This window comes from Arachis stenosperma, chromosome 1 (assembly GCF_014773155.1).
Source record: "Arachis stenosperma cultivar V10309 chromosome 1, arast.V10309.gnm1.PFL2, whole genome shotgun sequence".
Lineage (NCBI taxonomy): Eukaryota > Viridiplantae > Streptophyta > Magnoliopsida > Fabales > Fabaceae > Arachis > Arachis stenosperma.
The window spans coordinates 75,701,966-75,774,054 of record NC_080377.1 but is presented as its reverse complement, the minus strand read 5'-3'; the positions used below and the strand labels follow the sequence as shown (position 1 = coordinate 75,774,054).

Genomic DNA, 72,089 nt, shown 5'->3' with positions numbered 1-72,089 from the left:
GTGGGAATTTCAGATAAGCGCATGAAGATGCTGTGTCCCTTCCGTCTCTCTGCTTTCCTACTGTCTTCATCCAATCCTTCTTACTCCTTTCCATGGCAAGCTTATGCAAGGGTTTCACCGTTGTCAGTGGCTACCTCCCATCCTCTCAGTGGAAATGTTCAACGCACCCTGTCACGGCACGGTTATCCATCTGTCGGTTCTCGATCAGGCCAGAATAGAATCCAGTGATTCTTTTGCGTCTGTCACTAATGCCCCGCCTTCAGGAGTTTGAAGCACGTCACAGTCATTCAATCATTGAATCCTACTCAGAATACCACAGACAAGGTTAGACCTTCCGGATTCTCTTGAATGCCGCCATCAGTTCTTGCCTATACCACGAAAACTCTGATCTCACGGAATGGCTGGCTCGGTTGTCAGGCGAGCGCTCGGTTGTTAGGCGATCAACCATGCATCGTGCATCAGGAATCCAAGAGATATTCACCCAATCTAAGGTAGAACGGAGGTGGTTGTCAGTCACACGTTCATAGGTGAGAATGATGATGAGTGTCACGGATCATCACATTCATCAAGTTGAAGAACAAGTGATATCTTGGAACAAGAACAAGCTGAATTGAATAGAAGAACAATAGTAATTGCATTAATACTCGAGGTACAGCAGAGCTCCACACCTTAATCTGTGGTGTGTAGAAACTCCACCGTTGAAAATACATAAGAACAAGGGTGATCATTGGCTTCGGTCCCAGAGAGGGAACCAGAAAAACCAAGATCTGATCTAAGAACTAGATGTCCAAAGATGAAAATACAATAGTGAAAGGTCCTACTTATAGAAAACTAGTAGCCTAAGGTTTACAAAGATGAGTAAATGACATAAAAATCCACTTCCGGGCCCACTTGGTGTGTGCTTGGGCTGAGCAATGAAGCATTTTCGTGTAGAGACTCTTCTTGGAGTTAAACGCCAGCTTTTGTGCCAGTTTGGGCGTTTAACTCCCACTTTGGTGCCAGTTCCGGCGTTTAACGCTGGAATTTCTGAAGGTGACTTTGAACACCGGTTTGGGCCATCAAATCTTGGGCAAAGTATGGACTATCATATATTGCTGGAAAGCCCAGAATGTCTACTTTCCAACGCCGTTGAGAGCGCGCCAATTGGGTTTCTGTAGCTCCAGAAAATCCACTTCGAGTGCAGGGAGGTCAGAATCCAACAGCATCTGCAGTCCTTTTCAGTCTCTGAATCAGATTTTTGCTCAGGTCCCTCAATTTCAGCCAGAAAATACCTGAAATCACAGAAAAACACACAAACTCATAGTAAAGTCCAGAAAAGTGAATTTTAACTAAAAACTAATAAAAATATACTAAAAACTAAACCAAATATACTAAAAACATACTAAAAACAATGCCAAAAAGCGTACAAATTATCCGCTCATCAGTTATGTTCTGGTTTTCTGCTATTTTACTTTGTCTGTTGCATGATCTTTTTAGAATCCCAGGATTAGTTTTCTTTTAACTGCTTTAATGCTGAAAAGATGTTTCATATACCACTCACTGAACTTGAATCTAAAAAGAAAAGAAAAAGAAGTGATGTATTGCAGGAGAAATTGAGTTAATTTTAAGAATAGTCTGATTTACATAAATGTGGTGGTATTAATTGTAATTTTGAATGCATGATATGAACAGTATATACTTGAATTTGAATCAAGGGATGTTGATGTATAAGGAACATGAATTTAGAGAATTATTATGACTTCTCTGAAATAAACAAAAATTTATTCCTTGAAGCAAAAGAAACAGCAAAAGAACAAAATCATTATATAAACAAATAAATAATAATAAAAGCAAGGTCCAAGGCTCTGAGCATCAATGACTAGGGAGGTCAGACATGATTAAAAGCTCAAAGAGTTGTTTCCCTAGTCATATGCTTGTGGTGTGATTGTGTCAAGTAATCCTTGAGACAGAACACTTAGAGTCGAGACCAAGTGCGTTTAACAGATTATGCCAAAGGCTTTGAGCATCACTGTCTGGGAGTAATTAAAAGAAAAATCAGAACTCAAAGAGAATTCCCTAATTAAGTGCTTGTGGTGTTTCTGTGTCAAGTAAAGCTTGAGACAAAACATTTAAAGTCACGGCTAGGCTCAAAGGTGCAAAGCACCAAAGAAAAATAAATTAAAGTAAATTTTACTGTGTTCAAGGATTAAACTGAAATATAAAGATTAGAGAATTCACAATATTATCCGGATTCTAATTCCAAATGACAATAACATTCTTGATTCAAAGGAGAGTGAGATGCCAAACCTATTCAGGATTACAGTTATAAACTCCACTATAAAAAGAGACATGAGCTTAATCAAACTCTCATTCTCATGCTAATTCACATCATAAGCTTATATTAGTTTTGGTTGCTTGAGGACAAGCTACAGTTTAAGTTTGGTGTTGTGATGCATGAGCATCTTATCTATCTTTTCCTAGTGAATTTGCATCTAAATTGTTGAGTTTAATTTAGAATTAATTATATTTTAGCTACTATGGATGCTATTTTGAGTTTTGTGCAATTTTATTCATTTTAGGTAGCATTCGGATGGATTTGATGAAGTTTCTGCAGAGAAAAAGAAGAAACCAAAGGGATGACCAGCGAAGACCGATGCGGACGCATGGCTCACGCGACCGCGCGGAATGGAGAAATTGCAATGACGCGATCGCGTGCCTGACGCGAACGCGTGGACTAGAATCCGCACAAATGACGCGAGCGCGTGGATGACACGGACGCATCACATGCGCGATCTGCAATAATACAGAAAACGCTGGTTTCGATTTCTGGGCTGTTTTTGACCCAGTTTCCAGCCCAGAAAACACAGATTAGAAGCTGCAGAATGGACAAATCAAGTGGTCCCCACCCATCAACTGAAGATCTGTTAATTAATTCGAATTTAAATTCAAATCTTATCTTTGAGGAAAAGATATTATTTTTAATTTTAGATTTTAAACCTATTAGGATTAGTAATAAATAGGAACTCTGTACATTTAGACAGATAGGAGATTGTTACCAGAACCCTTATTTTTCTTCTCTGAATCATGAGCAACTAATCCTTCATTGTTAAGGTTAGGAGCTCTGTCTATTTGTATGGATTTATTCGTTTGATCTTTCTAATTTAATTCATGTCTTGATTTATATTTCAATAATTGTTTTCGTTCTTCATTTTATGAAATATGGGTGGAACGGAAGTATGACCCATGTTCTAATTGAGTTCTTGTAAAACTTGGAAAAGCTCTTTACTTGAACAACAGCTTGAAAACATATTATACTGAATTTTAATTATTTGTATTTAACGGGATACATGACATATAATCCCCTTATTTTTGGATAATTAGAATTCTTTTAGCATATAAACTAGAAATTGATCATCACCCTCTAATTGGAATTAATTGATCAAGAAATTGGCAATTAATGAATTTTAGAGGAGACTAGGAAGGTTTAAGGAATTAGGGTCTAGTCATATATAGTTTGCCATGAAATTAAATCTTGCATGATTAAAATAGTTAGTAAGAAAATAAATCTGGAAAAATAGATAACTCTGAAACCTTAACTGTTTTCTCTAATATTTTATTCCCAACTTATTAATCTGCCTGTCTTTGATATTCTGAATTTACACTTAAACTTTTTGAACATCTCAAAACCAATTTCTGCTTGCCTAACTAAGCTTATCACTCAATAACTGTTGCTTAATCCATCAATCCTCGTGGGATCGACCCTTACTCACGTAAGGTATTACTTGGTACAACCCGGTGCACTTGCCAGTTAGTAAGTGTGGGTTATAAATACCGCATCAACTATCATAATCTCTGATTAACTTTTGTTTTACGACTCGAGGTAAGACTTAGTCTAATTAGGGTGTTACAATAACAATTGAATAGACTTTTTAAACAATAAAAAATATTAAAACAAGATAAAAAACGAATTTTTAGTAGATTATTATATAATTGTATATGTTGAAAAAGAGAATGTTTCAAAATTTATTCCAGATAAGAAATTGATCATTTTAGTTATATGAAATATCACTGAACAAATTTAAAAATACCAAAACTTAAAATATGTAGTTGAATGTTGATTTTTATAAAATATAATTATTAAATTTGACCTATATACTATAAATTATATTTTGTTAACTTTTTGTTATATTACATTTTAATTTATTTTATATTTAATTTGGTCCCCCTCTTATAAAAATTCTAGATCCGCCACTGGCTAGTGGACTTATCTCAATGTTAAAGGAAGGCCTTTCATCTTCCCTTTTCCTAGGTTGAGTAGCACTGTAAGATGATAGATATTTAACAAAGATATTAAATAAAAATAATATTTAATCATTGTAGTGAACCGAAATTCAAACAAATAGTGAACCAAAATCCAAACTTATAATGAACCGAAATGATATTAAAGAAAAATGATATTAAAGAAAAGCAAGTAACAGACCTATCAAATGATGACAAGATTAGAGTTTTTTGTTCTGATTTCCATGCCACCGGAGGTTCTTGAGATTGTTGTTATTCTTCTTCATCAGAAATTTTATAGACATCTTCATCTTTGAAAAACTCTTCAATAATAGAACTCGTAAGTGACACCGTAACATCCAACTTTTTGTGTTCTGGAGGGCAGCTATAAGAAACAGAAGAGAGTCCAAAGATAACAACACATTGAATTAATTTCTGGTTTCAACTGAACCATAATTAAACCATGTATAAGCAGTAAACATTATCGGTATTTATATAAGCAATAAAACTTACACATCAACAGGTGCTTCTTGTTCGGATTGTTGTGCCACTGAAGGTTCTTTGAATTGTTGTTCTTCTTCTTTGACAGGGCTATTGCATTAAATAAAAAACAGTTCAATAATAACCCAGAATTATTATCCTATACCATTAAAATTAATAAAAAGAATTTTTATATGAAACTTACTCTTTATTAGAAACTTCATAGACAAAGTCATCTTTGATTAATTTTTTAATTATAGAACTTGTAAGAGACACCGTAACACCCTGTTTTTTGGGTTCTGGAGGGCAGCTGTAATAAACAGAAGAGAGTCCAAAGACAAGAACACATTGAATTTATTTCTGGTTTCAACTAAACTATAATTAAACCATGTATAAGCAGTAAACATTGAACAAGATTCATGTGGTGAATAAATATTTATTAACTTACTCATTGTTAGAAGTTTGTTGTGTTTTATTTTGTGGAGGCACATAGATGAAGTCATCTTTGATCAACTCTTCCTGGACAGAAATTGGAAGAGACAATGCAAGAGGATGTCTAAGGAATGTAAATAAGGATAAAGTTAATGTTGAATAATTAGAATTTGTTTTGAAAAATAAGAATTTGCACATTGAAAAACTCACACTTCCAAAGATTGAGAATGAGTTTCTTGTCGAAACTCAACGATTTGTAGCTCAGAATCAGGTGTAGCTCTAATGACATTTAAACACATTTACCTTGTGATTAATTAAACAAAAATTATTACCTAAATCTAAAAGAATAACATAAATATTTTTAACTTACACTGTTGGAGTTTTAAAAGTCTTTCTTGGGAAGATTTTCTTTTTTTCTAAAATATTTAACCGTGCTTTCCGGGGTTGTTTTCCTAAAAAAAACTGATAACAAATTAAAATTAGAAACCAAGATTAAAAGCAGAGGTCTAGAAATACATTAAATTTATTTTTGGGCAACCCCCGAACTGAAAGTAGAATATTCAGTGAACCAATTTACCTGGTATTGCTCGCGGCATTTACAGAAGGTTTAGAGCTTCCTTGAGTCTGTAAGAGTTGCTCGCTATCCAGATTTACATTTGGCACTCTAAGCAAGTTTAAATAAATATTAGTAATTGAATCTATAGGAATTAGAAAAGGTTGTAGCAAAAGTAAGCAAAGAAAGAAAAAGAACTCGGAAATAATAAACTGAATCTTACGTCTGAGACAATTCATTTTGTGCCTGTGGAGAGTCAAAATGATCTGGAGCAATGTTTGCTGATTGAGCTCCATCATTTCTTTTCTTTGATCTCTTTTCTCTTATCATCTCCAATGCTCGTTTCCTTCTTTCCGCAGCATTGTGTCTTTTGCTTGTTCACTTCTGAAAGTTCATAAATTAAGTATCAAGGAACCTAGAACATAAGAATCAATAAAAGAAAATATGATTTGAGAAACTTACTCCTTGTCAGATTGGGCTTGGTTTTTGCCACCCTTTCCGGTTGTTTTTTTTATTACGGGTATTTTTCGATTTCATTTTCTCTAGAATACAGACAAACACATCGAATTTATACCAGAGACAAAACACTAACAATGAAGTCAATCAAACTCACAGAAACCACCGAACCGAATTAAATTAAAGTACTAAAACAAAAATTAGAAGCTCACCGAACCGAAATTAATTCATTTGCTCACAGAAATTACACAATACTTATTGGCTTTCAAATTTGCTTGTGCTCTCTGAATCTATCGGCATAGGCTTTGTTTTTTTTGTTTGTTTTTTAACCACCTTCGGTGGTTGTTTTCTTTTTTGTTCTGTTTTTTTATTTCTTCTTCTCTGCAATACATAAGAACAAGCACATAAGAACAAATTTAAGCAAATACAAGTTAAATGAAATCAATATGAAAATTAAACTTACTGGTTTCCGGATTCAGATTTGGAAAATATTTTCTCTTCCGAAAAAGAATCTATCTCGACAATTTTCTTTTTTATTTTTTTTCCTTTTTCTTTCTTGTCCAAGTTACTTGTTTTTGTTTTTACTTTCTTTTTTCCATTGTTGTACAGAAGTCCCTACAACAGAATCAAGGACTCAATTATTTAATTATCAAGAAAACACATTATCAATGCAGTGAACCAAATGAAGCAATCCCACCGAATCAAAAAATATTCAAATGGTGAATAGTACATGACAACTATTTAATCATGAAGAAAAATGTTTCTTAATGCAGAAATATTCAAATGAACAAATTAAAAATTGCAAGTAAGACAAATAAATTAATTATAATCTAAAACAGAAGTTTGTTTAGTTAGTCGAGTATTTTAAAAGCATTTGAAAGCAAACTTTTGGGAGAATTTTAGTAGAGTATTTACCAATGATTCTATTGCTTCTCTAGAAATCTGTTCAAGGATCATTTGCCTTGTCCAATGGGCCACCCATAGTGCAGGGGGAGCATCAGGTGCAAACGGGCGGAGGAACTTTGTTTCGTGAAAGTATATCAACATTAATACAAAAACACAGCCATCAACAGACTGTTTCTTCGTCTTTCTTTTGTTTTCAACTCCTTTCATCAAGAAGTTGAGCACATAGTTTGCCCAATCCCATTCTCAAATGTTGTCAACATGAAAGATCGGTAGCTTATGGATTGGGGAGGCCACACTTACTGTTGTGGGGAGCAAGAAGCACTTTTGTATAAAGACAACAAAAATTCTCCTGATTTTTTTCTGGTTCTCCTCCCCTTCTACACTCATATCCAGCACATTCCTTGTCTGCTGGATTCAGGTTGTTGTAATCAACCTGATCAGGAAAACGATTCCCTACAATATTTTAATAGCAAAAATCAGTCAAAAACAGTCAGTTTAATTTTCTGGACACCAATGAACTGAAAATAAGCAATAAGTGGAAAACGTATTACCTCCATTGGTTATGCCGAGGGCAGCTGCTACTTTTCGAGGAGTTATGTATATTTTTTGCTGGAGAGTTTTCATACATCCTTTCTCTTCATCAAAGCAATCAAGCAATTCTTTCAAGAGGGTATTAGAGACATTCATTTCTAGGACATTTGCCAGGGCACCAAATCCCATTTCTTCCATAATATTTTTCTTTTCTTGACTCATTTCCCTATACACTGTTGCTATTGCCTTTGTTTGGCATCTGCAATAGTGAATTTTCTGCAAGTTTTGAAACAGAATATGAGGATATATTTATAATACAAAATAGATATTATTTGAATGAAAGCTGATAAATATATTTAATCTGCTTATGTTATAATATGTCTTCTCCTTCATTATTGCCATTTTCTTATTGTGTTTTGCTATAATGAAAAATTTTGGTCAATACTTCATTCAATACATCAATAAGCACAAGCAAGTATATCTTAATCAAGTCAATTAAAATGCCACAAGCCACCGAACCGAAACTCATTCATGCACAAAACCAAAATTACAAAGGCCACCGAACCGAAAAACGTCATGTGGTTAATAAATGATGATCAACTTTCAATCAATAAGAATAGTATTCCTCTATGCAAAAGAAGTATTGAAGATAGTAACAATTTTTTTCAAAACTCTTGTTAAACTATCCACACAAATAAGAACAAACACATATATTTTAATCAAATCAACATCTTCTAAAAGAAAAGTTTTTCAAATTTCATCACTTAGGTGTTCTTTCAAAATGACATTTGCAGATTGGCTTCTTTAAAAACTCTTACTAAAACTTGATATCTTTCTTTAAGTATCAAGGTCAACTACAATTCGTGCTGAAATCTATCCAATATAATGAGACAATTTTACAGTAGTATGACTTATCAAAGTGAAAGAGTTTTCTCTAATTTTAATTGTCCTAAACAAAACTTATTCAATACATCAAAAGCACAAGCATGTATATTTTAATCAAGTTAATTAAAATGCCACAATCTACCGAACCAAAACTCATTCATGCACAGAACGAAAATCACAAAGGCCACCGAACTGAAAAACGTTCATGTGGTTAATAAATGATGAAGTACTGAAAATAGTAACAAAGCTCTAGTTAAATATCCATACCAATAAGAACAAGCATGTATATCTTAAAGCCCTAGTTACACTGAATAGAATGAAAATAACAACAAATATCATTCCAAACCTTAGTTATACTGTAAAAATCATTCACAATAGTTCAATCTACTAAACGAAGCAAATCAAACCAGTAAAACTAAAATGCAATTAACGGAAACGCTACATTGCAAGATTTCAGATGAACAGTAATTTTCTGATACCTTTGGTAGTCTTTGTTGCTGTTTTTGTTTGTTTCTGGTTGTTACTTGCGAAATCTTCTTCCGATTTCTTTTCAGTAGTGGTTTCCGCAGAGAATGTGATTGAAGTTTGACTGATTTTGAGAGAGATTCGAAGAGACGGAGCGTTTTCGTGTGTGTTGAAGAAGAAGAAGAAACGTTTTTCATAATGAAGCGCAAATGAAGTAGTCGTTTCGTTTGTATGGGGCGCGTGGAAGTCACGTTTATTTATTGATATTGGGAAGCGCATTAGTTGTTTTGGGTTTGGGCCAACTTGGTTACATGGTTACATGGATGTGTAGCAGGCCCATTTTTATTTATGGCCCATTTGTCATAAGAAGTAACTTCATATTAGTTTTTGCGTTATAAACAGTAATTAGGAACTCAAACTATCTCTCTCTTTTCCATTAGGAGAATCTAATTTTAGTCCATTTTATGGTCCCACTTAATTAATTAATTAAAATAATTAAAATTATATTCATTATTATTTCTTTTACAATAATATTATTTAAATTTATTTGAATTCAAAAATAATTTACTATTAAAAATATTAATATTAAAAAATTTATAATATAGTTAGCAGTTTTAAATTTATAACAACTAATTTTATAATATGGTTAACATTTTTAAGTTTTATAAATAAAAATAAATAATCTAACCAAAAATTATTTTGAAATGTGTAAAAATTAAATTTATTTTTTTACATAAACAATTTTAATTAATTATAATTTAATATAACAATATACATAATATTTAATAATAATTTAATATAATTATTTATATTAATTATAATTAGGCGAGCTGCCGAATCTGGAGGCTTGCTTGTAGATGCAATAACCAACACATTAGACGGTTTTAAAGAAAAATTACCTTCGGTACCCCTGATGGTTGTTGAGAATGGGTGTGGTAGTCCATGTATAGACTTCAGACAGGTCAACTCTGAGCTGGCTGCCGCTGCTAAGGATGCTAATTTGGTGGAGGAAATTTTTGTTTGTTTGACTACTTCAAAATTAAGAAAGTTAACAAAAAATTGTTCTAATTATAAAGCTTCCTTTATTGGACAGATAATTTTAGAAGAAATGGGTAGATCTCTTCATACCAACCTCTATGCACAGTTCAAGTGTGATGCTTTGAAGGTAAGTAGATTGCTCAGATGAATTTTGATCTTGTATTTTCATCCTTGTGATTTCAGTGTAGAATTTACTGAAGTTAATACTTCACTAAGATCTCTTGTTCGCTTATATGATGATTTTTCCTTGTTTAAAGAACACCTTTGCTTTTTGTTACATGGATTCCTTAGTATATTATGTTTAGAGTGAGACCCACACAATACGTAAAGAAGTAGATTATTTATACTATATAGTATATTTTAATAAATAAATAAGAATGAAAAATATACAAAAATATTATATTAAATTTAAGAAATTTTTTATAATTAGTACAAGAGATTAAAAAATGAAGAGTAGTAAAAGTCTTAATATGTATAAGTCGTAGAATTTGAATATTTATAACTGAAATTTTTTATAATTATTATTATTATGACACTTTTAATGTATGTTTATTGCGTTTAATTAGTACTTGATGATTCAATTGAATAATAATATATAAGAGTTTTTTGTTTTTATTTTTTTAAATATTTTACTAAATAATAATTGGTTAATTTTCTTTTTTGTCAAATCATTAAAATTGCTAATGTGGCATCATTAGCAAAGAAAAGATAGCTTTAAACTCATTCTAGAGAAAATTAGTATCAGCTTTTATATATTATAAATAGATGTTCCACGTAGAAATTAAGTAACAAAAGAAGGATTATAATATGAAAATGATTGTATGGTATTAACTACCAAAAAATTTTGCTGGTAGAGTATTGAATTGTAGGAGATTATTTATTTTTTTGAGTATGACATAATAATTTAAATATGAATTTAAATTCTATTATTCTTCTATTGCTAATATTCAATTTACGAATTTGTGAGTTTTTATCATCTGCTTTGTGTAGAAAAAAATTTAATTACTTTTATATTTTTAAATACATTTTTTTAGGTAGTCATGTACATTCAGAAATTAGTATTATAAAATTTTTTATTTAATATTTATTTTATCATACAAATTAAACCATTTTCAAATATTGAAATTAAATTTTCCTTTCCTAATACAGTAATTATTGAAATATATATATATATATATATATATATATATATATTATTTTCTATGAAAATAAAAATAATATAAAAGCACAATAAAATATAAAGATTTTTCGTGAAGTTTATAGACAATTATACTACATATTCAATTATTAATTTTAGGTTTTATTTATTAATATTTTTATATTTAATTTTTGGAGCGTTTTATTGAGATGCAAAAATGAATGAATTATTATATATATATATATATATATATATATATATATATATATATATATATATATATATATATACCGGAGTAATACATAATAAATTACATTAGGTATAATACGTTTGTACTTGTGATCTTAGACTCTTGATTTAAATCATAATCATTTCTTGCAAATAATTAGTGTATGTTTTCGTACTTTATACGGATAATACATAAAATTATATTAAAAATTTTATAAAAAAATTAAATAATATATATAATAATTATTTTTATAAATATTTTATAAAGTTATAATTAAAATTAAATTCTCAAAATTTTTAATATTAAAATATTAAAAATAATTAGTATTTATTTTAATCAATTTGAGTTTGTTAAGTGATCATCTCATATGTCTGCTTAAAGAACTATTAGGAGTTAGAATCTCACCTTGTGTATATAGCAATTCATTGGCTAGCGATAAACCCTTAATAAAAGGAGTATCAATACGTGGTTAGACTTGACAGGAGTTTTCGAATACGCAGGTACCCGACCTGTCCATACCCGAATGAAAAGGGTAATAACTTGACCCAAGTCGGGGCAGATTTTGCTCAAGACAGGTATCGTCGAGTTTAGGGTGTACCCGCCCCGATTATATACATATAAACACTTTTTAAGAATTAGGATTTACCTCACATCACATATAATTCATAGCTTCAGTCTATACTCTATAGCCATGCAAGATAAACTCAATCATCCTCACCTAAAATCTTCTTCTTCTCGACTTCTTCACAAAAAAACCGCATAGCTCCTGTCATTTTGTATTTTGTTGCTGAGTCCATCGCCGCTTACCTATTCACAACTCCCATCTTTTTTCACAGCCAGAGATGGACCCACGTTTAATATAGAGGGGACATTTGCCCCCACAAATTTTTTTAAAAAAAATTAATACTTATATACATATATACCACTTATTATATTATATTTGTCTCAAAATAAAATATAAATAGTTCTTTTGTATTTTATGTTAAAAAATATTTTGTTAAACTTAACACATAATAATAATTATATTGTTAAATTTGATTTAGTATGAAAAATAAATAAATACACTAAAAAATTAGTGATAATTAATTATATTATATTAGTTAATTAATTAATAATTAAATTAAAACTTAGTTTTCTAATTAAATACAACTTAAATTATTAGTGATTTTTTAAAAATTATTTAAGATAAAAAATATATTATCTATGTATTAATATACTGTAATTATTTTGGTTAAAAAATTTATTTATACTATAAAAATTATAATAAGTAGATTTGACAATTAAGTAAAATAATTGTTTAAAAATATATATAAAAAATAATATTTAATCATGTTAAAAATAAAAAAGGTCCTTATAAATATTTTTTGTTATTTTAAATATTATATTATGCATATGAAATTATATTTTTATTATTTTAAATATTATAATAATGATTGTGTGTATATTTCTAGTTCTTATCAATATGTATTAGATAGTTCTAATTTTAAAATGTGAATATATCTAAACCAATTTAGATTGATCAAGTGATCGACTTAGTCATCTGCTTAAATAAGTATTGAGGGTTCGAATTCTGTCTTGTATGTATAGCAACTCGTTGCCGGCCAATTGTATATTCTTAAATGGAATTCAAATTCATAACAGATTAGTCCTTAACTTGTTGAATATCGTGGGAAGCAAAAGAATATCTATACCTAAATTTTATTATATTTTGGTCCCCATTACTAAATTTTTCTGGATCCATCACTGTTCACAGCTTATGTCATCATCGCTGCTCATCCCGTTACCATCGTTGTTGAGTCCGTCGCCACCATTTTCATGCGAGTTTCTTTTCTCTAGGTAAATTTCTCCCCTCTCTCTCTCTCTCTCTCTCATTGTGAGTTTGTTAAGTTCTTCTATTCAAATATTGATATTTAAATTATAAAAAAAATTGGTTTTCATATTTTTATAAAATATCATACTGGCAGTAATTGTAAATATGACGCTACTTAAAATTAAATAAAGTAACATAGATAAAACAAATAAAAAAATAAAAAATAACTTAATCTTGTATAAAATTTACCTATAAAATTCTGTACCGAAAAATGAATTTAATTTTAGTTTATTAATAATATAAAATATTTTATATAATCATTCAATTCAATTGGATTTATCTATTTAGGTCATTATTGAAAAATAAATTTAAAATACCAACATACAATTACTTTAAATTAAGCAACAATTATCAATACTATATAAGGAACACACTATTTCACTAAGAATGATTGCCATAAAGAATAATTTTCCAATTTTTACTAATATTAGAAAGTTTATATAATAATATATAATAATATTATCATGATCAATACTATATGATATCAAAACAAAAAAAACACCGTGCTAATATAATATTATTAATATTATATAAATTATTTTTGTATTTATTTTTCTGTGCGTATATAATATTTAATTAACACATTAAGACGTATATAATATTTTGTTAATACATATGTGGGCTGTAACAAGTCAGTGGACTGGGCCTTTACTTTAGTTGTTAGTTATTGGATGGGCCTTTGTTTTAGTTGTTAGTTTTTTATTATGAGTGGGTTGGGCCTTTGCTTTAGTTTTTAGTTTTTTGCCATGAGTGGACTAGAGACAAAATGACATAAGAAAATAGCCTCGTACTTCACGCCAGGCACAACAACCATCAGCACCGAATAAAAGTGCGGGGTATACCAGCAATGTAAGGTGAATTCGATGGTTGGTATTGACTCCATGGTTGAAGTAGTAGCAGTGGGCGAGCGGAAGTAGATCGGCGGACAAACCAGGAAATCCTTAAGGGATCGGCCGTAGACCTCATCTTCGCCGGGTCTACGACTGTGGGGGCCAAGTCAACGTCATAAAGGGCCTGACTCCACACGTGATGATGAATCGAAGAGTCACGCTGCGAGTGTTGAATCGCGGCAGCCGTGGGGACAAACCACCTTGGTGTGTTGTCTTCAAAAACCAGCCTACTTCATACCTGCACCGACCCGGGAAGTAGCGCAGCACCAGCTTCCGCCCGCACCCGCAGCGGTAGCGTCTCACGCACAGTCGCAATCAACGCCAGATATGAGAGGAACCAGCGACCTACACTGTAGTTGGTTTCAAGCCTTTGACCTCTGCTGCGGCAACACCTTCAGCGGCTTTCTCCCTGTCTCTCGAACCTAGGACATCAATTTTGGGCATAACATCATCAGTGCTTTGCCCTCCTTTGATGGATCATGGTATGTGGCCAGGTTTTTTTTCTCTCTTCCATTCACAAAGAAAAAAACAAAGCCCATCTTCTTTAGATATCCAAATATTTTTTTTGGCATAGCCCACCTTAACAAGTCCACCAACAAACAGTCCAACCAAAAGACTTTGGCTAATGGCTCAGCTAACCCTAACATCAATTGATAGACAAGCCCTAAAACAGCAGAGCAATGTGTCGATCTCATATGAATTTGGACAGAAAATCTGTAAATCTGTACCAATTTCAATCTGTACCATAGAATGACCCATTTTTTAATAGTTTGCTTACTTTGTAAACTATAATATTACACTTAGTATATTCAATATTCAATTTTATAAAAATTTAAGTTTAATAATCAATATTTTTACCTACACATCCATAATGTTAGCTTTCGTGCAGCTGTAAAAGCATAAATAAAAAAAATTAAAAAATTTACCTTTACTTCAAAATCTATAAAAAAAATATCAATCAATTACTAAAAAATTAAATTAAAATATATTTTCATTTGATAAAAAGAATGTTATTGCTAAATTTAATAATTAATCTTTCAAAATAACAATTCCATTACATAGCCAAATGTGTTAATATTTTTAACATATATATTTTCATTGCTATTAAAAAAAAACTATGCTCTTTATACATTTATTCTTTACCTTAAATTGTTATAATGTATAAGGTTAAAACCCTTTGTTATAACCATTAGTTGTATGGTGGAAACTCAGGTGCACTCGACTTTACGAGAAGTTGATAATTAAGGGTTGTTAAATGATTTGACTGATTTGACTAAATTTTTATCTAATGACTTTCAGTAATCAACTTCACGTGAAATCGACTGCACATGAGGTTTCACCTAGTTATATACTTGTATTTGATTTTTAATGCTTTTTTTGGATAAATAATAATATCTTCCAAAAATTTATTTATAACATGCAAATGAGGGAGATTAATAACAAAAATGATAATATTAAAAAAATAAAAACTAAAATTATCTTAATTTAATATTTATAATTTTATGTATATAATATTTATAATTATATATTTATTATATCTAAGACTATATTATTTTAAATATAATTAATAAATATTAAATAAATTAATTTTAAATTATTTAAATTAATTTTTTATTATCTTCTAAATATTATTATAACAAAATTTTATTTCTTTGCTTGCATAGACATGCGGGTCAACTCATTTTTATTGAATATATAAATTTAAATACTCACCCCTCCCCTGTATGTGCGAATTTTTTTAATATTAGTATAAAAATAATGTTAGGAAATCAATAATATAAAATTATCTTATTTAACTTAATATTTATAATTATATATTTATTGTATTTAAAAATATTTATTTATTTCAATAATAATTAACGAATATAAAATAAACAAAAATTTAGAATATTTTTATTAATAAAGTTAGGTTCAATTATTTTTAAATCAAGTCTTTAATTAAATTACCACATTTTTTTCTTCTTTTCTTCTTCTTTTATTATCATTATTATCATTCTCTTATATATGTTTAATAAAGTTATTAAACACAAAAATTTTAATATATAACATACAAATTTTGATGCATAATACAAAAATTAGTACATAATACTATATTAAATAAATTTATGTTATGTAAAAAAATTTATGTATTATATTTATAAATTTATGTGTTACATACAAAATTTTTATGCCATGTGTAAGACTGTGCTTTATAACAATATTTGTATGTTCTGTAACAAAATTTCTGTACTAAAAAAGTACGAATTAAAAAAATCACCTGATGAATATGTGTATTTTTTTTGTTTGTATCAATTTAATTAAATTTAATTATAAAAATGTTTATACATATAATATCACCCAAAAAAAATATTAAAAGTCATTAAAATTTATTATTTTTAACCATCATTTAGTGATAAATTCAATTTTTTTAGTAATTCAGCATACTTTATCTCATATTTTTAAATATTAATGACTAGTTAATTACCGAAAATAATAAATTTTAATAGCCTTTTAATCTTTTTCTTCACCTAATTTTTATTATCTCTCAAATAATTTTATGATAAAAGATATTAATCTCTTACCATTTTACTTTCTTTAATATTTTTATTATCTTCCAAACAATTTTGTAATAAAAGGTGCCAAGCTGTAACCTCCTATCGTCTCTCTTTCTTTTATATTTTTCATGTTTATTTATGTTAGTTTACTCTAAACTAGAAGAATTTAGATAGAACTAAAAAGGCTCAAAGTATGGTAGCTCTTGATTTATGTAACATGCACGATCCACCCACACAAAAGCAGACCCCCTTCCACACCAAATCATGTCCACGTATTGGTAATAGCCAATTATCTTATCCGAGAACAAGAGGCTCCAAGCTGCCGCAATCGCCCACCACCAAATCCCACCCAAAACCCAAAAGAAAAAAAAAAAAAAAAGAAAAACCCTTCTTCTCAAATCCCTCACTCATTTTTTCATTTTCTCAATCCAACCACAATGGCGTCACTTCACACCACCACTACAGCCTCATTCCCTTCCATCCAAACCCCAAGATCCCTACTCACCCACCCAAAACCCATCCTCAACCTCTCCCTCTCCACTACTACCTTCCCCTCCCTCTCCCTCAAACTCACCCGCCCCCGCCGCTCCGCCGGAGCCCTCGGCGCCCGCATGGTCTCCACTGCTGCCGCAAGCTACGCCCTCGCCCTCGCCGACGTCGCCAAATCCAACAACACCCTTGACGCCACCACAACCGACATCGAGAAAATTGATGAAATCTTCTCCGATCCACAGGTGTTCAAATTCTTCGCCAACCCAACCGTAGATGCCGAACAGAAGAAGAATCTCGTCGATGAAATTGCCACGTCATCAAGCTTCCAATCCCACACGCGCAACTTCCTGAACATTCTGGTCGATGCGAAGCGCATTGGGCTGGTGAAGGAGATTGCGAAGGAGTATGAATTCGTGTACAACACGCTCACAGATACGGAAATGGCGGTGGTGAGCTCGGTGGTGAAGCTCGAGTCGCAGCACTTAGCACAGATCGCGAAGCAGGTGCAGAAGCTAACGGGGGCTAAGAACGTTAGAATCAAGACAGTTATTGACCCGAGCCTGGTGGCTGGGTTTACTGTTAGGTATGGTAATTCTGGATCGAAGTTGATTGATATGAGCGTCAAGAAGCAGCTTGAGGAGATTGCTGCTCAGCTTGATTTGGGTGACATCAAACTCAATGTATGAGATTTAATAATAAAATCAGATCAAATGTGCACCTTATGATTTTTGTTATAACTCCTCTCAATTCTGTACAATACAATACAATGTTGCTTGATATATACCTAAATATGTGTTTTTTTTCTATTGGGAAATTGGGTTCACAATGAGATGCAATGAATATGAACCAGACTAACCAAAATGTCCTATGAGCTTTTTTTCTATGTGTGTATAACATATCTGCAACTTGGTTAACCATTTTATTTGTGCATTTATTTATTTTAAGTGTGCTGGAGATGAAAATGGATATATGATATTGGATAGGTCATGCAAAATTGGTAAGTTTCATCTATGAAGATTGTCCAAATATACTATTATGCTCCTGAAATATTCAATATACCCAATAATACTTAATATTATACCTAATGTAATTTATTATGTACTACTCTGGTATTCCGGAATATATATAAACAAATACAATACAATACAATATACAATTCATTTCATTTTTGCATCTCAATATTGGATTTGAGTGAATGATTTTGAATGAATGTGGTCTAAAACTGAATTGGCAAGGTCGTGGGTTTTGTCACACTTGCGTATTTGATTTGGCACCTGCACTGGGTAAAGACGGCGATTTTATCCCACTTGTTTATAGTTGCGATGTGATGTTGTAGGAATGATGGTCTTGTCCCGCCCACGATGAGGAGGGTGGTTTAATCCCGTTCACGAATTGGATGATGGATTAATTGAATAGATTATGAGGTGTTTGTGGATTTCTATGGTTAATGTTTATTTTTGTGTATGCTTATTTGCTTTTATTTGTAAAGAACTGAAGATTAAGAGATTGGAGCTTCATTAGGGTTCTGTAATTGTGTGCTTGACTCAATGAATGGAATATAATTTAGATACTATAGTATAATTTTTTTGTTATTCTGTTTTTGGAGTCATTCAAAGATCTGTATACATTATTTTAGTTTAACAAGCAACAAACTGCGAGAGAAACATAATTGTAAGTAGCCTTCTCTTTGTTAATTACTGTTATATGAAAGATGTTATCTGATTTTAAAAGTACCCTGCTAATGGTTTTATGGCTTCTTTATATGGTAGTAGAATCTGGTATTTAAAATTGAAAGTATTGCAAATTTAAAATGTACATAAGAATTATTTTAATTCAATCTTTGTAACCAATGTGTTTGCAAGCAATTGTGTTATATAATGTTAATGTGCCAACATGTTATTTTGTGCAAGTTTTGGTTGGAGAGTCTATTGTGAAACAAAATGATCCTGGGAAGGGAATCACCAACCTCTTTGGCAAATATATAATTCACCAAAAATTTCTTGAGATATGAGTCAACAGATTTTGATAATGCCCTTGATCTACTCAATTCTAAAATGGCAGTTCTCTTGAAGATTTTGCGTAGCTTGATTTTTGGCTTTGTAATATTCTGTTTGGTTAGTCTTATAAACTTCTTGCTTTTAATCACTTTTGTGGTCATTACTTGGTCAAATTAGGAAGCCTTTGATTTCTCCTTTCCATGAACTATGAAGCTTATGATTGAGGTGAAAAAAATTTTCATAACTGCTAATTTTTCATAGATTTGCAAAGTTGAATCTTTGGATGATGTAACTTTTGAATATATTACAAGCTAATTATAACAATTGGCCAAGAATGGGTAAGCATATGATATACTTATTCTTCATTTCTTAATGTAGATTTCTAAGGCAAATATGACCGTCTTTTAATTGATAAGCCTTTTAAGCATCACTACTAAACTTTCTTTTTGTTGTCTTACTTGCATCAATCATTCTGCTGTCTTCTATATAATTTGCTTTGGTTTGATGGTTTGCAGATTTTCGTGACATCCATTATACTTATAGTTTTAGATTGTCAGCTTAAAAAGCAAAGAACATTACAGCTACCAGATTGTTAATATATAATGCTTTATTAGCGCATAAATGAAAGATGCTTAATATTCTCTGGTTTATTCGTGCTGATAGTAACGGTTGATGGCAAAGGGATAAGAAACCATTTTAACTGTAGTTGGCCGTAATAATAACCTGTTTTCATTCTTCGCCGCCCCTTTATATAGTTTCCTTCATTGCCTTGCTTCTCTTTCTTTTTATTGCTCTTTGAAGATTTGTTTAGTGATAGTGATTTCTGAAATTACAACCTAATGACAGATTTAATTACCGCCAGATTTGTTTCTTTACTGACAGATTTTTTTCGGTAACTGTCCCCCCTATTTCGCTAAATAGTCAAATTTTTTTACAAATTTTCTGTTAGTAACTAGCGTCATATTTTCCATCAATAACTAACGTCAGATTTTTTGACAAGATAAAACATAACTTTTTTAGATTTTATTGCAAAATAAATTAGTTTTCATACAAAATAAATATAAATTTAATCAGGATAATTTTCATCTAATTTTTATCTAACTTGTATTAGAACATTCATAGTATTTTAAAAAATATACAAGTTCATCGTATTATCAACCTAAAAGAAAAGTATTAAAAACAAACAAGTCAACTCAAAACATAAACACAAATAGTGTATTGATACATTAGATATAAACAATCGTATCAAGTTCACTTTGTTCTCATTCTTTTGTTTTTTCTTATGTTTCTTCTCGATCCAAATAACATTCTCCTGCAGAGCTAATTTCTTGTCTGTGGGCTTGTCTATCATTCTTGAGCTTTTTCTTAGTTGATTTCTTGTTATGATCTAATTTTCCTCGTCAGCGACTCTGACTTCCTTCTTGAAATCATAAACAGTTTTCTTCTTTTTCTTACTCGATTTTCTCTCAAATTCAAGATTATCAACAACTTCAGCACGATCATCCTCATTCTAACCATGGAATCTTGCCCTCTTCTTGTCTTCAAAGTTGATAGTTAGCAAAAGAAGTCTGACCCTTCAAAATCAGTGCTCGGAGGCTAACAAGTGATCTGACCTCATCCATGGATCTAAGCTTATTTTTGCCTGCGTTTAGCACCTGGTTCGCATATACATACAAATGTGACTCCTAAATTTTCAAGAAGTTTTATTAGAAGAAATCAAGCATAAAAGATTGGTTGACTTGAAATAAACTCATCACTTCAAATACACACGTAGATAAATAGCAAAGTACACAAATGGAGACAGAATGTACAATAAAACTCAATAGAATCCACACACCAGTAAGTAGCAGCAGCACAAGAAAAGGTAATAACTAATCTTGAATTGCACATTGGTCTAGTAACTATTCATGTGATAGCTAATAATATATCAACGAGCATTGCATTTCCTCCTAGTTTCTAGACATTAAAAATAGAATTGCACGTTGGTCTCAAAACATATTTACATCAAGTACATTATTGTTATACAAATGAATTATCTGCACTTCTGCAATAGCATGAAGTGCAAGGATACTCTTCCCACTACTTTCTGGTCCAAATATCTAGAAGTATAGCCAGAAGATAATGTCAGTTTGACCATGACAGAACAATTCAGGCATAAAGTAATAAAAGAGAATCAACAACCCTATCACGTGTAAATTAATGAACAAAAGAATCAAAGAGCAATAATGCATAAACCAGCTTTTTCTGATAGTTTTATTAGCCCTCCCAAACTACAGTAACATACTCCTATACATGTTAAGCACTGCATATGACGATTGATAAACACAGGTCAGGGTACAGAGAGAAACAAAGACGAAAATGGGGAAAAGGTAAACTAAAGTACGGGTTAAAAAAAAATAAAAAAAAAAGGTAACCAAGCAATCCCAACTTGTTGAAGATGCCATAAAACACCAAAACTAGTAACAAATACCAATTGAATAAAACCCCAATGACCCAATCCTTGCAGCTTACAAATATATCTCATTCTTCATAATTCACACCGAATTATTTTACTTACTCCTCACTCCAGAAACCTAAAAGTTGTAAATAAGATGGTGCGAAGAACTAAAAGAACAGTGAACACAAACATATCCCAGGCAGTCAATACCTCAGCAATTCTACCTTTTGGAAGACCGCCACCTAAAGCACAGTCCAAGGTCAAACAGCCACTAGGACATGTTTCACTGCAATATTCAGGATGATGGAAGAAAAAATTCTATCAACCATAAGTCTAATTTATATGACAAAAAATATTCAGGGCACAATTAACATTTTTTTTCCCTTAAATATAATACAATAGATTAGGAAAACATGTGATTAAAAATGATTACAAATATGAAGATACATACACTAAAGCTCCCCCAGCATTGCCCAACTTGTAAAACTTCCCTTTCCAAAAGAATTGTTTATGTCATTTATTGCTGCTTCTAGTGTGTTTTGCTGGAACAAATATTTCATTGTCCAATAAAACAAATTTAAAACTCATTGAGCAGAAAGTTAATACGAAATATCTATCAGCTATCCATTGATCATTCAGTAAAAATGGAACAACAACTACTTTTATGGGCAATGCTCACATCATGATTTCATTAAAACAGATAAATAAAACCACTGTAAGAAATTATATATGAATTAAAGCATAATAGACAATGTTATAAAATGCTATTTCGAACATTAAGATATTAGGGAAGAATAGAAAAGATGAAAAGGAGAAATTTTGAACATTGTAATATGACAATCTAAAAGAGCAATAATACATATATAGAAGCTATAAAATTTCACATAAAACATTGTGTTATTGAATACACATCACTCTTTTGCAATATTGTCTATCTTCTTTTGACAGACAATTGTTGACTAGCATATAATTAAAGTTTCCTTTTAAACAATTACAGATTCCCCTCTAAACAAGTGAGAAGATGAACCGTGGCAGCATCTTATGAAAGATAATCAAGTAATAAGAAAAACCCCTGATATGAACTAGAAAAACATAGTCAACTAAAATAAGCATGCGTCCTGTAATTAAGCCAATGCATAGCAAGAAATGTTACCATAATACTGCAGGAATCCTAATCATCTTTTCACAAACAATATTAGTCTGCAATCAAGTAAAAGAACACAAATGTTAAATAATAAATACTAGCAATTCCTTCCACTCAACATAGCAAATCCTCTTTTTTCTTAACTATACCTGCTCTGTCAAAGGCAGAAACCATGAATTCCATGATCCATTGCCTACCTCACTGGAAAAATTGGGAAACTTTATCAGTGAAGAAAGTTAAATTACAGCTTCAGCATGCTGAGTTCTAAGCATAACTGGGGCAATACTAGAAATGATGCACTATAAAATTACTGTACTCTACATATAGTGAAGAAATTAATATAAAAAAACAAGAGGAATGCAAGCATAAACGCAGTATCCTTTTACACCAGAGAAGTTGTTCAATTCCTCAGTGAACGTTTTCACTCCATGATTAGAGCACAGGTCTCCAATTTCTGCCACAAGATATCATTGTAATACTAGTATAATGCTACCTAAATATGTTGAAACGATAACAAAATAAAGAACAATAATATAGCATCTCAAAAAAAATCATAAACATCCTCCTAAATACTATTTGAAGTAAAAGTTACATAATTTCAAAATCTTGGAATCTTATAAAAGAATCACTTATTCCTTGATTTAGTAGTTAGAAGCAACATTATCGAACTTGAAAATTCACCTAAAATTCGGGGAATTTAGCTACACTTGAATCAGCAAACTTAACTAGTAAACTCAATCAATCTAAGGCCTAAACTTGTCAATCATAAGAGTCATGAGATTTAACTTGATAGTTTCATAACCTTCTCTAGGAGGATTTATTTAGAAAGATAATCAATAATTTAACTAGAAATAGAATAAATTCCCAAAAAATCAAACAAGTAGCGCAGGGTGCAACCTATGAGTAATAGTATATGATATGATATGAAACATGAAGGCTTTTCAGAAACCGAATCCGTGTTAAATCGGAAACTTATGTGGCAGAAATTGAAAAGGAGTAACAGAAATTAAACTTATGTGGCAGAAAAATCCTAATTAAATCAGAAATTGTGATATCAAACCCTAATTAAATTTAACACAAGCTAATGATTAAGAATTCGGGATTAGGAACCTTAATTGCCTAAATAAAAAAAATAAAGCCTACCTATTGTTATGATGGAGAGTGAATCGAGCAGCGATGGATGGAGCTGAGGTGGCACGGCAACAGAGGAGCACGACGGGGAGCACAATAAAGAAGTGGAGGAAAGAGAAGCAGAGGAGCACGGCGAGGCGGCGATGGGACGCAGCAAAGCTGCAGCGACGGCATCACATTCCAGAGCCGCGGCGTCGATGTGGTGCAACGAGGAGAGGAAGGTACGGAGGAGATTGAGAAAGAAAAGAAGATGAGAGTGAGAAATGGTTTGTTTTTTTTGACAGGGGAGCTGGACACATGGTGAATATGTGTTTTGATGCTGATGACTAGCCTGTGATTTTGGATTTGGCGAGGAGAAATGGAAAAATTACGATGTTTGTTGTAGAATAAATAAGTAACTTAGGAAAGATATAATCAATATAAAATAAGTATAAATAGGAAATATTAGTATTAATATTTACCATAATTAATATCTTAATATAAAATATTTTATATATAGTGGCGTATATAAAAGAGAGAAAGAGAGAAGAGAATTTTAGCAATATGAAGAGAGAGGAGATTTTATTAAATTTGTGTGTATCTTTTTTTAGAGTAAATCCCTATTTATATATATAAAGGGTCACCTTTTCAAATTCAATTAATTATACAATTTTTTTTTATATTCTCAATAATATAAAGAAATGGTCATCCATCTCATATCTACTTCACACTTATCACAACACTCCCCATTGGATGACCATTTAGGGTTATTGCCTCGTTAAAATTTTACTAAAGAAAAATCCAGTGGGAAAAAAACCCTTAGTGAAGGAAAAAGAGTACAATATCCTTTGTGACGGGGACTGCCTCATTAAAAACCTTGCCAAGAAAAAACCTAATGAAAAAAAACTTGATCAAGAAAAAAAGAATACATTCTCCCCCTCTTGACGACATCATTTAATATCTCGAAATCGGCACATCCATATCTCATGCACTAATCTTTCAAAGGAGGATTTTGGAAGTGACTTTATGAATAAATCTGCCAGATTGTTACTTGAGCGGATCTGTTGGACATCAATTGTCCCTTGATTTTGAAGATCATGAGTGAAGAAGAATTTGGGAGAAATATGCTTTGTTCTATCACCTTTGATGTATCCACCCTTAAGTTGGGCAATACATGCTGTATTATCCTCAAACAGGATAGTTGGAGCTATCTTATGATCAATCAGTCCACATGATGACAGAATATATTGGATCAAACTCCTGAGCCAAAAACACTCGCGACTTGCTTCATGAATCGCTAGTATTTCAGCATGATTAGAGGAAGTTACTGCTATTGTCTGTTTCGTGGATCTCCATGATAGAGCTGTACCTCCATATGTGAATAGGTATCCTGTTTGAGATCTCCCTTTATGTGGATCAGACAAATATCCAGCATCTGCATAGCCAACTAGTAGTGACTTGGATCCATAGGGATAAAACAATCCCCTATCAACCGTTCCATGAAGATATCGAAAGATTTGTTTGATTCAACTCCAATGTCTTCTGGTTGGAGAGGAACTATATCTTGCTAGTAAATTCACAGCAAATGATATATCAGGTCGCGTATTATTAGCAAGATACATTAGCGCTCCAATGGCACTAAGGTACTTCAGGACCAAGAATATCTTCATTTTCTTCTTTAGGATGGAATTGATCATTTTCCACATCCAAAGATCTTACGATCATTGGGGTACTCAAGGGATGTGACTTATCCATATAAAATCTTTTCAATATCTTCTCTGTGTATGTTGTTTGATGAATAAAGATCCTATTTTTTATATGCTCGATCTGCAGGCTGAGACAAATTTAGTTCTTCTAAGATCTTTCATCTCAAACTCTTCTTTTAGAGTTTTTATAATTGTTGGAATCTCTTCAATAGTTCCAATGATATTTAAATCATCAATGTACACAACAATTATAATGAATTCAGATGCAGTTTTCTTTATGAAAACACACGGGCAGATATCATCATTCTTGAATCCATTTTTGGCCAGATATTCAGTAAGACGATTGTACCACATTCGTCCAGATTGCTATAGACCATATAAAGATTTTTGCAATTTAACTGAGTATAACCCTTGCGAATATTCACTGGATGGTTTAGATATCTTTAGTCCTTCAGGGACTTTCATACAGATATCCCAATCTAATGAGCCATATAAATAAGCTATTACCACATCCATTAAATGCATATGCACTTTATGATATGCAGATAAACTGACCAAATAACGCAATGTTATTACATCAACTACAGGGGAATATGTTTCTTCATAATCTATACCGGGGCTTTGTGAAAAACCTTGTGCCACAAGTCGGGCTTTGTAGCGCACAACTTCATTTTTCTCATTTTGTTTTCTCACAAATACCAATCGGTATCCAACAGGTTTTACATCTTCAGGTGTACGGACTACAGGTCCAAAGACTTCACGTTTTGCAAGTGAGTCTAATTCAGCCTTCGTGGCTGCTTCCCATTTTGGCCAATCATTCTTTGTCGGCATTCTTCGACTGATCTTGGCTCAAGATCCTTACTTTCATGCATGATATTTAATGCCACATTATATGCAAATATTTCATTGACAATTGTCTTATTTTGGTCCTATTTCTCTCCTGTAAAGATATAATTTATCGAGATCTCGTCATTTTCACAATTTTCAGGTACCTGAACGTCTTCTGGCGTTAAAATTATATCAGAATTTTGGACAACTACAGGTGTCTTTACTATGTCTTTTTCAACAGGAATAGTATTTTTCTCTTTTCTCTTTCGAGGATTTTTGTCTTTGGAACCGACAGGCCTGCCACGCTTCTGGCGTGTATTTGCTTCGGTGGCAATTTGTCCAACTGGGACATCAATTCTAATTGGGGCATTTTTTGCTGGTATATATATAAGACTTGGTTATCCTCTTTGTATCGGAAAATGCATCAGGCAATTCATTTGCTATTCTTTGCAAATGTATAATCTTTTGAACTTCTAGTTCACATTTCTCTGATCGAGGATCTAAATGCATCAAGGATGATGCATTCCAATTAAGTTCCTTTTCAGGAAGCTTATTCTCTCCCCCTAATGTTGAAAATTTTAATTCATCAAAATGACAATCCGCAAACTGGGCTTTAAATACATCTCTGGTTTATATTTCAAGATACCTCATTATAGAGGGAGAATCATATCCAACATATATTCCCAATTTTCTTTGGGGTCCTATTTTGGTGCAATTAGGTGGTGTAATGGGAACATATATCGCACACCCAAATTTCCTTAAATGAAAAACATTGGCCGCTGGCCAAAAGCTAATTGCATAGGAGAGAATTGATGGTAACTCGTTGGCCTCAAACGAATAAGTGCTGCGGCATGTAAAATAGTATGCCCCCAAATTGAGGTTGGGAGATTTATTCTCATAAGCAAGGGTCTAGCAATTAATTGGAGGCGCTTATAAGTGATTCTGCTAACCCATTTTTTGTGTGAACATAAGCAACTAGATGTTCAACACTTATTCCATTAGTCATACAATAAGCAACAAAAGCTTGGGAAGTAAATTCACCAGCATTATCAAGGCGAATTGCTTTGATTGGATTTTCTGGAAATTGTGCTTTTAATCGAATAATTTGAGCCAGTAATCTCGCAAACGCCAGGTTGAGAGAAGATAATAAACAGACATGTGACCATCTCGAAGATGCGTCTATCAGAACCATAAAATATCTAAAAAATCCACATAGTGGATGAATAGGTCCACATGTATCACCTTGAATCCTTTCTAGGAATTCAAGAGACTCAAATCCAATCTTTACTGGTGATAGCCTTAAAATTAACTTCCCTTGAGAACATGCAGCACAACAAAATTCACTAGATTTAAGAATCTTTTGGTTCTTTAGTGAATGTCCATGAGAGTTTTCAATAATTCTCCTCATCATGGTTGTTTCCAGATGACTCAATCTATCATGCCAAGTTATGAATTCATTTGGGCTAGTAAACTTCTGGTTTACAATGGCATGTGATTCAATTGTACTAATCTTGGTATAATACAGTCCAGATGAAAGTGATGGTAACTTTTCTAATATAACTTTTTTATTTAAATCATGAGTTGTGATACATAAATACTCATGATTTCCCTCATTCATTGTTTCAATATGATATCTATTTCGGCGAATATCTTTGAAACTCAACAAGTTCCTCAGAGATTTGGTAGATAATAGTGCATTATTTATTATAAATTTTATTCCTCCGGGAAACAAAATTATAGCTCTTCCGGAGCCTTCTATCACATTGCCTGAGCCAATAATAGTATTAACATATTCTTTTTTTGGCACAAGATGGGTAAAATATATAGTACTTTTAAGGATAGTGTGCGAAATTGCACTATCCGTAAGACAAATATCTTCAGAATATGTCCTTGCCATTTTTCTTCAAAAAGAAATGATAATAATAATAAAATGAGTAGAAGTACATGCACAGTAAAATTATTCACATGAATACTTAACAAACACATACATATATCAAACTCTTCCATCATTGATCAAATAGTTAATATTTTCTTCAAAATCCTTAAAGAAATTAGATACATCATAATGAGTGGTAGAATTTTCATCATTTGAAACAAAATTTGTTTCCTTTCCTTTGTCATCCTTTTTCAAGGATGCTTGATAAAGATCAACTAGGTGCCTTGGGGTACGATAGGTACGTGACCAATGACCCTTTCCACCACAATGGAAATATTTATCCTCAATTGATATACTTTACCCATTGTTTCTTTCTTTATCCCACTTCTGGTGAGATCTTTTCTTGTGAACATAATTTCTTTTCTTTCCATAATTTTTCTTGTTATCAAAATCTTGTCATTTACCTCTTCTAGCGTTATAATTTGCCGCATTTGCTTCATGAAATGGGGCGGCGCCAGCTGGGCGCGCTTCATGATTTCTTAAGAGCAACTCATTGTTGCGTTCAGCAACAAGAAAGCAAGAGATTAGCTCAAAAAATTTAAAATCTTTTTTCCCGATACTACTGCTACAGGAGCACATTCGAGGCATGGAAGGTCAAGAAAGTTTTCTCTAACATATCGGGCTTGAGGAAGTATCACTGTATTTTGATAATTGTACCCTTCTTCAAGGTCTTTCCACAGATCTGCAGGATCTTTTAATGTGGGATATTCATTTTTCAATCATACGTCAAGATGACGACGAAGAAAAATTATGACTTTGGCTTTATCCTTCTGGGATGTATTATTTTCAGCCTCAATGGTATCTCCAAGATCCATTGAATCAATCTGGATTTCAACATCTATATCCATGATAAATAATTATTTCGAAATATATCTAGAGCATTAAATTTAAGATGAGAGAGTTTTAACATAATGAAAATTTGTTACCTGGAATCTTCCTAAAATTTCGTTAGAGCTTCGTGCTGATAACGTGTTGTAGAATAAATAAGTAACTTAGGAATAAAATAAGTATATAAAAGAGAAAGAGAGAAGAGAGTATAAATAGGAAATACTAGTATTAATATTTACCACAATTAATATGTCAATATAAAATATTTCATATATAGTAGCGTATATAAAAGAGAGAAAGAGAGAAGAGAGTTTTAGCAATATGAAGAGAGACGAGATTTTATTAATTCTGTGTGTATCTTCCTTCAGAGCAAACCCCTATTTATATACATATAAGGGGTCACCTTTTCAAACTCAATTAATTATACAATCTCTCTTGATATTCTCAATAACATAGAGAAATGGTCATCCACCTCATATCCACTTTACACTTATCACAACAATCTTTTGCATTTTTTGAATTACTTGCCGTCTCTGTATTTGTCATTTTTTTAAGTTGAGGACTAGGTATATGAAGCAAATCGTGAAAAATTGTACAATTTATTACTATAATTTTTTAAGAAAGATATATCTTTTGACATTATATAATGATTTTAAAAATTGACTCTAATAATATTTTGTTTCTGATTTCAAGTTGTACAACTTTCAATTAAGTGAGTTTATAATGAGATTTTTTAGCAATTTCATAATAAGAAGGATAATGGATTACACACAAAAAAAAATAAGGGTTAATCTCTACATACAAGTATTTTGTATTTACAAGCTTTACAAGTCTGAACGAAACCTACCTGTTCTTGCTGAGTTTGGCCGGTGTATAGCTCGTCCGTCGATGAATGTCTTCAAGCTTCTCGTTGGGATGAGTTATACGTCGGTAAGGAGAGAACAAGGAGGTGGGTACCTGTAAAAGACACTCCGACGCTCAAGTCAGTAAGTGTTTAAGAGGTATAAGAATAATTCTATGAATATAGAATGTAAGACATGAAATAGAAATTATCATGTGTTGTGTGTAATAATTCTATGAATATAGAATGTAAGACATGATATAGAACTTATCATGTTATCCCTTTAGATTAGATATAGAAGGTTCCTTTTATAGGCATAGAATTGATGAATGATATTCATGTTATGACCGTTTGGTAATTAAGATTGAAATAATGGTCATTAAGTTGGTAATAAAGGTGTCGGTTACAAGCAAAGAATGAATGATATTAACGCCGAGTTATAACTCATAATGCACAATAAAGACCGAGTTATAAGGTGACGGATCACATCCCCCAAGCTTTGTCTGCCGATCATATGATCCAGGCTAAGCTTAGAAAATAAAACGAGTTATAACTCGGTTAAAGGATAAGTGAATAATGATATAGTGACCCTCCAAGCTTAGTCGGGTTATTATGTCGGCACTTATTCAAAAAATAATTGAGTAATAAGAGTCATTCAATCAACATAGTTGTGTGGGGGATACTTTTCTGCTTAAGAACAATTTGCATTTGATTGTATGTGAACTGAAAAGTTCATAAATAGATATCCATTGACGGAATTGATTGTATGATCCGAGGATATAATGGTTAATTGTCTTGAGAATTTTTTCAGCCCACAATAGTTTATTGATGAATTTCTCGCTCAAAGCAATTAGTTATTGAATATTTACAATTTATAGTGAATGTCATATGTCATGAATAAGATAAATTGAGAAAATGACTATATATAAAGTCGCAACATATATTGAATAATATATATTGTAAAAGTAAAAGAGTTCAAAGTAGAAAAATATATCTTGAAAGTTGATAATTGTAGAGAAGAAGACGACATATATGAATGTTATACATGTCAAATGTGAATATCTGAATTTTGTTTTGTAGGACATGCTTTAATTTGATAATAAAGCAGTAAGATAACATTTATTGAATTATACATTTAGTATAATGTTTCTAGCAGTTACAGTATGACGAGGGATATTCCTCGTGCAATAATAGTAAATTGCCTGTTTAATTTTCTACATTAAACAAATAGTAACATATTAATAGCATAAAGTGAATAGTGTTACAGTTATATATAATTGATATATAATTAATTTTGGATGGAATCCAATTTTAAGATTTGAACTTATCATTACTGTCATTTAATTGTATAAATGAAATCATTAAGCAATAAGAATATAATACATAATGAAATAAAAATGCAATTGACATGGTTGTTATATGTCATTATTGTATAGAACATATATTGAGGTTTGAATATAACTAATAAATCAGTAAATATTAGTACACAAAATATAAATGCAAAAAAGTATGTTGAATAAAATATATAATTTTACTTGTGTAATAGAGATCTTTGAAAAACTAAGCAAAATTGATAAGTGAGTTTGTGTTCCAATTGATTGAAAGTCAAATTTGTTCTCGGATTGATTGAAAGCCGAGTTTGTTCTCGAATTGGTTTATTGATCAATTATAAGATGTGAAATATTATGATATATAAAAATGAAGCAATTTGAATGTATAAAGTACATATTTTATAAAAAATTACGATAGATTAAAATTTGATAAGAGGTATTAAATAAAATCTTAAACAAGATTGTTGAGATTGGTTAAAAAATTTGAATGTCATTCAAGTTTTATGAACCTGAGGGGAGTAGGAATTATTTTACTTTTCTCCACAGACGGCGCCAATTGTTCTTGCTGAGTTTGGCCGGTGTATAGCTCGTCCATCGATGAATGTCTTCAAGCTTCTCGTTGGAATGAGTTATACGTCGGTAAGGAGAGAACAAGGGGTGGGTACCTGCAAAAGACACTCCGACGCTCAAGTCAGTAAGTGTTTAAGAGGTATAAGAATAATTCTATGAATATAGAATGTAAGACATGATATAGAACTTATCATGTTACCCCTTTAGATTAGATATAGAAGGTTTCTTTTATAGGCATAGAATTGATGAATGATATTCATGTTATGACCATTTGGTAATTAAGATTGAAATAATGGTCATTAAGTTGGTAATAAAGGTGTCGGTTACAAGCAAAGAATGAATGATAATTAACGCCGAGTTATAACTCATAATGCACAGTAAAGACCGAGTTATAAGGTGACGGATCACCACTCATTAAACGCACAGCTTATGTTACGTGCCTTTTTAACAGAATTTTAAATCAATTCAAATCAATTAATGCACAAATATATAACTTCCATTTTTCAAAAGATTTCGTTTTTTTTTTCGAGTTTCTTGCTAAATTTGTTGGATCTCCTTCGTGCGTTCTCTCTTTGCTTCATTTTTTTTTTCGATTTTCATGACTTCTGAAATCAAGCTTTGAAATCATTTTGAAGATAATAGAATTTCAGAAATACACCCAAACGATTACATAAATACACCCAAACGGTTACAGAGATACACCCAAACGGTTACAAAAAGGATTACAGAAATACACCCAAAGGATTTAAGAAATATACCCAAAACAAGGGGAGACAGTATATTTCTTCTTGAAATCTTTTAATGTTTTTTTGGTTAAGGATGAGGCACATGGCAGAGACCATCTAGAAGAAAAACCTAGAAGAACAGTAAAACAGTACCTTGAATAATGTTTCTTCCTTTTTTCTAGTAATTTTTGATGGAGATTTGTATCTTTTCTTCTTGATTTCTTCTACGCTTTGTGAGGAGTTGGAACGTTTCTGCAGAATTGTAGTAGTTTATTTCGAATGTCCCTTGAATCTTGATGGTTTGTGTTTTGATTGAGGAAGAAGAGGAATAGTGAACATGTTGTGGAAGCGGCGCATATTTTTTTCTTGACGAGTTGCGTTTTGATTGAGGAAGAAGACGAAGAGTGAACGTATTGTTGAAGGGGCGCGTGTTTTTTCTTGGACTTGGAGCAACTTGTATAGCTTGTAAGCCAAAAAAGCTTGTATGTGTAACAGGCCTAAAAAAATAGCAAAGAAGATAAGAAAAATTTCAAGTGTACCAGGAATATCGGTGTTTCAGTTGTTTTAACCGTTGATTTCAATTAATATATATTATATATTTTTTTTATAATTCATATCAACGGTTAAAATAATTGGAACACTAGTATTTTTGATACACTTGAAACTTTTTCAAAAAGATAATATATCTAAAGAAGGTTATTTATGTATAATTTTTTAATAAAATTTCATGCTTTTATAGCTTTTATATGATAGAATTTATCAAAGTCTTACTTTTTTTATTTTGACTAAAAATTATTTTATTAAATTTTGAATATATATTTTTTAAAATTTAAATAAATCCAATTGGATTATAAATTAATTTAAATTTTTTTAAAATGGATATATTTGATCAATTAATACTTAAAAAGAATACATAAAAAATTTTAATTAAAATTATGATGCAATTGGATGGATTTAAATTTAAAAAATAAAAATAACTGTCAATTGTTAGGAGAAATTGATGGGATAGTAGGAGATAATCGTTTTAATTCTCTTTCCACCGTCCCATCAATCTCTCCTGACAATTTGGTAAACAAGTATTTTTATTTTTCAAATTTAAATCAATCCAATTGTATCATAATTTAATTTAAAATTTTTTAAAATAGATATGTTTGATCAATTAGTACTCAAAAAGAGCATATAACAAATTTTAGTTTAAATTATGATATAATTGGATTGATTTAAATTTGAAAAATAAAAATAACTGTTTGCCATAGGAGAGATTGATGGGGATAGTGAGAAGAGAATTAAAACGGTTATCTCTCATGTGGATAGTGAAAGATAACGTGAGAGATAACTATTTCAATTCTCTTCTTACTCTCCTCTCAATTTTTTTGAGTACTAATTGATCAAACATATCAATTTTAATTTATTCTACCAACCTTTTTATATATTAATTGCATGCTAAAGTTTGGATTATTGATAATATTAATATTTTTTACTATTTTCAATTTTTTAAAAAAAATACATATATCTCGTCTATACGGTAAACAAGATATATACGTTTCGCGTCCACCTGTCTTGTCTCATTTATACGATAAACGAGATACATATAAAATTATTCCGTTTACCGTATAAATAAGATAAGAGAGATATTTATTTTAAAAAATATTTTTAAATTATTTATTTCAGTAATTATTATAATTAATTTATTTATTAAAATAAAAAATCCGATATTCAAGAGCACTTATATATAAAAGATATTTTTTAATTTTAAAATTAATATGATATAATTTAAATAAAAATTATTTAATTTTGGTTGTTTTACTTGATAGAGAATAAAGATCTCATAATTATATTTTATAAAATGATTTTAGAAATAAATGTGTATAGAATGATTATTTATTGGCCAAATAAATTCTCTACTGTTAAAGCATATTTTCAAAATCTGAAACTATAATCAAAGCCACATAAATAGTTTTTTTGGTCTGTAGAATATATTTGTAAAGTATAAAAACATAGAAGCAATGAGACCTACATTGCGAGGACTAAGGTGGGATATATTTTTGGATAAATTATTTATAGAGACTAGAGTATTGAAAAGGAAGGGCAGGGGGATTGAGACATATGACTCATCAGGTAATTTCTATCCTTATATCTTTACTCTAATTATGGGACTTTTCAATAATCACAGTTTAGAAGATTATGATAATTTTGGCAGCAGTTAGTTATTTTGACTTTTGAATTATGAAAAGTGACGGTACGAATTTTTGGCCTTTTACCATTATTTTTACATAATGATTCATCTGTAAAAAGTATTGACTTTCTAACACCATTTTAAAATAATGTTTCATATGAATCACCTACTTCATATATTTCTTACAGTTATTTTTTTTTATCATTTTACTACTCTATTTTTATTATTAAATTTGTATTTAATATTGTGTATGATATGAAATCTCAGTTTTAATTTCTTTTTTATATATGATTTTATTTTTATGTAGTTTGTTATTATTTTTATAGTTAATTATAACAAGTTCTTGAGTTATTTATTCAAACGTTACAATTTTAAAATAAATACTTTTATAACTAAAAATTCAAATACAAAATAACTTATTTATAAGTTGTTACTAACAAAAATTTTTATACATTAATTTTTTTTTTTAAAAAATTTATTTAAATTGTTTATTCAAATTGAATCTTATTAAGTAACTTTTTGCTTCTTGCTTTTTATTTATTTGGACTTACCAATCTAGCTACCATTAATTTCTTAGTTTTTTATTTTCACATTCTTCCCTTTGTATGTGATTTATAGTTATAAATACTTAATGGAGTTGACTCTAGAATTTTATATTCTAATCTAGTTACGGTGAGGTATGGGCTAAAAATTGTTTATGAGTTAACTACAAGAGACCCTTATACTATAGCAATGAGATTAGGTAACAATTTAAATCTTCATAATAGTTTTACATTCAAGTAGTGTTTGTTTTTTTATTATTATTTTCATTGTTATGTTGGACAACAATTTCTGTTTAATATATCATAGTCAATACTTAAAAAAGTATTTGATATTCTTATTTAAGATTAATATTTCTTTAAGAATAGATTATTTATTTTTTTATTAAAAAAATTATCTTAACATAGTTTTTAACCTTTTTCTTGAATATCTGTTGTGCATTGATGATATGAGAGGCATGACATGGTTTTTTTTTCTTCGGACGAATTTATTCATGAAGTAGTAGGAGTAAGAGTTTATTTGAAAAGTTTTAAAAGTAACTTTTTTTTTAACTTTTGATTTATGAAAAGTAGTTATATTAATGTCTGATATAATTTTTAAAATTAAATCGCGGTTTTTTAAAAAACTATTTAAGAAATTATAGAAAAGTTAAAACAAATTATTTCTCTTATAATACTACTACTTTTTATCACATTTCTATAAAATAAGCACTTTTAGAATCAAAAATCTAAACTTAAAATAACTTATTTATAAACTACTTTTAATATAATTATTTATTGTTTATTTTATTTTTTCAAAAGGAAGTTAATTAAGTTATTTACCCAAAATGGACTTAAGTATCCCAATGAAAATTTAAAAATATTTTTAGTAATTCTTAATAATACCACAAAACTAATTTTGTCCCCACCCCAAAACTAATATAGGTTATTGATAATTTTTGTATACATTTTCATGTTTGAAATAAGACTGAATAACAATTTTAGTCTTTTTTTTTTAATGGAAGATAGAGAAATTTGAACTCGCAATCTTTTAGATTAGTATAGAAATACTATGGGTTCATTTGGAAAGTTTCAAAAGTAACTTTTTTGAGCTTTTGGCTTATGAAAAGTAGTAATATTAATGTTTGGTACAATTTTCAAAACCAAATTACGGCTTTCTAAAAAGTTATTTAGAAACTTATACAGAAGTTTAAAAAAATGACTTCTCTCATAATACTTATACTTTTTATCACATTTTTATAAAATAAGTACTTTTAAAACTAAAAAGCCAAATACAAAATAACTTATTTATAAGCTACTTTATATATAGCCATTTATTATTTAAGTTATTTTTTTAAAAGGAACTTAATTAAGTTATTTATCCAAAATGCCATTTAAACTTTATCTTCTTGACAACAATTTTAGATTATTGAAATTTTCCAAAATTTTAAAATCTTAAAAATAAAATTATTTTTAGTAATATGTTGGTTAAATATTTAAAAAGTAAGTATATTTTAAAATTATAATATTATAATATAATTATAAAAATTATTATCATACTATATATATTTACTTCTATTATCAAAATTTTTTGAACCGATTGTTTTTCCTATGGGGAAAGCTCAGTATACAAGCGATTAGGGCTTGTAACTATTACAAGTTTATTAATGCCTAATCCACCAAAACGTGTTGCAACTTCTACGTCATTTACACGCGCTTTATTCATGCCGTTTCACGTTTTTTTTTGTGCCTCTTCCTCTTCCTCTTCCTCTTCCTCTTCCTCTTCTTCTTCTTTCTCTGTGTCTCTTTTTCTTCTCTTCCTCCCTCTTTTTTTTATTGAAATTTCTTCTCCTTTTTTCGTTTTCTCTTTCTCCTTCATCAAAATCACTAGAAAAAACGAAAAAATATTATTCAAGGTACGTTTCTTGCCTTCTCTTTCTCCTTCTTCTTCTTCTTCTTGCTACACGTTCTTCTTCCTCTTTCTGTTCTTCTTCTTCATTTACGTGCTTTTCTCTCTGTTTTCTTTTTTCGTTATTCTCGATTTTTATTGTTTTTTGACATCAAGCTCTGAAATCGTTTTTGAAGAAGAAGAAGTAGCAGAAGATGAGGAGGAGAAAGAGAAAGAGTTCTGAATTATGCATGATTTTGGGTGTATTTTCTTAAATCCTTTGGGTGTATTTTCTGTAATCTTTTGGGTGTATTTCTATAATCGTTTGGGTGAATTTCTGTAACCGTTTGGGTGTATTTCTGTAATCTCTTGGGTGTATTTTATGTAATCGTTTGGCTGTATTTCTGTAATCTCTTGGGTGTATTTTATGTAATCGTTTGAAGTGTATTTCTGTAATGCCTGCCATTTTTTCTGAAATGAAAAATACACCCATAGATATCAGTAAGATACACCCATAGATATGAGTCAGATACACCCATAGATATCAGTCAGATATCACTCAAATACACCCCAAATGATTACAGAAATACACCCAAAGGATTACAGAAAATACACCCAAACGGTTACAAGAATTCACCCAAACGATTATAGAATACACCCAAAGGGTTACAGAAAATACACCCAAAGGATTTAAGAAAATATACCCAAAATTCGTTGAAGTACATCTTATGCATAATTCAGAACTCTTTCTCTTTCTCCTCCTCATCTTCTGCTGCTTCTTCTTCTTCAAAAACGATTTTACCGTGAAATATTGAAAAAAAACGAGAAAACAGAGAGAAAAGACGTAAATGAAGAAGAAGAAGAAGAAAACGAGGAAGAAGAACGTGCAGAAACGAAAGAAAAGGAGAAGAAGAAGAGTAAGAGGAAGAAGAACGTGCAGCAAGAAGAAGAAGAATTTCAGAAATCATGAAAATCGAAAAAAAATGAAGAAGAAGAAGAAGAAGAAGAAGAAGAAGAAGAAGAAGAGGAAGAGGAAGAAGACGAAGAGGAAGAAGAAGAAGAAGAAGAAGAAGAAGAAGAAGAAGAACCGTTTGAGTGGGGCGCGTGTAGTTACGCTCCATTTATTAGTGCGCGTGTTAATAAAGTTTGGGCTGATAACTTGTAAAACTTGTACGGTCTTTTTACTTGTATGTGTAGCAGGGCCCTTTTCCTATAATGATACCCCAAGTCAGTAACTCCATTTATTAGTGCGCGTGTTAATAAAGTTTGGGCTGATAACTTGTAAAACTTGTACGGTCTTTTTACTTGTATGTGTAGCAGGGTCCTTTTCCTATAATGATACCCCAAGTCTAATTAATAACCAAAGCTTCTATTTTACAATTCATTATATTTAAATAAAGAACTACGTCCCCACCAAATCTAAACAAGAAAATTTTGATAAGGAGCTTTTGTTGCAACTTTGTCTATATGCATGAGCCAACAAATAACAATACTTTAGTTTATCTTTAAGTGAAAAGTTTAGCTAAAATTGGTAATGATCATTTTACCAAAATACCTTTTATATCAATAACAAAATCAAATCCACGTCCTTATAAAATATAAACAATCATGAACGATTGGCTACAGGTAACCCATATATGTACAAATCAAAAGTACTAGATTCTTTTCATAACTTCATCTTCAATCAATTTTAGTTAAACAATAAATCATATAATTTTGTTGAGATACTGATAAATCATATTAAATATAAAGGTCATTGTTTTTTTTTTTAAATTGTGAATTTCACATAACATAATATAAATATTGTCGAATATTTATTATTTTATTTGTACTGTCTTTAAGCCAAATACAAGCACAAGATTAGGAAATTAAAAAAATTAATACAATATCGCTTATTATTAAATGAAATTTTGAAAAAGGAAAAAAATTGGAAGTAAATTTTTCTGTAGCCTATTATTATCATCAATTGCAAGAGAAATAGATAATATTTAATATATCATTTCTCTGTTAATTATGTATTATTTTGGATTAGAAGATCTTTTTTCGAATAAAAACATATATTGTGTTGCTAGATTTTTCATTAAAAAAACGAGTATATTTCTTACTGAAAATTAATATGTGAAATAATTGATTTAGTAGAATGGTATTTTATTAGAGAATATCAAAATAAGAATTACATTACATAGTCAAACGTATTCAAATTTTAACTTATATCTTTTTAAAACTACTTTAAAAAATTTCAATTTTTACACATATATCCTTATAATAGTTACAACTTTTTTTATAATTAATAATTGTACTTAGTTTTAAATAATTTTTTAGATAGAGAATAATTCTTTTTATATTTTTATTGTTGTTTAGAGAGAACAGCAGTCACATACAAATACAACCCTTGTATCTTACGGAAGATACTGTGCAGTGGTGATGGGCATGGAAGTCAAATGAAGGAAAGCACGCATGATATCATTTTCAGTAGGAAATTCATCTCAATTTTTATTTCGGAAAAGCTCTACATCTATGTAAAAATTACACGGATGGTATCCAAGTACCTTCCACTCCACGACTCCACGCCTCACACACTCGTTTGTTTTACACGCATCTCTTATAACATATATAACATAATCCTTATTTTGTGTGATCAACTTTTCTCAACGTCAACCTTTCCATACAACGTAAACATTCTTCTTCTTCCTGTTCTCCTTCGTTGTTTTCCTCTTTCGCATTTTTCTTCTCTGCATTATGGATCTAGATTGACTTCAACGCAATTAGCTTCGTCGTTCATCTTCTTTTTTATTTTCTTCTTTGATCTGCACTTCTGAATTGAAATAATGAATGAATCAACTTCAAATTAGTTGAATAAGTGCGATTTGGATAATTCTTCTGAAATGCATCAATTTGACGAGGTTTGAATTATTGAATTTTGAATCGAATTCAATGGAATGAAATTGCTAATTTTATTTGAAGTGAATTGAATGGACTGAGGTGATCTATATCTGAATTGAAATGAATTGAATTGATAATATGTAACTGTGAATAACTGTGAGTGTGAGTAATTGTAAGTAAATGTGAGTAACTTTTCGGTTCGGTAATTACGAAAGAGTTGATTCACCATGTGGATGTTTTCAGTTTGTTATGTAGAAAGGAGTCTAAAAATAGTTAGACAAATATAGGGTTCAGGGTTTAGGGTTCATGGTTTATGGTTTAGAGTTTAAGGGTTTAGGGTTTAGGGTTTAGGGTTTTAGGGTTTTAGGGGTTTAAGGTTTATGGTTTCAGGGTTCAGTGTTCAAGGTTCTGGGTTTAGTATTTAGGGTTTAGGGTTTAGGATTCTGGGTTTAGTGTTTAGTGTTAAGGGTTTAGTGGTTTAGGGTTCAGGTTTTAAAGTTTAGGGTTTAAAGTTCAGGGTTTAGGAGTTCAGTGTGTTTCCAACTTTCGGTTCGCCAAGTGTATCAATTTCGGTTCACTGTGTTCAGGGTTCAGGGTTTAGGGTTTTAGGAGGTTAGGGTTTTAGGGGTTTAGGGGTTCGGGATTTAGGGTTTAGGGTTTAGGTTTTAGGGTTCAGAGTTCAAGGTTCAGGGTTTTAGGGATTTTAGGTTTAGGGTTTTAGGGTTTAGAGTTTTATGGTTTAGGATTTTAGGGGTTTAGGGTTTATCAGTTCAGGGTTCAGTGTTCAGGGTTATGGTTTTAGTGTTTAGGGTTTAGGATTTAGGGTTTAGGGGTTCATTGTGTTTCCATCTTTTGGTTCGCCCAGTCTATTAATTTTGGTTCATTGTGTTCTTTTGGAGTTCATAATGTATTGGTAAATACAGTGATTGCAATCACTGAGAACCTGGAATAAACCAGTAGCCAGACAGTTCCAACAGATATATAAATTAACATCTCAGATGAGTAATCCATGTTTAATCAAATATAAATATTAACATTAATGTTAGATTAATATTCACATATATACATTTGAAGTAAGCATTTTTTACTTTTTAAACAAGTTAAACAAAATATTATTAATTACAAACAACCAATCCCAGTATATGCTATTTACTATCTAAATTCCCAGATGTGAATTTTCAATAAGGGCTGGAGAGGGCAGCAGATGGCTTCGGGAGTCTTATTGCTTCAGATTCCCAAATCACTTGGTCTCTAATTTTGTTCATTTCATGCAACAGAATGTGTGGACCATATTAGTACCTGAAACTATCAATCTCTTCCTACATTTCAATTGAAAGGAATTAGTTACATAAGAAATGAATCCAACTGAAATCAGAAAAGAAAGAAGTTTATAACCTTAGAAAGTACTAACTTGTGTCCAAGCTCTATATTTATATCTCTTTCTGCTTCTGATCTTTTGTGGATGAATTTTTTCAAGCCATTTCATGACGTATATCCCACAATCATAGCTAAGCAAGAATTGAGTATAATATGAGTAATAGTCTACAAAATAAAACATATTAAAAATAGCACTATAGAAGAGAACAATTCTTACTCTGTACGTTGACCATTTAGTAGGATATACTCTGCTTCTAATCCCAGTCCATCCTCCATTAATGGTTTCCCCCTAGCATGAACCCTCATCTGAAAAATTATTAATCCCTGAAAGGTATGCAAAAATTGAACAAAATAAATCAACAACACTCAACCAAACTCATTTCATTTACTGAATAATTTACAAGAAAATAACTTACAACAAATTTGTTCAGTTTCTTCCTCGAATCAGGTATATTTTCTGGTAGCTTATTGATAGGGACAAGCACATAGAATTTCTTTTTGTTCACATCGACAATCCACAACCACCAATGCACTCCATTGCAAATTGGCACAAATAGCAGAAGTTTGGAAAAATAATAAAATATTTCAGTAAAAACAATAGTAAACAAGAGAATTATCGAATAATTTTTAGAAATTACAACTTACAAATGAATGCGATGTAAGTTTTCTTTTGTCAAAAAACTGCCGGTGGTGGGCATACTGTTCAATATCGAACCGATAGGCCTTGTTTGTACTTTTATCAATGTAGGACTCGTTATGTGTTCCCAACATAAAATTTTACAAAAAGAATATCAGTTAAATCATATTTGCACTGAACCAACACAATTCATGCACTGAACCAAAAATAATTCATGTGCTGAATAATACTTGAAAAACATTCAATTATCATGAGAAAAGTTTTTTTTATGCAAAAGAACTCAACAAAAAACATAACAATGAGGTGAATCCATATTAACATTCCCACTCTACCGAACAGTAATCAGCAGTGAATGAGAAATTTAGCTTACCACAATATCCAATAGCACAATGTATATTAGTTCTTGATATCGCTGAACTTTTATTTCGTTGAGAATCATGCTGTATACACAAACCACCTACAGGATGAAAATTTATGAGATATACTATATAAGATTGTTTAGAAAAATCATTAACGTTAACGCAAATGCCAAAGGATTTACCGTGGCATGTACTTGTTCTTTGAGCATTAAAGACATGAAATATTCTCTTAATCCCTCGTAAAGTGTCTCATGTTTCAAGACAAATATTGGATCATATTCATTGCTACCATCTTTTGTCTTTTTCACATGTGTCATCCAATGATAACACTTTTTAATCAACTCATTTGTGATTTTTTTCTTTTTCTCCGAGATTTTGTAAACTTCAAAAGCTGGTAAGGTTAGTTCTGATGTTGTTGCTTCAGCAAAGTTTAATGCTGCTGTCACTCCAGCATCTACCACCGCCTCTTTCAAGATTTGAAGCTGTGAAACATTCAGTTGAGAGGGTTGACTTGGTTAAGATACTGGTGGACTTATCTCAAGGTTAAAGAAAGGCCTTTCATCTTCCCTTTCCCTAAGTTGAGTAGCACTGCAAGATGATAGATATTTAACAAAGATATTAAACAAAAATGATATTTAATCATTGTAATGAACCGAAATTTACACAAATAGTGAACTAAAATCCAAACTTATAGTGAACCGAAATGATATTAAACAAAAATGATATTAAAGAAAAGCAAGTAATATACCTATCAAATGATGACAAGATTAGAGTTTTTTGTTTTGATTTCCATGCAACCGGAGGTTCTTGGGATTGTTGCTATTCTTCTTCATCAGAAATTTCATAGACATCTTCATCTTTGAAAAATTCTTCAATAATAGAACTCGTAAGTGACACCGTAACATCTTGCTTTTTGTGTTTTGGAGGGCAGCTATAAAAAACAGAAGAGAGTCCAAAGACAACAACACATTGAATTAATTTCTGGTTTCAACTGAACCATAATTAAACCATGTATAAGCAGTAAACATTATCGGTATTTATATAAGCTGTAAAACTTACACATTAACAGGTGCTTCTTGTTCGAATTGCTGTGCCACTGGAGGTTCTTTGGATTGTTGTTCTTCTTTTTTAACAGGGCTATTGCATTAAATAAAAAACAGTTCAATAACAACCCAAAATTATTATCCTATACCATTAAAATTAATAAAAAGAATTTTTATATGAAACTTACTCTTTATTAGAAACTTTATAGACATAGTCGTCTTTGATTAATTTTTCAATTACAGAACTTATAAGAGATACCGTAACACCCTGTTTTTCGGGTTCTGGAGGGCAGCTGTAATAAACAGAAGAGAGTCCAAAGACAAGTACACATTGAATTCATTTATGGTTTCTACTAAACCATAATTAAACCATGTATAAGCAGTAAACATTGAACAAGATTCAAGTGGTGAATAAATATTTATTAACTTACTCATTATTAGAAGTTTGTTCTGTTTCATTTTATGGAGGGACATAGATGAAGTCATCTCTGATCAACTCTTCCTGGACAGAACTTGGAAGAGACAATGCAAGGGGATGTCTAAGGAATGTAAACAAGGATAAAGTTAATGTTGAATAATTATAATTTGTTTTGAAAAATAGGAATTTGCACATTGAAAAACTCACACTTTCAAAGGTTGAGAACGAGTTTCTTGTCGAAACTCAACGATTGGTAGCTCAGAATCAGGTGTAGCTCTAGTGACATTTAAACACATTTACCTTGTAATTAATTAAACAAAAATTATTACCTAAATCTAAAAGAATAACATAAATATTTTTAACTTACACTGTTGGAGTTTTAAAAGTCTTTCTTAGGAGGATTTTTTTTTCTAAAATATTTAACCGTGCTTTCCGGGGTTGTTTTCCTAAAAAAAAAAGATAACAAATTAAAATTAGAAACCAAGATTAAAAGGAGAGGTTTAGAAATACATTAAATTCATTTTTGGGCAACCCCCGAACCGAAAGTAGAATATTTAGTGAACCAATTTACCTGGTATTGCTCGCGGCATTTACAAAAGGTGTAGAGCTTCCTTGAGTCTGTAAGAGTTGCTCGCTATCCAGATTTACAGTTGGCACTCTAAGCAAGTTTAAATAAATAGTAGTAATTGAATCTAGAGAAATTAGAAAAGGTTGTAGAAAAAGTAAGCAAAGAAAGAAAAAGAACTCGGGAATAATAAACTGAATCTTACGTCTGAGAGAATTCATTTTGTGCATGTGGAGAGTCAAAATGATTCGGAGCAATGTTTGGTGACTGAGCTCCATCATTTCATTTCTTTGATCTCTTTTCTCTTATCATCTCCAATGCTCATTTTCTTCTTTCCGCAGCATTGTCTTTTGCTTGTTCACTTCTAAAAGTTCATAAATTAAGTATCAAGGAATCTAGAACATAAGAATCAATAAAAGAAAATATGATTTGAGAAACTTACTCCTTGTCAGATTGGGCTTGTGTTTTTGCCACCCTTTCCAGTTGTTTTCTTTTTATTACGGGTGTTTTTTCGATTTTATGTTCTATGGAATACAGACAAACACATCGAATTTATACCAGAGACAAAACACTAACAATGAAGTTAATCAAACTCACAGAAACCACCGAACCGAATTGAATTAAAGTACTAAAATGAAAATTAGAAGCTCACCGAACCGAAATTAATTCATTTGCTCACAGAAATTACACAATACTTACTGGCTTTCAGATTCGCTTGTGCTCTCTGAATCTATCGGCACAGGATTTGTTTTTCAACCACCTTCAGTGGTTGTTTTCTTTTTTTGTTCTGTTTTTTTATTTCTTCTTCTCTGCAATACATAAGAACAAGCACATAAGAACAAATTTAAGCAAATACAAGTTAAATGAAATTAATATGAAAATTAAAATTACTAGATTTCGGATTCAGATTCGCAAAATCTTTCCTCTTCCAAAGAAGAATCCATCTCGACAATTTTCTTTTTTATTTTTTTTCTTTTTTGTCCAAGTTACTTCTTTTTGTTTTTACTTTCTTTTTTCCCTTGTTGTACAGAAGTCCCTACAATAGAAACAAGGACTCAATTATTTAATTATCAAGAAAATACATTATCAATGCGGTGAACCAAATGAAGCAATCCCACCGAACCGAAAAATATTCAAATGGTGAATAGTACATGAAAACTATTTAATCATGAAGAAAAATATTTCTTAATGCAGAAACATTCAAATGAACAAATTAACAATTGCAAGTAAGACAAATAAATTAATTATAATGTAAAACAGAAGTTTATTTAGTTAGTCAAGTATTTTAAAAGTATTTGAAAGCAAAATTTTGGGAGAATTTTAGTAGAGTATTTACCAATGGTTCTGTTGCTTCTCTAGAAATCCGTTTAAGGATTATTTGCCTTGTCCAATGGGCCACCCACGGTGCAGGAGGAGCATCAGGTGCAAACGGGCGGTGGAACTTAGTTTCATGGAAGTGTCGTGGAAGTGTATCAAGCACATTACTTGTCTACTGGATTCAGGTTGTTGTAATCAACCTTATCATAAAAAAGATTCTCTACAATATTTTAATAGCAAAAATCAGTAAAAAATAGTCAATTTAATTTTATGGACACCAATGAACTGAAAATAAGCAGTAAGTGGAAAATGTATTACCTCAGTTTGTTATGCCGAGGGCAGCTGCTATGTAACACCCTAACTACCAAAACTCACGCTTCCGGCTGCGCAACTCTGATAGCTCGGACATTACGACGACACTTATACTATTTAATACTAAAATATGAGCCTGTTTAAAAACTTTAAACCGCAATACCATTCCCAAAAATACTTTCGCCATACAACGTACGTCCATACATACCATACCACTTACAGAAAACTCATAAAGAGTACATCCATATATATATACATACATATATATAAATAATATTACAAACATCATCCAGTACAATTCCTATCCCTCTCACAGAATATATCAAGATAAAGATGAGGGTACAAAATAATAATCTAAAGCAATACAGAGCATCTCAATAACAAATAATTAAACTCTTCATAACTTCTGCGCCCAAATCCTGAAAGGGGAAAAATGTAGGGGGTGAGAACATCATCCTCGAAAGGGTTCTCAGTAGAGGGTTTTTGGGAATTACTGTAATAGGATACATGAAGATAAGCCGTACCAGTGATTAATAACCATCTTATGCCTCTTTTCAAAAACAATAGTTTACAATAAGAGTAAAGTCAGAAATCTTTTCTGAAAGAGGAACTGTTCAATTCTCAAAACATCAAAGCATTTCAAAAAGGTTTATCTATACTGAACCAAAATAACCTTTCATATCTTATCCCAAACCAGAACCACAAAACCGAAATCAACCATCGGTCCATCTCATTTAACCACGGCCCTAGGCCCAAACAATCCAACCACAACCAAATCACCACAATCCAACAGAGTTCCAGTTGCAAACACAGATAGGAAGATGCAAGCACAAACAAACAGTTATTGCAAGTAGAACAATTAGCAATTAATCACATAAGCAAAACAAGTACAATATGCACACCCAAACAATGTCACATAGATGCATATGATGCATGCCTGTCCCTAGTGGCTGATGATATCATCTGTCGGTTATAGAGCCAACCCGACAAGTCCTGGTAGCTAACCATTGGACTGTCCCTCTGTCGCGCATCCCCAACTCGAGTTATACTCATCATAAACTTGATCATAAACATGATCCATATCCATCACCCTCACTGGTGAATATTTACGGGGGCGAGCTCATCCGAGACTTTCACAGTGCCCGGCCACACTTACGACATAGGGTCAACAGAGTATCAAGTCTCAACCTGGAGCACGTGGTGGCTAGCCACTGCTACTACCCAGGGAAACCCTCATCTCCGATAGTGGAAGTGCAACATTCACATTTATCAATGATTCAGCATAAACATGCATTCAATCTCATCCATGGATCACCATCCATCTCAGCCATCCGACTCACGGTTCATTCCAGAACCAGCCAATATTCATATCATACACAGCCATTCCGGCTCACGGTTCAATCCAGAACCAATCAATATGTATAAACATACATAGCCAATCCGGCTCTCAACAAAACAGCACTTCCACATTCACAATCATCAAATTCATGAAATCGGCGTTTAAGCCATAAATCATTTTCTCAATTCATTTTTCTTTGAAATCAAGTTTCAACTCTTTTCAGCCTTGGCTTTAAAGGATCTCATTTCTCAAATCATCTCAGGCTCATAAGCCAAATTTACTCAAAGTGAGTTCCCTTTTTAAAACAAAGCCACTCTCGGCATTCTCTTTCCAAAACTTCCAAAACCATGGCAAGTTAAGGATTTATTTCAAAGCATTCGAAATCACCCATCCAACAATGGGATTTTATAACAAAAGTTTCTTGGCAGAGTCCCAAGTCTTTAGGGAAGGTCAACCTATATCAATTCCTTAAAATTCATTGAAACTTTTAAAATCATAGATTTCTCGGTTCAAGTAAATAAAACTGAATTTACTATAAAACCGGCCATACAAAATCACAAGTTCCAACCCGGTCCAAAAATCAACTCATTTGAAACGGAACCGGTTCATTTGAATCAAACCACTTTCAGGTTTCTTTTTAGAACCCATTTTTCTAACTCTTCCAAAATGCCTCAAACTTGATTAATCAATCAAAAGTCTAGATTCCTTTGAAATCACTAAAAATCCCTTTTTATATTAAAATCAATATTAGAGCATCATTCTTTCCTTTAGTGATTCAAACGGTAAAAATAGTTCAGTTCTAAATAAGCCGAACTCAACGTATAAGGTTCATTAAATAAATTAAGCTTGAAAACATAAATATCCTCTTAATAAATCAAATAATACAATTTCTCAAATCTAACCCTTTTTAAATAACTTTTCAAACAAGACTAGGATTTTGCAGAAATTTCGGCAGCACCTCCCCTAAAACTTGGACTTTTGCCACCCGGTTCGGGTCCCAACTAAACCATTTCTCATTCCTTTTCAACAGCTCAAAACCAGAAATCAATTTAAAGCAAGCTAAATCCAACAATCGCCTCAGTGGCGTATCTCAAGGATACATTTCAAAATCAACTCAATATCAATCGATATAACTCATTTCCAAAGCTTTAAAGAAACGGTTCAATAACAAATCACTTGTCCAAAACCAAATCAATTAAAATGAACCAGGCTAAATTCAAAGGTACATTCGACTTTTCAAATCATCAAAATAATTTACTCAAATCAAATCAGTCCTCAACGGATTAAACTCAGATTCAAATCTTTAAAGAATCAACTTCAAACATTACATTTCACAAAGCCGCACAACAATTCAGCCCAATCAACATCCATAATCATTCGAGTCAATCAAATAATACATAAGGCAGATACAATCACTAAATACACAATATCTCACATCAGTATCCATATGTAATAATTCCAATACATAAAACATAGTTTTTGGAAAGCGCCCCTACCTCAAAACGCAATTTCATAACCCAAACGCGTCACAGAATCCTTTCTGCCTCGACCCAAAATCAACAATCAAAATCCCAGCAGCCAAAACCTCGGTTCCAAGCCACGTTCGCAATAACCATAGCAACACTAATCGTAACATACAATAATTAGGACTCTACCCCACATTATCAAAACTCGTATTCATTAACCGAACACAACAGAATACTAACGCGAGATCATTCAAAACATAATTTCTTACCGAAACAACACAATGAGGCAACTGCGATCTCGAACCGGCCCAGTAACAGCTCCGGCGGCGGCCAGAAGCTCCGGCGAATCAACTGGAAAACCGTACAGCATCAAAATCATCTCGAAAACCAAAAAGGCAGAAACCTCAAATGAAATCCTTACCGGCAACTTTTCCGACAATGGCAGAAGTAGTCAGAAACTCCGGCGGTGGAACTTGGTCACGGTAGTGGCGTTTCCCAGCGCCAGGGTACGGTGGCACGGATAATTTCTCCCCCGGGAATGGCTATGACAGAACCAGCTTCTCCCCCTTCCGTTCACACTCCCAGCGGCAGCCACAGTGGTGGTTCTGGGCAGCTCCGGCGACAGTGGGCTCCGGTAACTCGCAGAACCCCGAGGCAGAGGCAGACAGCAACTCCGGCAGCGCCAAGCTCTTTCTCGGCAAACCGAAGCAGCAGACACTGGGGGTTTCATCTCGCTTCTTCTTCTTCGCTGCTGGCAAGGACAATAACTACCCAGCTTCGGCGACGGCGAGCTCGCAGTAGCGGCGGCGGCATCCAGGTGTAACGGCAGCGTACAAGACGGCGCCACTCTCCCTTCACCACAAACTCCCTCTCATGCGCCGCCCTCCACTGCTAGCCTCTACCTATTCTCGTGCAAGGATGGAAACGGCGGCGCTGGTCTCGCAGTAAGGGCGACGGCGCGGATGACAGAATCGGCGGCAAATCGGTAGCGCGACGGCGAGGAGCTGGACGTGGTGGCAGAATGCGGCTGGTCGGCGAGCTGAACTGGAGCGCGATCGGCGGCTCGTGGTGACTTGACGACGACAGTCCCAAGCACGGTCTCCCTCCGAGACCCAGCGACAATGCGGTGGCGGCGATAGTGGCTCCTCGCCGGCGCCGTCCTTCCCCTCTCCCCTCTCCTTCTTCCCGTTTTTCCCTAACCCTTTCTTTGCTTGGCTTCCTTTTGCAGTTGTTGCTGCTGTGTGTGTTGCGTTACTGAAAGAAGGAAGGGAAACAGATAGGATGCGGCGGCTAGGTGTGGGTGAAGAGGGAACCGGGTCGGGTATCGGGTTACTGGGTTAGGGTTTCTCTTTTGAAAATTAGGGTTAAGGGTATTATGGTAATTTCACATAAAAATAGGTATAATGTTGTAATTAGAAATAAATTCTAATTCAACATTAATAGTATATAAAAATACTATTTGCTCATCAATTTCACACTTTATTTTCAATAAAATGTCCAAATCCAAAATTTATAAATAATATAATTAATTTCTCTATTTTCCAAAATAGCAATATCAATATATTAAAATATTGATTATTTAGTCCATATCATATAAAATCCTAATTATTTCATAACTATTAACTTATAATTCAAATATAGAAAATAACCCAATAATTATAAAATTGGATAATAATCATAACTCGTCTCAAATCCAATAAATCAAAAATTGCATTAATTATCTCTAATAAAATAATTTCTGAAATTAAGGCTATAAATAACTATATGATTTGAGACTTACTCATAAAAAGACTTTTCAAAGGTTTTGGGTCTTACATGCTACTTTTCGAGGAGTTATGTATATTTTTCCCTGAAGAGTTTTCAGGCATCCATTTTCTTCATCAAAGCGATCAAGCAATTATTTCAAGAGGGTATTAGAGACATTCATTTCTGGGACATTTGTCAGGGCACCAAATCCCATTTTTTCCACAATATCTTTCTTTTCTTTATTCATTTTCCTATATACTGTTGCTATTGTCTTTGTTTAGCATCTGCAATAGTGAGTTTTCTGAAAGTTTTGAAATAGAACGTGAGGATATATTTATAATACAAAATAGATATTATTTGGATGGAAGCTGATAAATATATTTAATATGCTTATGTTATAATGTGTCTTCTCCTTCATTGTTGCCATTTTCTTGTTGTGTTTTGCTGTAATGAAAAATTTTGGTCAATACTTCATTGAATACATCAACAAGCACAAGCAAGTATATCTTAATCAAGTCAATTAAAATGCTACAAGCCACCGAACCGATACTCATTCTTGCACAGAACCAAAATCACAAAGGCCACCGAACTGAAAAACGTTCATGTGGTTAATAAATGATGATCAACTTTCAATCAACAAGAATAGTACTCCTCTATGCAAAAGAAGTACTGAAGATAGTAACAATTTTTTTTCAAAGCTCTAGTTAAACTATCCACACAAATAAGAATAAACACATATATCTTAACCAAATCAACATCTTCCAAAAGAAAAGTTTTTCAAATTTCATCAAATAGGTGTTCTTTTAAAATGATATTTGCAGATTGGCTTCTTTAAAAACTCTTACTAAAACTTGATATCTTTCTTTAAGTATCAAGGTCAACTATAATTCGTGCTGAAATCTATCCAATATAATGAGACAATTTTACAGTAGTATGGCTTATCAAAGTGAAAGAGTTTTCTCTAATTTCAATTGTTCTAAACAAAATTTATTCAATACATCAAAAGCACAAGCATGTATATCTTAATCAAGTTAATTAAAATGCCACAACCTACCGAACCGAAACTCATTCATGCACAGAACCAAAATCACAAAGGCCACCGAACTAAAAAGCGTTCATGTGGTTAATAAATGATGATCAACTTTTAATCAGCAAGAATAGTATTCTTCCATGCAAAAGAAGTACTGAAGATAGTAACAAAGCTCTAGTTAAATATCCATACCAATAAGAACAAGCACGTATATCTTAAAGCCCTAGTTACACTAAATTGAATGAAAATAACAATAAATATCATTCCAAACCCTAGTTATACAGTAAAAATTATTCACAATAGTTCAATATACTAAATGAAGCAAATCATACCGGTAAAACTAAAATGCAACTAAGGAAAATGATACATTGCAAGATTTTAGATGAACAATAGTTTTCTCATACCTTTGGTAGTCTTTGTTGCTGTTTTCGTTTGTTTCTGGTTGTTGCTTGCAAAATCTTCTTTCGAGTTCTTTCCAGTAGTGGTTTTCGCAGAGAATGTGATTGAAGTTTGACTGATTTTGAGAGAGATTTGAAGAGACGGAGTGTTTTCGTGTGTGTTAAAGAAGAATGAACGTTTTTTCATAATGAAGCACGAATGAAGTAGTCGTTTCGTTTGTATGGGGTGCGTGAAAGTCATGTTTATTTAATGATATTGAGAAGCGTGTTAGTTGTTTTGGGTTTAGGCCAACTTGGTTACATGGTTACATGGATGTGTAGCAGGCCCATTTTTATTTATGGTCTATTTGTCATAAGAAGTAACTTCATATAAGTTTTTGCGTCATAAACAGTAATTAGGAACTCAAACCATCTCTCTCTTTTCCATTAAAAAAATCTAACTTTAGTCCATGTTATAGTCTCACTTAATTATTTACTTAAAATAATTAAAATTATATTAATTATTATTTCTTTTACAATAATATTATTTAAATTTATTTGAATTCAAAAATAATTTACTATTAAAAAATATTAATATTAAAAAATTTATAATATAGTTAGTATTTTTAAATTTATAGCAACTGATTTTATAATATGGTTAACATTTTTAAATTTTATAGATAAAAATAAATAATCTAACCAAAAATTATTTGAAATGTGTAAAAATTAAATTTATTTTTTTTACATAAACAATTTTAATTAATTATAATTTAATATAACAATATACATAATATTTAATAATAATTTAATATAATTATTTATATTAATTATAATTTAATATAATTATTTATTTAATTATTAATTAAATAATTAAATTATAATTAATTAATTAATAATTATAATATATAACTATTAATTAATTAATTATAGTTTAATTATTTAATATAATTATTTATTTAATTATAATTTAATATAACTATTTATTTTAAAGGTAAGTTACACCATTGGATATCAAGAGTCCATCTGAGGAGGGATTCTTTTCTCTGAAATTATGTGAAGGGACTCATCTTCTTTTCTTTCTAACGAATAAAACGGTATCTTGTCAGAAAAAATAGGTTGAAAACTCACCTATTGGAATTGCTTTAAAGGATGAGTAGTTCTTTTCTCTTACAATTAAATTCAAATTTTATATATCTTGAAATAATTTGATTTTTTTTAATTTATTGTGTTTTACATTTTACCAAGTTTTTATTTTTTATTTTTTTGTAAAAATAATTCAAATAACTTTCATTCAAAAAAATATGCTAAGATAACATGGGATATACCAATCTTTGAATATATGCTCCAGGTGGGAATTAAGTAACAAAAGAAGGATTATAATATAAAAATGATTGTATGGTGTTAGCTACCAAAAAATTTTGCTTATAGAGTATTAAATTGTAGGAGATTATTTATTTGTTGAGTATGACATAATAATTTAAATACGAATTTAAATTCTATTATTCTTCTATTGCTAATATTCCATTTATGAATTTGTGAATTTGTATCATCTGCTTTGTGTAAAAAAAAATTAATTACTTTTATATTTTCAAATACATTTTTTTAGGTAGTCATGTACATTTAGGAATTAGTAATTATAAAATTTTTTATTTGATAATTATTTTATCATACAAATTAAACCATTTATAAATATTGAAATTAAATTTTCCTTTCCTAATACAGTAATTATTGAAATATATATATATATATATATATATATATGTATTATTCATGTATTATTCATATCCAAACCTAATGACGAGACCCAGATCCAATAGTACGTAAAGGTCCAATCCACTAGATTGGCCACCCTCCGCAAACCGACTTCCTTGTAAGAGGTCGGGTTCGACATAAGTTCTGCCACAAAGAAGTCGGGGACGAAGATTAGTTGGCAGATAACACTTATTCAAATAGGTAACTGCCCCTAAAATCTATCAACCTACTTTCAGGGGGTCAAATCTCAACGTCCCCAGGATAAAGGAACGGTTATCCTCTTTAAAAGGTGGAACCACTCCAACGGTGGTTATGGGTTTATTACTATAAGTACACTGACGACCCTCAGGTATCTCTAAGTTCCCATACTCTCTAAACCTGCTTGAACCCTTGCTGACTTAGGCATCGGAGTGTCTTTGCAAGTACCACCCACTTCTTCTCAGTCCTTCAAATACAAGTCGGACGAAGGTCTCAAACGCGGGGGACCAAGCCTGAAGGCCTTCTTCCCGAAACGATTAGGCCAACCTTGCGAGTCCAGCCTATCAATCTCTGGTTACCCAATGTAACATTGGCACCATTGCCGGGGACCCGAGAGATCATCCTACGATGGCGGACTGGTACACGAAATTGTGATCATCAACAATGGCTCCAAAGACTTGGTAGCGCTCTCAAACGTGAATTACACTTAGTCACAACTCCGCACAACTAACCAGCAAGTGCACTGGGTCGTCCAAGTAATACCTTACGTGAGTAAGGGTCGATCCCACAGAGATTGTTGGTATGAAGCAATCTATGGTCATCTTGTAGATCTCAGTCAGGTTGATTCAAATGTGATTGGATTAGATAATTAAAAGATAAATAAAATAGGATAGAAATACTTATGTAAATTAATGGTGGAAATTTCAGATAAGCGTATGGAGATGCTTGTCCCTGTTGAATCTCTGCTTTCTTACTGCTTTCATCCAATCCTTCTTACTCCTTTCCATGGCAAGCTGTATGTAGGGCATCACCGTTGTCAATGGCTACATCCCATCCTCTCAGTGAAAATGGTCCAAATGCTCTGTCATAGCACGACTAATCATCTGTCGGTTCTCAATCAGGTTGGAATCGAATCCCGTGATTCTTTTGCATCTGTCACTAACGCCCAGCCTTCAGGAGTTGGAAGCTCATCACAGTTATTCAATCCCAGAATCCTACTCGGAATACCACAGACAAGGTTAGACTTTCCGAATTCCCATGAATGCCGCCATCAATTCTAGCTTATACCACGAAGATTCTGATTAAGGAATCCAAGAGATATGCGCTGATAAATCCCATTTGTAGGGTTTATCTTGTATTGATTTTTAGGGATTTTATCACCTTTCACTCATATTTATTCAATGAAATAGCATGGTTTTGTATATTCTCCTTTAATTGTGCTTAAGAGTGAAAACATGCTTTTTAGGTCTTAAAATAGCTAAATGTAATTCTCCTTGATTCCATTAGATGCCTTGATATGTTTGTTAAGTAATTTAAGGTTTAGGGGGCAAAGATTGGATCAAGGGAATGAAGAAAGAAAGCATAAAAAGTTGGAGAACTCATGAAGAAATGAAAGAACCGAAAAGCTGTCAAGCCTGACCTCTTCGCACTTAATTGACCATAACTTGAGCTACAGAGGTCCAAATGATGCGGTTCTAGTTGGGTTGGAAAGCTAACATTCAGGGCTTCGAAACGATATAAGATTTGCCATAGTTGCATTGCACATAGGGGCGCGCACGCGCTCAGTATGCGGACGCGCCGATGGTGGCACATGACCCACTTAATGCAACACGTGGCCAGCGATTTTAGAAGCCTTGTGGGTCCAATCCAACTCATTTATGATGCTATTTAAGCCAAGGATTGAAGGGGGAATGAACATACTTTTCATACTTTTAATCATTAGTCATAGTTTAGTAGTTAGAGTTAGTTTTTATTGAGAGAAGCTCTCACTTCTCTCTAGAATTAGGATTAGGATTAGGTTTAGTTCTTAGATCTAGGTTTTAATTTTTGCTTTCTTCTACTTCTACCTTTCAATTCTTTGTTGTAATTTCTTTTATGTTGTTCTTGTGTTTTGATGTAGATCTATTTTTGTTTCTTCTATTCTCTTTCAATTCAATCAAGGTAATTCATAATAAATGTGTTTCTTTTAATTGTTGTTGCTAATTCCTTTCAATAATTGTTATTAGATTTCATTCTTGTTGTCAATTTACTATGCTTTCCTTTTATGCCTTCCAAGTGTTTGATGAAATGCTTGGTTGGATTTTAGAGTAGAATTTTATACTCTTGGCTTGGAAAGGTAACTTAGGACCTCTTGAGTTACTAATGTCCAAGTAATTGATGATTGGGATCCATTGACTCTAGTTCTCACTAATTGAATTAGTGGAGAGTTAGGACTTATGGACTAGGATTGATATAGCTCATTTGACTTTCCTTTACTACTAGTTAGAGGATGATTTAATGAGATTAATCCTTGCCAATTCTCATATTGTGGTTAGTGATTAGGATAGAGATTCTTGACCACCAACCCTTGCCAAGACCTTCTTAGGCCTTAGTTTACTTTCTTGCCATTTATCTTTCATGCTTCTTATCAAAACCCCAAAAATGACTCACAACCAATAACAAGACACTTTATTGTAAATCCTAGGGAGAACGACCCGAGGTTTAAATACTTCGGTTTATAGATTTTAGGGGTTTGTACTTGTGACAAACAAATTTTTGCATGAAAGGATTATTGTTGGTTTAGAAACTATACTTGCAACGAGAATTCATTTGTGAAATTCTAAACCGTCAAAAATCCAATTCATCATGCGCCAGGTCTAAGGTAGAACGGAAGTGGTTGTCAGTCACGCGCGTTCATAGGTGAGAATGATGATGAGTGTCACAGATCATCACATTCATCAAGTTGAAGTAATTGCATTGAAACTTGAGGTACAGCAGAGCTCCACACCCTTAATCTATGGTGTGTAGAAACTCCACCGTTGAAAATACATAAGTGAAAGGTCCATGCATGGCCGAATGGCCAGACCCCATGAAGGTCTAAGGACTAGGCGTCCAGAGATCGAATGATCAAAAGACTAAACAGTCAAAAGATGATCTAATACAATAGTAAATTATCCTATTTATACTAGACTAGCTACTAGAGTTTACAGGAGTAAGTAATTGATGCATGAATTCACTTCCAGGGCCCACTTGGTGTATGTTTGGGCTGAGCTTGATCAATCCACGAGCTAAGGCTTCTCTTGGAGTTGAACGCCAAGTTGTAACGTGTTTTGGGCGTTCAACTCCGGTTCGTGACGTGTTTCTGGTGTTTGACTCCAGACAGCAACATGGAACTGGCGTTGAGCGCCAGTTTACATCATCTAATCACGAATAAAGTATGAACTATTATATATTGCTGGAAAGCTCTGAATGTCTACTTTCCAACGCCGTTGAGAGCGCACCATTTGGAGTTCTGTAGCTCCAGAAAATCCATTTTGAGTGCAGAAAGGTCAGATTCCAACAGCATCAGTAGTCCTTTGTCAGCCTCCTATCAGAGTTTTGCTCAGGTTCCTCAATTTCAGCCAGAAAATACATGAAATCACAGAAAAACACACAAACTCATAGTAAAGTCCAGAAATGTGAATTTAGCATAAAAACTAATGAAAACATCCCTAAAAGTAACTAGATCATACTAAAAATTACCTAAAAACAATGCCAAAAAGCGTAGAAATTATCCGCTCATCACAACACCAAACTTAAATTGTTGCTTGTCCCCAAGCAACTGAAAATCAATTAGGATAAAAAGAAGAGAGTGTACTATAAATCCCAAAATATCAATGAATATTAATTCTAATTAGATGAGTGGGACTTATAGCTTTTTGCTTCTGAACAGTTTTAGCATCTCACTTTTTCCTTTGAAGTTCAGAATGATTGGCTTCTCTAGGAACTTAGAATTTTGGATAGTGTTATTGATTCTCCTAGTTAAGTATGTTGATTCTTGAACACAGCTACTTTTATGAGTCTTGGCCGTGGTCCTAAGCATTTTGTTTTCCAGTATTACCACCGAATATATAAATACCACAGACACATGACTGGGTAAACCTTTTCAGATTGTGACTTAGCTTTGCTAGAGTCCCCAGTTAGAGGTGTCCAGAGCTCTTAAGCACACTCTTTTTGCTTTGGATCATGACTTTAACCACTTAGTCTCAAGCTTTTCACTTGGACCTGCATGCCACAAGCATATGGTTAGGGACAGCTTGATTTAGCCGCTTAGGCCTGGATTTTATTTTCTTGGGCCCTTCTATCCATTGATGCTCAAAGCCTTGGATCCTTTTTACCCTTGTCTTTTGGTTTTAAGGGCTATTGGCTTTTTCTTCTTGCTTTTTCTTTTTCTTTCTATATATATATATATATTTTTTTCGCAAATTTTTTTTTTCTGCAAGCTTTTGCTTTTTCACTACTTTTTCTTGCTTCAAGAATCAATTTTCATGATTTTTTAGATTGTCAATAACATTTCTCTTTGTTCATCATTCTTTCAAGAGCCAACAATTTTAACATTCATAAATAACAAGATAAAAAATATGCACTGTTTAAGCATTCATTCAGAAAACAAAAAGTATTGTCACCACATCAATATAATTAAACTAAATTCAAGGATAAATTCGAAAATCATGTACTTCTTGTTCTTTTGAATTAGAAATATTTTTCTTTTAAGAGAGGTAAAGGATTCATGGAATTTATTTATAACTTTAAGACATAGTTACTAAACACTAATGATCATGAAGTAGAGACACAAAACATAAATAGACATGAAGCATAAAAATCAAAAAACAGAGAAATAAGAACAAGGAATGAGTCCACCTTAGTGGCGTCTTCTTCTTGAAGGACCAATGATGTCCTTAAGCTCTTCTATGTCCCTTCCTTGCCTTTGTTGCTCCTCCCTCATTTCTCTTTGATCTTCTCTTATTTCATGGAGAATGATGGAGTGCTCTTGATGTTCCACCCTTAATTGTTCCACATTGTAACTCAAATCTTCTAAGGAAGTGTTGAGTTGTTCCCAATAGTTGTTGGGAGGAAAGTGCATCCCTTAAGGCATCTCCGAGATTTCTTGGTGATGAGCTTCCTCATGCGTCCCTTGGGCTCCATGAGTGGGCTCTCTTGTTTGCTCCATCCTTTTCTTAGTGATGGGCTTGTCCTCCTCAATGAGGATGTCTCCTTCTATGATAACTCCAGCTGAGTAACATAGATGGCAAATAAGATGAGGAAAAGCTAGCCTTGCCAAAGTAGAGGACTTATCGGATATTTTGTAGAATTCATGGGAGATGACTTCATGAACTTCTACTTCCTTTCCAATCATGATGCTATGAATCATGATGGCCTGATCTACAGTAACTTCAGATCGGTTGCTAGTGGGGATGATGGAACGTTGAATGAACTCCAACCATCCTCTAGCCACAGGCTTGAAGTCCAGTCTTCTTAGTTGAACCGGCTTGCCTTTGGAGTCTCTTTTCCATTGAGCTCCTTCCACACATATGTCCATAAGGACTTGGTTCAACCTTTGATTAAAGTTGACCCTTCTAGTGTAGGGGCATTCATCTCCTTGCATCATGGGCAAGTTGAATGCCAACCTCACATTTTCCGGACCAAAATCTAAGTATTTCCCCCGAACCATTGTAAGATAATTCTTTGGACTCGGGTTCATACTTTGATCATGGTTCCTAGTGATCCATGCATTGGCATAGAACTCTTGAACCATTAAAATTCTGACTTGTTGAATGGGGTTGGTTAGAACTTCCCAACCTCTTCTTTGGATCTCATGTCGGATCTCCGGATACTCATTTTTCTTGAGTTTGAAAGGGACCTCAGGGATCACCTTCTTCTTGGCCACAACATCATAGAAGTGGTCTTGATGGGCTTTGGAGATGAATCTTTCCATCTCCCATGACTCGGAGGTGGAAGCTTTTGTCTTCCCTTTCCCTTTTCTAGAGGATTCTTCGGCCTTAGGTGCCATTAATGGTAATGGAAAAACAAAAAGCTTATGCTTTTACCACACCAAACTTAAAATATTGCTCGCCCTCGAGCAAGAGAAGAAAGAAGAGAAGAAGAAGAAGAAGAGAAAAATGGAGGAGAGTGAGGGGTAGGTGTATTCGGCCAAGGTATAGAAGAGGGGGTTGTGTTGTGTGAAAATGAAGTAGAATGGAGGGGTTTATATAAGGAGGGGGGAGAGGGTAGGTTCGGCCATTTAGGGTGGGTTTGGGTAGGGAAGATTTTTGAATTTTGAAGGTAGGTGGGGTTTCTGGGGAAGAGTGGATGGATGTGAGTAATGAAGGGGGTAATTGGGAAGAGAGATTGAGGTGATTGGTGAAGGGTTTTTGGTAAAGTGTGTTATAGGATTAGGAGGTAAGGTGGGAATATGTTAGGTGGGGATCCTGTGGGGTCCACAGATCCTGAGGTGTCAAGGATTTACATCCCTGCACCAATTAGGCATGTAAAATGCCTTAGCATACCATTCTGGTGTTTAAACACCGAAGTGATGCACGTTCTGGGCGTTCAACGCCCATGTGTAGCATGTTTCTGGCGTTGAACGCCAGTTTCATGCTTGTTACTGGCGTTCAGCGCCAGCTTTCCTCAGGGAATATTCCTGGTGTCCAAACGCTAGGATGTTGCTTGTTTCTGGCATTCAGCGCCAGATTCATGCTCTATTCTGGCGTTGAACGCCAGCCAGATGCACCTTACTGGCGTTTAAACGCCAGTAAGTCCTTCCTCCAGGGTGTGATTTTTCTTCTGCTGTTTTTGATTCTGTTTTTAATTTTAATATTTTTTTTCGTGACTCCTCATGATCATGAACCTACTAAAACACAAAATAACAATAAAAATAAAATTAGATAAATAAAAATTGGGTTGCCTTCCAACAAGCGCTTCTTTAATGTCAATAGCTTGACAGTGGGCTCTCATGGAGCCACAAAGGTGATTAGGTCAATGTTGTGGACTCCCAACACCAAACTTAGAGTTTGGATATGGGGGTTCAACACCAAACTTAGAGTTTGGTTGTGGCCTTCCAACACCAAACTTAGAGTTTGATTGTGGGGGCCTTGTTTGACTCTGTATTGAGAGAAGCTCTGCATGCTTACTCTCCCTTGTGACAGAAGGATAGTCATGTGCCTTAAACATAAGGTAGTCCCCATTCAATTGAAGGACTAATTCTCCTCTGTTAACATCAATCACAGCACCTGCTGTGGCTAGGAAAGGTCTTCCAAGGATGATGCATTCATCCTCTTCCTTCCTAGTGTCTAAGATTATGAAATCAGCAGGGATGTAAAGGCCTTCAACCTTTACTAGCACGTCCTCTACTAATCCATAAGCATGTCTTACTGACTTGTCTGCCAATTGTAATGAGAATAAGGCAGGCTGTACCTTAATGATCCCTAGTTTCTCCATTACAGAGAGTGGCATAAGATTTATGCCTAACCCCAAGTCACACAGAGCCTTTTCAAAGGTCATGGTGCCTATGGTACAGGGTATTAAGAATTTCCCAGGATCTTGTTTCTTTTGAGGTTGAGTTTGCTGAACCCATGTATCAAGTTCACTGATGAGCAAGGGAGGTTCACCTTCCCAAGTCTCATTACCAAACAACTTGGCATTCAGCTTCATGATAGCTCCTAGATGTTGAGCAACTTGCTCTCCAGTTATATCTTCATCCTCTTCTGAGGAAGAATAGTCTTCAAAGCTCATGAATGGCAGAAGGAGATTTAATGGAATCTCTATGGTCTCTATATGAGCCTCAGATTCCTTTAGATCCTCAATAGGGAACTTCTTCTTGTTTGAGAGACGTCCCAGGAGGTCTTCCTCACTAGAATTTTTGTCCTTCTCCTCCCTTGTGCATTCGGCCATATTGATTACATCAATGGCCTTGCACTCTCCTTTTGGATTCTCTTCTGTATTGCTTGGGAGAATACTGGGAGGCATTTTAATGATTTTCTTACTCAGCTGGCCTACTTGTGCCTCCAAATTTCTAATGGAGGATATTGTTTCACTCATGAAACTTAAAGTGGCCTTAGACAGATCAGAGACTATGTTTGATAGGTTAGAGGGGCTCTGTTCAGAATTCTCTGTCTGTTGCTGAGAAGATGATGGAAAAGGCTTGTTATTGCTTAGCCTGTTTCTTCCACCATTATTAAAGCCTTGTTGAGGCTTTTGTTGATCCTTTCATGAGAAATTTGGATGATTTCTCCATGATGAATTATAGGTGTTTCCATAAGGTTCACCCATGTAATTTACCGCTGCTATTGCAGGGTTCTCAGGATCATAAGCTTCTTCAGAGGCTGCCTTTTTAGTACTGTTGAATGCATTTTGCCATCCATTCATACTTTGAGAAATCATGTTGACTTACTGAGTCAACACTTTATTCTGAGCCAATATGGCATTCAGAGAATCAATTTCAAGAACTCACTTCCTTTGAAGCATCCCACTATTCACGGAATTCCTCTCAGAAGTGTACATGAATTGGTTATTTGAAACCATGTCAATAAGTTCTTGAGCTTCTGCAGGCGTTTTCTTTAGGTGAATGGATCCACCTGCAGAATGGTCCAATGACATTTTGGAAAACTCAGATAGACCATAATAGAATATATTTAATATGGTCCATTCTGAAAACATGTCAGAAGGACACTTTTTGGTCATCTGCTTGTATCTTTCCCAAGCTTCATAGAGGGATTCACCATCTTTTTGCTTGAAGGTCTGAACATCCACTCTAAGCTTGCTCAGCTTTTGAGAAGGAAATAATTTATCCAAGAAGGCCGTGACCAGCTTATCCCAGGAGTCCAGGCTACCTTTAGGTTGTGAGTCCAACCATGGTCTAGCTCTGTCTCTTACAGTAAAAGGGAAAAGCATGAGCCTGTAGACTTCAGGATCTACTCCATTCGTCTTAACAGTCTCATAAATCTGCAAGAACTCAGTTAAAAACTAATAAGGATCTTCAGATGGAAGTCCATGAAACTTGCAGTTTTGTTGCATTAAAGAAACTAATTGAGGTTTCAGCTCAAAATTATTTGCTCCAATGGAAGGAATTGAGATGCTTCTTCCATCAAACTTGGACGTGGGTTTAGTAAAATCACTAAGCATCCTCCTTGCATTATTGTTGTTGGGTTCGGTTGCCATCTCCCCCTCTTGTTCGAAAATTTCAGAAAGGTTGCCTCTGGATTGTTGTAATTTAGCTTCTCTTAGTTTCCTCTTCAGAGTCCTTTCAGGTTCAGGATCAGCTTCAACAAGAGTGCCTTTTTCTTGTTCTTGCTCATATGAAATAGAAGAGAAAACGAAAAAGGAAGAGGAATCCTCTATATCTGGATAAAGAGGATCCTTATTATTAGTAGAAGAAAAAAGGAATAAGAGTGGAGAATCCAATCACAAGGGTGAGGATAGAGGCAGTGATTGGAGATGAAGAGAGGTGAAGAGAAGTGTTAGTGAATAAATAAATAAATAGAAGAAGAGAAGAGAGAGAGAGTTCGAAAATAATTTTGAAAAAGTAGTTAATGATTTTTGAAAATTAAAGATAAGATATAATTGAAATTAAATTTTAAAACAATTAGTTAATTTAAAAAAATTTTGAAAAAGGATGAGATATTTTCGAAAATTAGAGAGGGAGAAGTAGTTAGGTGGTTTTGAAAAAGATAAGAAACAAACAAAAAGTTAATTAGTTAGTTGAAAAAGATATTAAAATCAAATTTGAAAAGATAAGAAGATAAGAAGTTAGATAAGATATTTTAAAATCAAATTTTTGAAAAAGATATAATTTTAAAAAGATATAAAAAGATATGATTAAAAAGATATGGTTGAAAAAGATATTTTGAAAAAGATTTGATTTTTAAAATTAAAATTAATTACTTGACTAACAAGAAACTAAAAGATATGATTCTAGAAATTAAAGATTGAACCTTTCTTAACAAGAAAGTAACAAGCTTCAAATTTTTGAATCAATCACATTAATTGTTAGTAAAGCCTTTGAAAATCATGAATTAAAGATAAGAAAAAGATTTTAAAATTCAATTTAAAATTTTTTTTCGAAAAATAGTGAGAAAAATAAAAAAGATTTGATTTTTGAAAAAGATTTTGAAAAGATAAGATTTTTAAATTTGAAAATTTGACTTGACTTGTAAGAAACAACTAATTTTAAAAATTTTTGACTAAGTCAACTCAAATTTTTGAAAATTATGAGAAAATTAAGGAAAAGATATTTTTTTGATTTTTTTGAATTTTTAATGATGAGAGAGAAAAACATAAAAATGACCCAAAACATGAAAATTTTGGATCAAAACACATGATGCATGCAAGAACACTATGAATGTCAAGATGAACACCAAGAACACTTTGAAGATCATGATGAATATCAAGAACATATTTTGAAAATTTTTTTATGCAAAGAAAACATGCAAGACACCAAACTTAGAAATCTTTAATGCTTAGAAAATATGAATGCAAAGATGCACATGAAAAACAACAAAAGACACAAAACAAGAAATCATCAAGATCAAACAAGAAGACTTACCAAGAACAACATGAAGATCATGAAGAACTCCATGAATGCATGAATTTTTCGAAAAAAATGCAAGAACAATATGAATATGCAATTGACACCAAACTTAAAAATTGACTCAAGATTCAAACAAGAAACACAAAATATTTTTGGTTTTTATGATTTTATGATTTTTTGGTATTTTCTTTATTTATTTTCAAAAAAAGGAAAAAAAAGTTTTTGAAAAATTTTTGAAAACAAAACAAAAAGAAAATTACCTAATCTGAGCAACAAGATGAACCGTCAGTTGTCCATACTCGAACAATCCCCGGCAACGACGCCAAAAACTTGGTGCACGGAATTGTGATCATCAACAATGGCTCCAAAGACTTGGTAGCACTCTCAAACGTGAATTACACTTAGTCACAACTCCGCACAACTAACCAGCAAGTGCACTGGGTCGTCCAAGTAATACCTTACGTGAGTAAGGGTCGATCCCACGGAGATTGTTGGTATGAAGCAATCTATGGTCATCTTGTAGATCTGAGTCAGGCTGATTCAAATGTGATTGGATTAGATAATTAAAAGATAAATAAAATATGATAGAAATACTTATGTAAATTAATGGTGGAAATTTCAGATAAGCGTATGGAGATGCTTGTCCCTGTTGAATCTCTGCTTTCCTACTGCTTTCATCTAATCCTTCTTACTCCTTTCCATGGCAAGTTGTATGTAGGGCATCACCGTTGTCAATGGCTACATCACATCCTCTAAGTGAAAATGGTCCAAATGCTCTGTCACAGCACGGCTAATCATCTGTCGGTTCTCAATCAGGTTGGAATAAAATCCCGTGATTCTTTTGCGTTTGTCACTAACGCCCAGCCTTCAGGAGTTTGAAGCTCGTCACAGTCATTTAATCCCGGAATCCTACTCGGAATACCACAGACAAGGTTAGACTTTCCGGATTCCCATGAATGCCGCCATCAATTCTAGCTTATACCACGAAGATTCTGATTAAGGAATCCAAGAGATATGCACCAGGTCTAAGGTAGAACGGAAGTGGTTGTTAGTCACGCGCGTTCATAGGTGAGAATGATGATGAGTGTCACGGATCATCACATTCATCAAGTTGAAGTGCAACGAATATCTTAGAACAGGAATAAATCGAATTGGATAGAAAATAATAGTAATTGCATTGAAACTTGAGGTATAGCAGAGCTCTACACCCTTAATCTATGGTGTGTAGAAACTCCACCGTTGAAAATATATAAGTGAAAGGTCCAGGAATGGCCGAATGGCCAGCCCCCATGAAGGTCTAAGGACTAGGCATCCAGAGATCAAATGATCAAAAGACTAAACAGTCCAAAGATGATCTAATACAATAGTAAATTATCCTATTTATACTAGACGAGCTACTAGGGTTTACAGGAGTAAGTAATTGATGCATGAATTCACTTCCAGGGCCCACTTGGTGTATGTTTGGGCTGAGCTTGATCAATCCACGAGCTGAGGCTTCTCTTGGAGTTGAACGCCAAGTTGTAACGTGTTTTGGGCGTTCAACTCCGGTTCGTGACGTGTTTCTGGTGTTTGACTCCAAACAGCAACATGGAACTGGCGTTGAGCGCCAGTTTACGTCGTCTAATCAAGAATAAAGTATGGACTATTATATATTGCTGGAAATCTCTGGATGTCTAATTTCCAACGCCGTTGAAAGCGCACCATTTGGAGTTCTGTAGCTCCAGAAAATCCATTTTGAGTGTAGGGAGGTCAGATTCCAACAGCATCAGCAGCCCTTTGTCAGCCTCCTATCAGAGTTTTGCTCAGGTCCCTCAATTTCAGCCAGAAAATACCTGAAATCACAGAAAATATACAAACTCATAGTAAAGTCCAGAAATGTGAATTTAGCATAAAAACTAATGAAAACATCCCTAAAAGTAACTAGATCATACTAAAAATTACCTAAAAACAATGCCAAAAAGCGTATAAATTCTCCGCTCATCACGGACAACTCACCCAAAGATGGCCATGACACGACCGATTCAGAACAAGAAAATCTGAACACGGGAAACAATGATGCGGACATGGCCCTCCACCAGAAAGCGAATGACCAACACAAAGAAAGTACCTCTGGGTTAAAAAACCCAAAGGTAAATTCTTCAGAAGGACGCGAATCAGGGAAGGAAGAGCCGTCCCATGCAGCTGAACTAATGGTATTGGTCCATGGCCATCAAGACAACTCACCCAAAGATGGCCACACCACGACCGATTCAGAACAAGAAAATCTGAACACGGAAAATAATGATGCGGACATGGCCCTCCACCAGGAAGCGAATGACCAACACAAAGAAGGTACCTCTGGGTTAAAAAACCCAAAGGTAAATTCTTCGGAAGGACGTGAATCAGGGACGGAAGGCCGTCCCATGCAGCTGAACTAATGGTATTGGTCCATGGCCATCAAGGATGTCTGGAGCAGCTAGAACAGGAATTAGAACGACAACGAAAGGCAGAGAGAAACTTAAGGGAAGAGATAGAGTGACGAAAAGAGTTAGAAGAAAAACTCTTAAAACTAGAATCTTTCCTTAAAAGTCGGAACTCTCGCAGTGACCGAGAAGATTCACCCTTGGGGGAAGACGACCCGTTCAGTGAGGATATAATGAGGGCAAAAGTTCCAAGGAACTTCAAAAGCCCAGATATGGACCTCTATGACGGGACCACAGATCCAAAGCATCATCTGAGCAACTTCAAAAGTCAGATGTACCTGGCCGATGCTTCTGATGCCACTCGCTGCAAAGTTTTCCCGACCACCTTGACGAAAGCAACGATGAAGTGGTTCGACAGCCTTCCTCTAAGATCGGTCACGAGCTTCGACGACCTCTCGTGGAAATTCCTGATGCGGTTTTCCATTAAAAAGATAAGGTAAAGTAGGCACCGATACCTGGCCGATGCTTCTGATGCCACTCGCTGCAAAGTTTTCCCGACCACCTTGACGAAAGCAACGATGAAGTGGTTCGACAGCCTTCCTCTAAGATCGGTCACGAGCTTCGACGACCTCTCGTGGAAATTCCTGATGCGGTTTTCCATTAAAAAAGATAAGGTAAAGTAGGCACCGAGCCTCTTGGGTGAAAAACAGGAGGTTGGAGAACCTTTAAGGAACTACATGAAAAGGTTCAACAAAGCGTACTTGAAGATTCAAGATCTGCCCATGGAGGCAGTAATCATGGGCCTAGTAAATGGACTCAGGGAAGGCTCCTTCTCCCAGTCCATATCAAAAAGGCACCCTACCTCCTTGAATGATGTGCAAGAAAGAGCCAAAAAGTACATCAACATGGAGGAAAATGCTAGACTACGAGAGCCGAATTAGAGGCTTGGGCACTCTCATCTTCCGAAAGAGAAAGAGAGAGAACCCAAGAAAAAGGAGGAGATCGGCGTAGAGAAGCCAAGGAGATATCACTCTTATATTCCTCTGAAAGTTTCCCTAGTTGATGTGTATAGGAAATTTGCCACACTGAAAGGCTTCCACCCCTTAGGCCCATCAAGAACAAAAAGGGGGGAAGTCGTGGCGACTACTGCAAATACCATAAGATGTATGGTCACCCTACAAATGACTATTTTGACCTCAAAAACGTGATAGAAAAACTGGCCAGGGAAGGTCGGCTAGACAGATATCTCATAAAAAGGTTGGACAATCATGGAAAAAGGAAGCGAGATGACAGTAACCGAAGAGACCCACCATCACAGACTCCAGAGAGACATATACACATGATCTCAGGAGGATTTGGGGGAGGAGGGCTCACCAAGTCATCTTGCAAGAGACATCTAAAATGGGTCTACCAGGTCTGGAGCGAGACTCCCGATCTCCCAACCATCTCATTCACCAAAGAGGATGGGCAAGGGATCATCCCCGGGCATGACAACCCGGTGGTGATAACCATGATCCTGGTAAATGCCCATCTCCACAGAACCTTGGTGGATCAAGGGAGCTCGGCTGACATCCTCTTCAAGCCAGCATTCGACAAACTAGGGTTGGATGAAAGGGAGCTAAAAGCTTACACGGACACCTTGTATGGACTAGGAGATATGCCAATAAAGCCATTAGGATACATACCCCTCCACACGACCTTTAGAAAGGGGGAAAAATCCAAAACTCTGAGCGTCGACTTTATAATCGTCGATGTTGGGTCGGCGTATAATGCCTTAATTGGCAGGATCACCTTGAATCGGCTCGGAGAGGTGGTGTCAACCGCTCACCTTTGCATGAAATTCCCAACGCCTAACGGAATAGCGACGGTGTGGGGAGACCAGAAATTGACAAGAAAATGCTACAATGAAAGCTTGAACCTCAAAGGAAAGGGCAAGGAAGTTCACACCATAGAGCTCGGTAGGGTAAAAGCTAAAGAAGTGCTGTGGCCACAACCGGGTGGAAAAACTGAAGAGGTTCAAATCGGAGAAGAGGAAGAAAAAAACACCAACATAGGAGCCAGTCTAGATGGAGATTTAAAACAGAGGCTGATAAAGCTCCTATGAGATAATTCTGACCTCTTCGCCTGGAAAGCTTCCGACATGCCAGGGATAGACCCCCATCTCATGTCCCACAAGTTTTCAGTACACCCCGGATCGCGACCTGTACAGCAGCGCAGGCGTAACCTCAGACCAGAATGAGCTCAAGTGGTGGAGGAGCAAGTACAAGCCCTCTTAGAGGCTGACTTCATCAGAGAGGTCAAGTATCTGGCATGGCTGGTAAATGTAGTGCTGGTCAAAAAGTAAAACGGCAAGTGGATGATGTGCGTCGATTATACTGACCTGAACAAGACATGCCCCAAAGACCCATATCCACTTCCAAGTATTGATACTCTAGTAGACGCGAGCTCAGGGTATCAATACCTGTCGTTTATGGATGCCTACTCGGGATACAATCAAATCCCGATGTATTAGCTGGATGAAGAAAAAACCTCATTCATCACACCCAGAGTGAATTACTGCTATGTGGTCATGTCTTTTGGATTGAAAAATGCTGGGGCCATATACCAAAGGTTGATGAATAAGTTGTTCGCTCCCCACCTCGGGAACTTAATGGAGGTCTATGTGGACGACATGCTAGTAAAAACCAGGGAGGAAACCGACCTCTTGATAGATCTCTCGCAAGTTTCCAACACCGTAAGGTTACATGGGATGAGATTAAATCCTACAAAATGTACCTTCGCGGTAGAGGCTGGAAAATTTCTAGGGTTCATGCTAACACAAAGGGGGATCGAAGCAAATCCCGACAAGTGCAAAGCTATTCTAGAAATGAAAAGCCCGACTTGCCTAAGAGAGGTTCAACAATTGAACGGCAGACTTGCTGCCCTCTCCAAGTTCCTGGCAGGATCGGCACTAAGACTCCTTCCACTATTCTCTCTACTAAGAAAAGGATGCCAGTTCGAATGGACTCCGGAATGCGAAGAAGCATTCCAGGAAATCAAAAGGTTTTTGAACCAACCTCCAATTCTGACCCGACCCATAGTCGGGGAAGAGCTCGTCCTGTATCTGTCGGTAGCAGACAAAGCTATAGCATCAGCTCTAATACGGGAAGATGAGGTCGGGCAGCATTCTGTATACCTCACCAGCAAAGTTCTACAAGGCCCTAAACTAAAATATCAAAAACTTGAAAAGTTTGCATACTCCTTAGTAGTAGCCTTACGACGGTTGCGGCCTTATTTTCAAGCATACACAATAAAGGTACGCACGAACCAGCCATGAAGCAGATCCTTCAGAAGACAGATATTGCGGGCAGAATGGTTCAATGGGCAATAGAGCTCTCCGAGTTTGACCTAAAGTACAAAACTTGGGCGGCAATAAAAGCTCAATGCCTCACCAACTTTATAGCAGAATACGCAGGAGACCAAGAGAAAAAATCCACTACATGGGAGTTATATGTAGATGGATCCTCCAACAAGGTTGGAAGTGGTGCAGGCATAATACTGGTCAGTGAAGAAGGAACGCAAATAGAAGTCTCCCTCAAATTTATTTTCCAGCTTCCAACAATCAGGCAAAATCTGAAGCCCTGATTGCAGGGTTAAAACTAGCAGAAGAAGCCGGTGCAACCAAAGTAATGATATTCAGCGACTCTTAGGTGGTGACTTTCCAAATAAATAGAGAGTATCAGGCCAAAGACCCCAACATGAAAAGGTACTTAGACAAAACCTTGGAGAATCTTAGGCGCTTTGAAGAGACCGAGATCAAGCATATAACTCGGGACCTCAACAGCAGGGCAAACGCCCTCTCTAAGTTTGCAAGTACCAAAACAGGAGGGAACAACAGAAGCCTATTCCAAGAAACTCTCCCAGAACCCTCTGTGGTCAAAATAGAGGCAGTTCAAGATGTCCTTGAAGTCACCAGGTTAGACCTCGGGTGGATGAAGCCCTTAGTAGAATACCTAAAATTCGACATCCTCCCCAAAGAGGAAAAAGAGGCCAAAAAGATCCGGAGGGAAGCACAAAACTACACCCTGGTGAAAAATATCCTCTACAAAAGGGGAATATCAACACCGCTACTAAAATGCGTCTCGACCTCAAGGACAACCGAGGTGTTAGAGGAGGTTCACAATGTAATCTGCGGGAACCATCTTGGGGCCAGGTCGTTAGCTAGAAAAGTAATCCGAGCTGGGTTCTATTGGCCGACCTTGCAAAGAGATGCCACATAATTTGTGAAGAAGTGCCAACCATGCCAAATGCACGCAAACTTTCATGTAGTTCCCCCGAGGAGCTCATTAGTATAACTTCCCCATGGCCTTTCGCAAAATGGGGGTTGGACTCGTTAGGACCATTCCCCCAAGCGTCGGGACAAGTAAAATACCTAATAGTGGGAGTGGATTATTTCACAAAGTGGATAGAAGCAGAACCATTGGCCACCATCACCGCTCGGATAAGTCGAAAGTTCCTCTACAAAAACATTATCACCAGGTATGGAGTACCTCACTCCATCACCACTGATAATGGCACTCAGTTCACCGACTCAACCTTCAAAAACATGGTAGCCATCGTGAAGATCAAACATCAGTTTACATCGGTGGAACATCCACAAGCAAATGGACAAGCCGAGGCAGCAAACAGGGTCATACTGACAGGGTTGAAGAAAAGGTTGCAGGACGCAAAGGGAGCCTGGGCCGAGGAACTCCCACAAGTACTTTGGGTTTATCGGACTACACCTTAATCTGCCACAGGAAAAACACCCTTCCGACTTGCTTACGGCATAGAAGCCATGATACCAGTAGAAATCAACGAGCAAAATCCAAGGGTGAGCTTCTACGATGAAGTTGGAAACATACAAGGACACAAAGAAGAACTTGAGCTACTTCTTGAAGTCCGAAAACAAGCCCAAATAAGAGAGGCAGCATTGAAACAAAGGATGACAAACAGATATAACAAAAAGGTCATTCAAAAAAGTTTCACCCCAGACGACCTGATTTTGATTAGAAACAACATAGAAGTCAACAAATCTGGGGATGGCAAGCTCGCGGCAAATTGGAAAGGACCATACAAAATTAAGGAGGTCTTAGGAAAAGGCTTACTATAAAGTGACCGACTTAAACGGCACCGAGCTACCTAGGTCGTGGCATACTTGTAACATGAAAAGGTACTATAGTTAAAAGCAAACTCCACTCCCTGATGTACTCTTTTCCCAACTTCATGGTTTTTTCCCAAAGAAATGGTTTTTCTGAAGGGGGGGTTTTTAACGAGGCATCAAAGTGGAGACTAAGGGCAACAAAAATGATCAAAACCCTTAGTAGCAAAAAAG

General features: G+C 33.7%; 1 protein-coding gene, 2 long non-coding RNA genes and 1 other non-coding gene across 5 annotated transcripts; 2 read left to right on the top strand and 2 right to left on the bottom strand.

Moving 5' to 3' along the window:
- Positions 1-17,031: 17,031 nt before the first annotated feature.
- LOC130940474 (ATP synthase delta chain, chloroplastic-like) lies at positions 17,032-18,748 on the top strand. The gene is made up of 2 exons (XM_057868606.1): positions 17,032-17,836; positions 18,493-18,748. The coding sequence occupies exons 1-2, from the start codon at positions 17,102-17,104 to the stop codon at positions 18,496-18,498; spliced, it is 741 nt and encodes a 246-aa protein (XP_057724589.1). The 5' UTR covers positions 17,032-17,101; the 3' UTR covers positions 18,499-18,748.
- A 1,482-nt stretch (positions 18,749-20,230) lies between these two features.
- On the bottom strand, positions 20,231-24,205 carry LOC130941835 (uncharacterized). Of its 2 annotated transcripts, none has more exons than XR_009070720.1 (6): positions 23,878-24,205; positions 22,884-23,188; positions 22,744-22,790; positions 22,042-22,132; positions 21,801-21,876; positions 20,231-20,808 (listed from the first exon to the last, which is right to left on the bottom strand). It is a non-coding gene; the product is annotated as an uncharacterized LOC130941835 (long non-coding RNA). The 2 variants fall into 2 exon arrangements; XR_009070719.1 differs by having other exon boundaries at positions 22,884-22,935.
- A 22,236-nt stretch (positions 24,206-46,441) lies between these two features.
- On the bottom strand, positions 46,442-49,204 carry LOC130944350 (uncharacterized). The gene is made up of 3 exons (XR_009072030.1): positions 49,177-49,204; positions 48,938-49,064; positions 46,442-46,521 (listed from the first exon to the last, which is right to left on the bottom strand). It is a non-coding gene; the product is annotated as an uncharacterized LOC130944350 (long non-coding RNA).
- Positions 49,205-62,462: 13,258 nt separating this feature from the next.
- On the top strand, positions 62,463-62,566 carry LOC130953651 (small nucleolar RNA R71). The gene has a single exon (XR_009075817.1). It is a non-coding gene; the product is annotated as a small nucleolar RNA R71 (small nucleolar RNA).
- The last annotated feature ends 9,523 nt before the right edge of the window (positions 62,567-72,089 follow it).

Excerpts from the sequence above, each read along its gene's own strand:
- LOC130940474 (XM_057868606.1), top strand. The coding sequence starts at position 17,102 with ATGGCGTCACTTCACACCACCACTACAGCCTCATTCCCTTCCATCCAA.